This window comes from Colius striatus, chromosome 2, assembly GCF_028858725.1.
Source record: "Colius striatus isolate bColStr4 chromosome 2, bColStr4.1.hap1, whole genome shotgun sequence".
NCBI lineage: Eukaryota > Metazoa > Chordata > Aves > Coliiformes > Coliidae > Colius > Colius striatus.
Window position 1 is genome coordinate 33,189,910 of NC_084760.1, and position 72,089 is coordinate 33,261,998.

The window sequence follows — 72,089 nt, forward strand, 5'->3', positions numbered from 1 at the left end:
GGTCACAGACAGTCACATTCACCATAGCAATTAGTAGTGGTCAGGAGAGCAAGCCAGTATCAATAACTATTAGAAAAAAATACAGAATAAACCAGAAGACAACAGTTTGTCACTATAAATCCACGTTGCTGCTGCATCCTGAATATTGAGTGGGATTCTGGCTTCCTGTCTCAAAGGATATGGCAGAAGCAGAAAAGGAACGGTGAAATGAGATCTTTTAGGGAAGGAATTATTACAAAGACTGAGATTCTTCAGGTGGGAAGAGATGGGATATAATACAGGGTCTATAAATCACGAATGGCAGGGAGAAAGTAAGTACAGAATTGTTGTTTGCTGTCTCCTCTAACACAGTAATGAGAGGATATCAAATGAAATTAGGAGGCTTGAATGACACAAGTTCAAACAAAGAGTTACTTTTTCATATATACAATTAAGTTATGGAATGCCTGGCCACAGGATGCTGCGGTTGCTAAGAGCAAATGAGGGCTCAGAAGCAAATCAGAGGAATTTGCTGAAGAAAAATCCACTGATGGATATCACACAGAAAGGCACTGCTGCTGGTTCAGCAAGCAAATCACTGGGAGAGGGGCCTGAGAGACTACTATGAGGATGTATCATTATATGTTGGCACTGTTGTCCTCTCCCACAGACATTTGTTGTTGGTCTGTGCCAGACAGAAGATGCTGCATTAGACAGACCACTGATCTGACTTGGGTCATTGTTACATTTTTAGCGTACCTACAAAACTCCTATGCTTGCAGATCAGAAAAGATCATTGTAAGTAGGATCATAGACCTTTTAGTCTGGTTGATGTCATCACTTAAGCAAATGGAGGGTAAAAAAATTGCTCATGGAAATCCAAACAGGAAGCACTTTGCAAACAAAGAGGCACACAGGCTGGTTGGTGCCTGCAGAGCTGCTACTCTTCATGCTCCGCAGGACCTGAAAGAGACCTCTGCTACCTGCAGCCAGAGCACAGATTCAGAAAGACAATGAAATTATTTGATTCTCTTCTTTTTTTTTCCTCCCTTCTCCAGATCATGGCAGATCTGATGCTTATCATTTGAAAGCTAGGACACACCTGGGCAGTAGCAGCATGCTGCTGAGCCAGAATCGTGACAGTAACTCTCCCTGGATAATATGTTCTGATGAAACACAGGCCAGCACTCAAGGAAAACTCTCTGGTTTTAGTGCTCTCACAGACTTTGGTCTTCAGTGCCAGCAGCATGGTAACACTGACAGTATAGTATAAAGCAAGGCTTTGTTCCAAACAACCCAGAATTGGCTCATCTAACCAGTCCTACCTCTGCATGTAGGGTGACCTTCCCGATTAGCCTTTTAAAAGCCTTTCACTATATATGGCACTTTGAGTCTTGGCAAGATAAATCTGAAGGGAAAGCAAAGGGATGTCTCATGATGCAAGTACTAAAGCATTCTCGGATTTTCAAGAAAAAATACACAAAACAACTTCCTGACTTAAAAAAGAGCTGTATCTGGCATGGGAAACTTGTACATTAGACCTCATCCTGACAGGGAAATATTAATCACAAAATTTAGAGTTTGCTTAGGTGGAAGTGATAACAACTTGGTTTTATGTACTTTTAAAATGCATTTTACATGTTTTATATGTAAGCAGCATAAAGGCCTAACCAGTAAAATTTATACTCATTGCCTTGCTCCACAAAGTTGAATGAAATTAAGAGATGTATCAGCCAGCCTGGAGGAGTAAATTTAAACTAACAAAAATGTTAATAATAATTTAAAGCAACTCACAAAAAAAATCATTAGATCTTTAAAAAGCCACAATTAAGAAAGACATGCACACTGGCTAAAATCAATATCCTTCTGAGGAAGGACTGGAAGAATACTAATATTTTGCCAATAATTCTGCAGACAAAATAAGGCAACCAGGTAATTATAGGCCTGTCAGTTTGACGTCTGTTCTAGGCAGAGTGATGGAGTTGCTGATAGAAAAGCCAATTAATAAAGTATTAAAACAGTGCAATTTAATTAATAACAATCAACATGGAATAATGGAAGAAGGTTCTTACCAAATTAATGTGCTATTTTTATTAGAATACAGAATTGGTGGATAAAAGCAATTGTGGCGATATTGTGTACTTTGACTTTGGATGCATTTGCTATACAGTATCAGAAGACATTCTGATAGAAATCAGAACTAATACGATAGATGTACCTGTCCAATCAACTTGCTTTGATGCTCGCTAGCACTAGATCTAAGAACCTAGTGTCATGGGGTACTACCAGAGAGTGAGTTCTGCAGGGATTGCTTAGTGTCCTTGTGCTTGTTAACAATGCTATCAGCAATGTGGGAGAAAGTGACTTTGCTAATAATATTTTTCAATTAACCAAACTTTGGAAGTGGGCAATGCCTTTTCAACACCGCTTGAGGAGCAGGTGCAAAAGAAATAACATGTGTTTCACATGTAACACAACATAAAGGATTTATTTAAGAACAAACATCTCAGACCTTACTCACATAAGTAGCATTCTCATTTTGGAAGCTGAGACTGAAAAAAAAAGAACTGGGGAGCCTGTCAGACAACCACCAGAGCCCTCTGAAATTCCATTGCCAAACATTTTTTTCCTATGTGTGGAGAATAGCATCAAAGGGGTGGGGGAGTATAGAGGAGTTGTATTACTTCTATATTTGGCATTGGTAAAAGCTATTGGAATTATGTCAGTCCTGATGCCAGCAACTCAGGAAGGATGTTGGCAAATTGGAGGTAGTTCAGAGATGAACCACAAGAATATGAATGAAATAAAGAAGTCTGTAAAATGGAGTGACTCCACAAGGTAAGTCTATTTAGATTTAGTATATCAAAATAAAAGCTAAGAAATAACTTGATTATGGTTTGTAAGTGCTTTCATGTAGAACAGACACTGTCTAATGGTAATTTTTGCTTGCATAGAAAAATATAGAAAGAAATCCAGTGGAAAGCTGAAAGCACATAATTTCAGTCAGATTAAGGATAGGCAACTACTGACACAATTTACCATTGACTTTACCATTGACTGTGATAGAGCTGGATACCTTTTTTATCTAGTCCTGAAGTTCTGCTCAAGAATAAATTCCAGGTAAGCTAATGACCCTTGTTGAAGAATCAGAAATGCTCATGAGATGGCTTACACCCTCAACTTCTATGAATGCAACTGTAAAAATTGTATCAACATACATTTTTAAGTAAATGAAATAAAGTTGTTTCTGAGTGAAGAATGAGATAGATAAAAATTTAGCTAATGAGAGTTTCTTGCATACATCAAGAGGTGCTTTGTGAAATGATAGGGGTGGTGTTTCTTTCTAGCTCTGCTTTGGGAACCTGCTCACTTTTCAGTGCTACTCAAAAAGCTGGCAACACAAGACTGCAATGAGGTTTTGGAGAACAACTCCTCGAAGCACATCCAGTTGTCATGTTTCCATCTCACATTCGCCTCCACCAGCATCATGCTGATGAGTGCAACTGAGGTAGCAAAACCTGACCAAGAGGGATCAGGTTCAGGTTATGTATTTCCCTAGAAAACTATTTCCCAAGGCAACTTATTCCTAAAGTGAAAGATCGATGTTATACCACCCTAAAAGAAAAGATAACTGGGTGGCAACTGACTTGAGCACATTCAATGCTAAAAGGTTAGGAAAAAACGGTAATTTCACAGCTTCCCTTGCATATAAAGGTTTCCCTGGAATGTGCAAACAAAGCAATTCTCTTCCTGATCTTACATCTGTGGATGTGCTTTACTCACTTGGCTCATTGCAAAAGAAATAAGACCACCTTTTCTTCTCTTAGCAATACTAGTATAATTTAAATTGCAGGAAATATAAAAGACATGCCACTTAAATCTGACCAGTAAGGAACTGCTTTCCTAAAGTAATTTCATAAAGCTAAGAGAGAGGGTCATTCAGAAGAGATTTCCACCATATAAGATTGATTTCAATTAGTGAGGGATAGCATTGGTATGGATATACATAACCCAGCCACTTTCAGCTTCTGGGAATGGTGCCATCTGCAAATAATGAGAGCTAGTGGTAACAGAGAAATATAAGGTCTGACTGGAGTGCTCAATAGCCCACAGTCTTGACAGTCTGATTTGCAGAGCAATGCTGTGACTTAGAGGGTCATTTTGCTTTTTCTCATCCTATCTGGGACCCATCAGCAACGCATCTGACATACAAATAGAGATTTTTAAACTACCAGGAATGGTTAGGCTGCAAACATACCATGGTCATAGCCACAGCTAAAACCTGGGTATGTAATACTACCACTTTTAAAAATCTGATGCATTACTAGGATGTGGAACCAGAGACAAAGATTGCTAATTCTTGAGCCAAGGACTGCTTTGCCTTCTAGGCAGAACGCTTTCTCATATGCAGAGATTTGTCCTGCAGACAACTTCTTAGGTCACTTCTTAGTCACTTCTCAGGTCTCAGATGAATTAACATATGAAGGCAACCCTCATAGCACTTCAGTTAACAGCTTTTTTTCTTTACAATTTCTGTGCACTATAACAAGAAAGTAGCTCGCAGAAATATTCGACCTGCTTCTCTCTGCCTCATTTAACTGGCTTCTGTACATAAATTACTTTGTGGAGATATTTTTTTTCTTGCATTGTAGTCAGTTGTAAATCTTGCACTGAGTTATTCAATAACACTTTTTGTTTTAATTGTTTAAGTGAAGAATGAAGCCTAAGGCTTGATTTTTATTACAGATCTAGTTCATAGGTATCTGTCCTAACATATATTTTTTTATATTTATGGCACACATGTAAGCCCCACATGTGCAGCTCATGCAAATGGGCACATTTCTTGTCAAGTTACCTCTTAATAGCAGCTCATTTAATAAAAAATGGACTCGCATACAGAAATTTAAAATCACACCTCTTTTTAAAGAACCAGTGTTTGTCTCTTTGTCTTTGAACCGCTCTTTTTGATGTCTGGAGAAATAACTTGTCCCTTTACTGTCCTATGATTTATCATCTCTGTCATTCCTTACAAACATGCTGAAGTTCTAGTGTAAATGATTACAAAAAAAAACATTTCAAAAAGCAGAAAAACACATCCAAGTTGGCATGAAGATCCAACCTTGACAAGTGATTAGGTGGTACTTGCAAGCAGTTTTTAAGCTAGCTACCTTGATTAATTTTGCAGGAACAAGACCATCTTTTCAATATGACAGTTCTCAGCACTTAATAGTTGTTTAATGTTCCCAATAGGCTTATCCCTGCACTTTGTAAATCAACAAAAAAAAAAAAAAAGAAGGTATTTATTTTACCACTTCAAAAATTATTAACCTTTTTGTTCTGGCCTGTGTTTATATGCTGACAATATATTTTCTATAAAGGGACAAGGAGCAGACCGACCTGGAAGTCTTTTTTATGTAGAACTGTCTTTGATCACTCATAAGACTCGTGCTCTGATCTAAGCTCATTGACATCAATGGAAGAAAGACTGCCATTGGCTTGGAGGGCAGGGTTGGCTCCTGTCCACATGGAGTCCATATATGCAAAAGCACATGCTAAAAACCCCTCCACGTTGAAAGTCAGAGTTACAGAAAATATATCTTTCTTTGTACATAGTAAGATTTATAAAACACTTTTCACATAACGTTTTTTTCTTACTCCAATTTCTACATCTACTGTTGCTGTCTACCTGCAGATAAACCTTTGACACAGAAAAGGGGAGAGATTGATGGATACTTTCCATAGCATGAAAATGGAAGTTCTGCTCCATAGACTGTCCTGGGACACTGAAGACTACAAGAAGGGAAAATAAGGCTACAGGGAACCCATCCCCCCAGCTGCATTTCCCACAGGAAGAGTTATTCCAGCGAGGGAACTCGGCACTATAGTAATGGACAGGGTCATCAAAGAAGTGGGTAATTGCAGAGTCTGTTTAAAAGATAAGGAAACTTGTAATGGGATTGTCTCTCCTGGTGACAGTTTCCAGACAAAGTAGATCAGTACAATGAAATCCAGAGATGAAAAATCAGCCAGTAAACAGTCCTAAAAGGAAACCTCCCCAGCTCACTTGGCAGAAAGAAGGCAACCTTCATTCTGACATGTATCAGTATCTTTAGAAAGGTCATGAGAAGATCATGATAGTTTTGTCATATGCCATTCTAGCTACTTCTCTGGTACCATTGATTCAGCAGCTGGTTTATATTACATATTCAGAAATTTCCTCTTATTCAGTTGAATAAGAAAATATAATGAAACAATATTTGTCACTACCGACACAGTTTATTTCAAACGAGTCTCAAAATACTGTGAACAGGAGGTTTGGGCTTGGACAAGCCAACAGCATCCCTTTAGCCCAGACCTTCTGGCCAGTGTGTTTCAAGTCAAGCCTCTCTTTCTCATTTAGTTCATGCCTCCTACATAAACACCACAGTGATGCAAGATAGGCAGCAGTTAGACAAAACTTCACTGCTGATTTTTTCTTTGGACCTTACTCTGACTTTCAGGACCTGACTCCTTTTCACATCTTACATATTATATGCTGACCTTGTGATACAATTTCCTTTGACTTATGTAGACTTAGATCAATAAAAAACACACATAGAATTATGTACACCTAATGTCTCTATGAGGAATATAAAGATTTGTTCATTCAGAGCTTGTTCCTTTATCATTGCACTGAAACGGCAACATTTTCACCTACATATCTGAGAGCAGGAGTAATGTTTACAAAGTGTTACGATTGGGGAAAAGATGCCACAGAAAAGTCAAGTAATTAAAGTGTCCTGAAAGATCAAAATTCATCCAATGGAGAGATAACTATGTTATTCTCACTGCATGTATTTTTCTATGCCTCTTGGGGTAGAATGAAATTCAAGAAATGAAATTTATAACCTCTTCCTTCCAAACCTGAATAGAATATTTATAGCAAGTGTATTTCATTCTACCCTGAATGACTTCTTCAGATTCTGTTAAAAATTGGGAGTTTCCAATAGAGCCTTCGGATAAACTAGACTTTTCAGCCCTTCTTTCACTCCTTTCTCCTGTTGGACTTGGAGGCTCTAGGTAGCCTTTCCAGAGTTGCTAGGTACTGTGGCTCCAGCTGATGGTAGGTAACTAAGAAAGTTAAACACAAAACAGTGGTCTAGAGAACAAAGGTTGATGTAAGACACTAGGTCTCTCATGCTTTGTCATAGTCAGAAGGAGTGTGCAGGGGGAAAGGAAGACAGAAATTGTGTAAAAAGCCATCTACTAAGAAAAGAATGTTTGATTTGGATCACAGGATGTGAGACTGGAGAATGTATTGCATAACTTTATGGCTTGTCCTTATTTGCAATGATTCAGTATCCGGCACTGCTCATCCCATTTCTAAAAATGGTATTGTAAAGTTACAGAGTATTCAGAGGTGATGGGAATAAGTGAGGAATGAGAGGAAAACACCTTTTCATTTTAAGGCAAATACCTAAGACTGTGTCTACACGTTGCTGCAGATCACTAGCTCTGTGTCTTTCCCCACTACTCAAAGGACATTCACAGGTCAAATCTCCTCTGTTGCCAGAGGCTTATCTTCTCCATGCCAAATGTAAGATCATGACAATCATTTCTCAGTGGTGTTTATCTTATAACTGCATAACAGGGCACACAGAGCTTCTAGTGTGGAGGACAAGAGATGAGGCAGGTGTAACATTGTGGAGGGAGAGCTGCCCCTCACTGCAGCCATTTCTGAATATTCCCCTGCTAAGAATAGCCTGATAGAAGAATCCGTACAGGCTCTTTGGAGCCCTGTTCAAAGGTGTTTCTTTCTACGTCAAAGCAAGTATGTCTGAGACAGTCTTTTGTATCAGGGTTATTTCATTATTGGCACATTGTTTGTCCCTGCCCTTTGAAAACAAGCATCACCCAAACCTATGGGTCCTCACCCCAAAACAACTCTTTTTTCACTTATGACCCCTCCCTCTGCTGATGTAGGAAAAGGGAAGCTGAGACACAGCCAGTCCCTTGACATTGCACGAAAAGGCAGCAGTTTCAGGATAAAGTCCCACTCTGCCCGCCAGCCCGTTCTCTTCTTACTGCTGTTGTGTTTAGGTGGATTGGCAGGGTTTTTTTGTTTGGGTTTTTTTTTGGGGGGGGGGGGGAAGGCGGCGGGTTGTGGTGAATCTTTTGTTTGAGGATGATTTTTTTTCGGTTGTTGTTTTAAAGGGATTCACAAACCAACATCCAGAAAAAAATAGGGAGCAAATGCCAGGTTCGTTAGGAGTTCCGGTAGCGTCTCATTAAACTTTAATATACATCCAAACTCCTGTTATTTAAACAATAAAAGGGGAGAGGATGAAAAAACCTAGCAGAACACAGTGATGCTGGGCGGGGACAGACAGACCTCATTCATAGCTTTCTCCGTGCTGGGAAAAAGGGTTTACGTTTTTCCTCTGCCCTCACCTCGTTTTAATTTTGGGATGGATTAAGACGAGCCTGGAGTCGGGAGAACTCCTCCCACCCGATTGCACCGGGAAGCAACCGCTTTTGCTCCCGTAAGTACGCGGAGACCCACGCTGCCCGGAAAAACCCGATTTCTTCATTCAGAAAAAACCAAGCACGCCCGCCTTGAGCTCCGTCGCCAGCACATGTAGTAACGCACCCGCGCTCGGGACTGTGCTTTAGAAGCCTTTATTCCGTTATTATTATTACTGTTGTTGTTATTATTTATTAATGCGTTATTGTCTAAACACTAGTTGGTTAAAATGTCACACCCCAACTGCAAGGCCAATTCCCACAGAGGCTGGACCTGCCGGAGCTCGGCAGCGGGGCGGGGGGGAGCTGCCGTCAGCATCACATCGAGGCACAGCCGCGCAAGGGGTTCGGCAGCCAGCCCCCAGATTCCCCCGGTACAGCTCGGCAGGGCTGCAGAAAGACGTCTCACCTTGTTTACCCCGAGAGCGGCTGGCGGCGGAGGGAGGTGGCGGGCGGGCGGGCGGAGGGGGCCGGGGCGGGCGGCGGGGCGGGGCGGCGCGGTGGGCGGCGGGGCCGGGCCGGGCCGGCCGGGGCGGGCGGGCGGCGGCGGGGCAGTCAGCCTGCGTGCTGGGCACCGTGCAGGCGTGCGGCGGCCGGCAGCGAGGCACGGAGGCAGCCAGCGTCCACGCCACGTAAGTAGCTATCCGTACGCCGCGAGGAGACGGTGTCTTGCTGAAAGGGAGCGGCGCGGAAGCAATTTCATTTATTTTTTTAAACTGCTCCAATTTATTCCCCTCCGCCCCTGGCCCTTCGGTTGTTGCCTTTCCAATCTCTACAGTAAGAAGTCAGCCCACTTCTCGCCGTGCCAGTTTTTCTTTTCTTTGTGCACGAACTACGTTAAAAAGCCGCGAGGGCAACGAGCCTCCCCCCTACCAAAAGAAAAATCCCGCTGCGCGGTGGAAACGTGAAAGCGCTCCTGTCCCCTCGCCCGTGGCTGCACTTTTTGTTCGCTCGAGGCGGCCGCCACAACGACAGCACGTTTTTTTCCGCCGGCGCGGTGCGCGCTGCTCTTCACCGTTCCAGGCCGGCCCTTCCCCAGCCTCCCGCCGCGCCGAACGCTCTTTTGTCGGCCCCTCCGCTGCCCGCTCCAAGTTAAATGCTCCCTCGTTATTTCGCGGGGCATTTTCGGAGCGCCCCGGGCACCAGCGGCGAGGTTCCCGCGCCATCTACAGCCCGACCGCGGCAACGCGACTCTGCCTCGCCGTAGGAGAGAGGGAAAGGACGATCCCCGCTGCGCGCAGCGCGTTACCTAACCTTTTGTCTTCCGCCCGCGCTGCGCGCCCCGTGGGAGCGCCGGCTGCCGAGGCCCGGCCGCGGTGCTCCCCGCCGCCTCCCGCCGCTCCCCCGGCACCGGGCGCCGCTGTCCCGCCGCTCCGCGCCCGGCCGCTGGCGGGAACAAAGAGCCGCGGGCTGAGCACTCTCTCCCTGTGCCCAGGACGCGGCGCTGAGGCTGGTCGCCCGCCGCCGCCGCGCTCCCGCCCCCCCCAGCCACACAAAGACAGCCGCAGCTGGACGGGCGAGGGACCGCGCTCCACGCCAGGGCTCCGGTACAGCGTCTCGGCTGGTCTTCTCCATACTCATGAACATACAAAGGTCAACCCCTATCACGATAGCACGATATGGGAGACCGCGGAATAAAACTCAGGATTTTGAGGAGCTCTCATCCATACGGTCCATCGAGCCAAGCCAGAGTTTTAGCCCGAATCTAGGCTCGCCGAGCCCACCGGAGACTCCGAACTTGTCGCATTGCGTTTCTTGCATCGGGAAATACTTATTGTTGGAGCCTCTCGAGGGAGACCACGTTTTCCGAGCCGTACATCTGCACAGTGGCGAGGAGCTGGTTTGCAAGGTAATACCTCTCCTCCTTGTTCTTCTCCTGGGTCAGCCTGCTGTTGCGTGTTGGTTTCCTGTATCTTGCAAGAGGGCCGAGCACGGTCGCGTAGCTCAAGTATTAGTAAAGAAACAAAAGGCAGGCAGACGGGATTAAAGGCGCATCCTGTAACTTTTCTCTCTCGCTACACAATGGCCACGTTATAGCGGTGGCCCGGAGCCAGTTCTGCCTCTTACCCGGGGGATATTGTTCTGGAAAGAGCCGTCCTTTAAGTAGGTCTTAATGCCGAGTTCAGATCAGGAAAAAGCCTCATCTTCCTCACTCTCACTTTTCAAAATGGAGTAGGGGATCCCCAGCTAATTTTAAGGTGTTGGGACCTGCTGGCTTCCTCGATTTTTCCTGTCCCTTGTTCTGTGAGTTAGGATATGGGAGAGGATGGAGAAGCCCGGGGGAGTGTGTGTGTAGGGGGGAGATTGCCATCACCTTTGTCTTAGAAGTGATTTAAAAATCCGCATCGAATTAATCAGCCTGAGCTCCCTCACTGTGGAGGTTGCTTGCAAACAGCATCCTCCCCCATTGCACAACTAAGCAAGAATAAAACCTGCACACCTACGGTTTTTAGAAGAGCAGACAAAATAGCTATCCCACTCTCTGTAACCTGCCTGCTTTTCTTAGCCTCCTCCCAATTTGCTCTTACTTTTCAAAGGTGAGCTATGGGAGAAAGAAACCCCTGTGCATACACATCTGTGGAGGGGTCTTTTTCTCTTTAGGGCTGAGGGATTATTTTCCTTTGTTCCCAAATTACGATTCTCATTGTCTGTAGTGAGCCAGATTTATACCCAGCAGACTGAGGCAGTACCCAGTAGTAGTTTTTATAACTATATAGCAAATTGCAACCTTGCAGCACACGCTGCAGTGTTTGTGTTGTTCCCAAAATATGGAATTGTGCCATTTGGCTATCTCGGGCAAATCTGTAGCGTTGAACTAACTGCAAAACTGAAAAATAGACATATTATGGCTTAATTGTGTTTTAGGGATTAATGCTGGTATTGCTGACTGTTTCATACTTTCTCATACTTGATTCATAAGAAGTTATAGACTAGACTGTAGCAGGGAAAATAGTCCTGTTTGCAATTTGTGCAGATTGGAATTCAGGGGGCAATTTCAATACGCTTGCTTACTGAGTTATAAAACCTGATGTTAAGGCAATCTAGGACATTGTGTGATTATCTAGGGGGAAGAAAAGGCCAGTGACTTTGCAAAGGGTATTGCATGCTGAACTGAATGCTTCGTTGCTAAACTGCAACAGAACATGAGAATTTCTAGAATGAAAGCCCTTGCTTGGTGCAGTAGTATAGTGCTGCATTCTAGGACATTGGCATCTTTTCATGAAATAAACAGATCTCACAAAGCTGCTGCTTTGCACAAAATTATAGGTGAACTTGCACAGCAAGTAGTAACGGGGGGGGGGCGATGCTCCTCTTTGTTTCCTGTTTGGCTTGCAGGATTAAGGCACTGTTTTGTAACAGCATGAACAGTGTAACTGCAGCTCACAAAGAGTGGACTTGATTTTTCCTTCCCTTTAAGCTGTGTGTTTTTGAGCCGATCCTATATTTGAATAGTATCAGTTTTTCCATATGTGAGAGGCACTACTAGCAGTGCTAGAAGTAAAAATACAATCTCAGCCTGAATTGCTAGTCTGTGAATGTACAGTTGTCAGTCCTGAACTCAATTTAATGTGTGCTTTAAAAATACCTGCAGTACCATCATCAGTATTTGCCAAGTAGCCTTAAAGCTAAGAGACCTGTGATCTGGTCTCTTATTGAGAACGCTGTTAGAGTTTGCTTGCAGAAATATTGGTTTGGATAACAGACACATACTGATGATTCTCAAGATTCATTTGGCTGCACCCACTGACTGTACAGATGCCGTATTTGCTTCAAGGCTCCGTGGCATCCAAACAATGGTAACTTCTCACTTCCAGTTCCCAGCAAGAACTAAATCAAACTGCAGCTTATTGAACATTTGCTGAATTGAGGCCAGGGATCTTAAAAGCTGGGATACAAAGAAGCCCTTTATAAAAGGTGCTCTAGACTGTAGCAATATGATAGTGTTTCCCATCTTCGGCTTTCAAACATAGTACTGATACATATCCAGAACTACTTATTTAACCTAGTCTGAGAACCACAAAATGTAACTAATTTATAATGGGATATTCTGGTTAGGAGAGAATTCTGACAAAGCGTTTTGTTTTGTTTTACATGAAGATTTGGGCTACATGAATGTTTCTGCTTAAATTTTATAGCAGCTCCTTTGTAGAATAGCCATTCAGTTACAATGTAGTAGTTATGAGTTTTGAGATCCAAATGTCAGTAAATTCTCCTCTGGAATGAATTACACACCAGGGACTTTTGCAACATCCCCTTCCCACCCTGATTCTGCTTCCCTGGCTCACCATATCACCAGAATGCCTCAGTGCTAATCTATCCTCTGTAAAATGCATTGGATCGGTCTGGCAGTCTGCCTTTAAGGTTATTTTTGCCTGTGTCAGAGTATGGCAGCACAGGTAGGGGGTGCGGGGAGAAAGAGGTGTGTGGGGAAGGGATCTTCCAGTTTCTTGGAGATTGGAGTATTTTCTGTGGAAAGAGTTTGTTAAGGCTCTGCTCTGAAATGTTAAATGACTCTGGTTTTGAAGCCTCAGGTAAATTCAACTGTATCTCAGTTTTGAAATCTTTTTAAAGCTTCAAATAAAGCAGGGAGATTTGCTTCTCAGAGAGAATACAAATACTTGCTATTGGAATAAAAAGACTGGAATATAAAAAGAAGAAAAAAAAATTGCAGTTTGAACCAGTCGGTTAGAGATCTATTTTTATGTTCGGTAAGAATGCCACATGACGACCTTAAATTCTTTTTACCAAAGTAACAAAATACCCAAGAGTGAGTTACTTATTAATCGAATTTTTATGCTGGTGGAAATGCTAATCCTTTGCTTTGTAGTACCTCTGGAGCAGGTATAATTAAAAATAAAAATCACTCCTGTCAATACTTCACACAGATTCTCTTTCAGCACACTGACTTCTGTTATTCTCAATGAAGTCTTTCTTTTCCTTGTAATGTGGGCATTTCTCAATTGAGTCAAATACTGATTCATTCGTCATCATTAGATTATAGTAACTTCTTATATTTGGGTTTACCAGCAGCTTTTTTGATTCTTACAGCTCATTCATAAGCTCAATGGTAACATACTTAATAGTAAAGGGAAACTGCTTTTAATGGAGCACTTAATTGAAATGCAGAGAGTTCAGGGTGGTTTTGTCTTTGCCTTTTGAAGGATGTTTGTCTGCACTCCAACAGGCAGGGCTCTTTTCCATGTTGTCCTTCTGATCTCATAAACAGCCATTGTAAAACAGAGACTTTGAAAGTGAAAGTGACTTTGCTGTTCGTCAGAGATGAAAGAAAAGGCAGGAAGTAAATAAGAATAGAATAGCTGATATTTTAAACCTGAAAATCCTTCAGGCTTTAATGGGTTAATAAAATCAAGAGAAGGAGGCATGTGTATTAGGGTGGATTTAATGTGACAGCTTGTCTCAATACAAAGCTACTGGCCATATTCCCCATGAGTTTATTTGGATGGAAAATAGAAGATAAACACGTTTCCTTTGAGTATTGCCCTTATATGTCACAGGTTTTCACAGCTTAATTCAGATCACATTCTAAATTTGGTCAGCTATTAGCAAATTAAACTGTTCTTGGTGCAAGTTTTGAAGACCAGCCTTTCCTCTCAAGGTTATGCTGCTCTTCTGTGTGAGATTGTATAGTCTGTTGTGTCTTGTCCTCAGTACCCTGAGCTTGTGACATCCTGTTTACGTTGGTGCAAGCTTCAGCAACAGGATAAATTGTACTTAGACATGGTTCTGTTAACAGAATTAGATGTACCATAACTTCACTGTCCTTCGAGTTGCTAACTCTGGCTTTACTGTCATTGTTCCTGCAGGTGTTTGATATTGGCTGCTACCAGGAGTTATTAGCACCATGTTTTTGTCTGCCTGCACATAAAAATATCAACCAAATTACAGAAATAATTCTTGGGGAGACAAAAGCATATGTGTTCTTTGAAAGGAGCTATGGGGACATGCATTCTTTTGTTCGTACCTGCAAGAAGCTTAAAGAAGAGGAGGCAGCCAAACTCTTCTATCAAATAGCTTCTGCTGTTGCACACTGCCATGATGGTGGACTGGTACTGCGAGATCTCAAGCTACGAAAGTTTATTTTCAAGGATGAAGAAAGGTAAGAGTCTCCCTTAGTTTACAGATGGGAGTGCCTGAGGTCAGATATGCAGCGTTACAGGAGTTGTGCTCTTTCTTGGCAGCTTACCATCTGTTTGTGGGATGCAGGATATTAAGCTTTATTTTCCTCTGCAACCTGGTCTTGGGATTGATATACCATTTTACTTTCTTGCTTAGACTTTGGGTTGAAGTAAGTATAGACTGCTGTTTACATCTGTGCCTGGCCTCTGTTTCTCCACCTGAAGGAGTAACCTCTTTCCTAAGGAGGAAGGCTCTGCATCTAGAGGAAGACTCTGCACAGATATCTGGTGTAAGAACTCTGCCATTATAAATGCTACTGGTGTTAAAAGAAGGAAGGAGCAAAAGATCCAGTATGTTAAAGAGGGTTGGGGATTGAAGTGGTTCATTACAGTGAAGAGAAAGAGCAGCCAAGTGGTTAATGCTGACATAGATTGGAGAGAAAGCCACCAGTGCTTTATAGGACTGCTTTGAGGACAGCTTCTTGTTTCTTGTGCTGGAAAGGTCTGGAAACTGCTTCTGAGAAAATTATGTGGTCACTAATCATGCTAAGACTAAAACTACTTTGCTGTGTGAGTACCTCTTTTTAGTATCACAGTGGTTGTGGTATTTGGGGAACTATCATTTTTTTAATGTTTCCTCCCTGCACACCGTCCTCAATAGCTGAGTGGTAAATATTTTGGTGAAGGAGCAGGGGAAGAGAGAGAAAAATATAATGCTGGATGCTCTGAGTGTGCTATTCAAGTGCCATTTCTGATGCTAAGCTATAGCTATACTGTTGTACCTGCAGAAACTTCATACCTCTTTCCTTGTGGTTACCAGTTTTCATTATATTACATCATGTGTTTACTTGCAACTTTCACATAAGACACCAAAGTAATCAACACTGCCAGAGTGATGTCAGACTTTCATAGAGGGATTGAACTAGAAGATGACCATTTAAAAAATAAAAAAAGAAATTAAATAGGGACAGAGCCTGCCTTTGTGCTTCTTTGTATCTTGGTAGGGGATGTGGAGATGTGATTTTTTGCCTTTTAAGTTAAATCCTAAAAATTGTATGAAAGATTGTTCAAACTATTGTGGAGTGAAATGGATGTTCTGGAGAGCTTTGTTAAAAATAACCAGTGCACATCAATTCCATTTGGGGCTGTTTGGGAAAGTTATAAGCAGCAGCCAAGGCATGTATGTTTCCTACAGGCTCAGTATGTCCATGAAATGAGAATCAGAAAAAAGCTACTACACAATTCAGTCAGGAAGAAGTTCCTGTCCATAAAATAAAAAAAATGACAACCATCTATTCTGTTTAAATCTTCTATACTTAAGTTTTGTTGCAAGCTTAGTTTCACAAAATAAACTTCTCCTTTTCATCTCTTTACAAACTGAAAAATAAAAGTAATTTTCACTTCTTAATTCTGCTCAGGCAATTCTCTCCAAAGCAAATAGCAATTCTTTATTTTTCTACTGCAGCCTCAACATATATGATTACCCTTTCCCCTTCTTCAGATATAAAAGCGTAAAATTAAACTAGCTTAATGACCATATGGAAGGAAATGCAAAGAAGATAGATGTAAACTGCATTTTCATAACTTCTAGTCAGAGTTTAATAATTAAACACCGTTACAGCACCTCTGATGCAGATAAGAAGGAAACCTGTACAACAGAGTTGAGGGAGAGGCTGGTTTTTTTTGTAGCTGATAAGACTCTAACGTTAAAATGGATTTTTTTTTTTTTTCCTGGGGATCTATGTAAGCTTGTATGGTTTTGCATGAAGGATTGGACTTGGAAAAGCTGCTCCAAGCGAAGGCAGAATGAGCTCAGGGCAGTGCAGTGGGAGCAGACGTGGGCCTGTGCTGAATACTTTTGAACTCCTACCCTGCTGCTTACTAGGAACTGAATGCAACACGAGGCACAGGGCCAAACCTTTTAGCCACCCAAGAAGAGTGGCGCGTACTATAATAGCAGTGTTTGCTTTTATGAATGTTTTTAACATAACTGTCATCTGCAAATTCACAGTTACTCACTTTTGAGCAGTATCTTCTAATTATACAATAATTCAATTCAAAGGTCAAATAGAACTTACTGGTTATTTTTAAGATAATCACAATGTGGTCTTCTTCTGGATGTAATGTTGATTTGTAAGTAGAGAGGTACTGTAATTTTTTTCTCTGCTAAATAAACAGAGGTGAAATTATGTGAGATAGAAATAGAACCAAACAGTGACTGTCTTTTTTCACATGCTCTGATCATCAGACTGTAATCAGTCATCATTTTCAATCTGACACTATATTTAGACTGAGAAATCTTCCTGGTCCATCTGGGTTCACAGAGGTATTTGTGTGTTGCTTGCACCCCTCCAAGCTCGCATTTCCCTGAGGCTACTGGTCAGGATGCCCATGTGCTGAGCAGCCTTCCAGCTGCCTTTCAGCAACCTGCTGTTGGCAGCAGTGCCCGGGAGGTGTGTGCTGCATGATCTATTGCTCTTTGGTACCACTAATGAACCAAGGAGGAAGAAGAGAGGTAAAAACGATGCTTTGAGAAATGTGCTTGAACTCTGCTGCTGTGTTTTGCCTGTTGAAGAACAGACAAAGCTGAACTCTTTATTAGCAATTCTTTTCCTATTTCTTCAAGTCTATTTTTCTGCAATTCACCTTTAGTACTTACTGCTTGGAAACTTTATCTCCCTGAAGACTGTCAAAGCTTTTATTTTTATAGAAGAAAAAGATGGGAAATCCAGCATGCAGGCAATGCATAAATGGAAAACTTTTGTTTGTTTGGGTTTTTTTTTTAGCAAGACACTTATCTGTTCTTAGCTGAGAGCTGTCAGACAGGAGGAGCCAGAGAGAATGTGAAGGATATACGGAAGCAGTTCCATTCGTTTGAAGAAGAAAATCAATTGAAGCAATTCTTAGTACATACTCCTTCCATTGATCCTAATGATATCCTGGTAGTTTGATATGAAATCAGAGCTCCTGGAGTTTTGTAGATGGGTGCATACAGCTTTGAAACTTTCCAGCCCATTCCTATTTTCTAAATTACAACTGGAATTTGCAGCATCCTGAGTGCTCTTTGCTCCTACGGATGTTCCTACTAAGAATGCATGTTATTTGTATGTTGCAAATTGCAATGTCTTGACAGCTGTGAGGTAAGGAGGTGGAGAAAAGTGATGTTGGAGGCTGGTATTGCTGAGCATTTTGTAGGGGTTCTAATCTTACTAGTGGCGTTCTCTTGATGTTCTAAATCAAAGGTAGACTGATGGTGTGTTACATTTCACTACTGCATGTGTATAAATGCATCAGCACTTAAAATAAAATCAAAAAATCCACTTCTTAGAAATTAAACCAATTTGTCTGTATTTCAAGGTAGTTTTAGCTGCTTTTAATTCTGAACTACAGAAATTCTGAAGATACGGTAGATTGCATTCCATGAAAACAATGTGTATTCTTGCCAATCTCCTTAGGTCTTTTGTGATGGGCTGGGGTTTTTTTATTTGTTTGTTTGCATAAAAGAAGGTTGAGGATTGTGTTTTTGGGGGAAAGGTGTGTCTGTGGTTCCATTTGTAAACTATAGGTGAAATAGCCAATTTTGTGTGTTGAAACTTAAGAGTTAAGGACTTTATGCCTGCAGCTCAACTTGATGAAGCAGAACTTCTAAGACATTACAGCATGGCTGGAAATGTTTGGTAAGACTGGCTTAGCAAGCGGCAGCACTTCCATTAAATGCAGGCAGTAACATTCAGAGCACTGAATGTATGGAAAACAACACTGACTGGCCATGGCTGGGTCTCGCTGGACTTTGTAAAATACCTGTAAGATTCTTGAATACTTCAAACTTCTAAGTAAAACTAGAATCCCAAACTGTGGAGGTGAGCCAAGATAAAACACGTGGATTTGTACGTTTTCTGCTTACATCTATCCTGATAATTATTTTTCTTATCCTGGTTATTAAGCCAGATCAGTGTTGATGTTGTGAGGCTTTTGAGTATTTTTGCTCTGTTCACGGCAAGCTATTTACAATTTTCCTTGTACAGCTTGTCCATGTAGTAGGCCCTTGGGCAGAACAACTGCCCTTCTCCTAGCTGGTGTCCCATAAAGGTGTTGCAGCATGGGTAGGGTTTATTTGAGTTGTGCTAAAAATAGCACTATATACAGCGTATAGCTAATGAAGCAGTTTGTCAGTCTGATATATAGCAGATGCTTTGAGAAGGAGCCACCTCAAAGATCTCAGAATTAAATCAAGCTTTTCTGCATTGGTTGTTCCAATGGTTTCCTTAATACAAGAACATTTCTGCTGTCAGGGAATTATTCATTTCTTTAGTGTATTTTTAAGCCTTTAATTATATTAAAATATTAGCTGTCGTAATATTTGAAGCTTAAAGACCTTGTATATTCATCATACTTGTTGAAGGGAAAATTAAAATAATTTTTGTATTTAGGTATTGTAATTTTCTCATATTCTTTGAGTAAATATGAGGCAGGTGGAATTCAATAAAAATAAATTAATTTGAGACTTTTTGCCCCATGCCAAGGGAATGCAGCCAGTGCAGTATACTAGCTTAGAAAACCTATGTTAGCATAACATTTATTTGGTGCTCTTAGCTTATTGGTTTGGGTTTTTTTTCTCTAGAATTTCTTAGCTTTGAGTGGATGATGCTTTAAGGGGACCTAGTTATGTTGTTTGCAATCCTGTTGGTACAAACCTGATCCCAGAAAAGAGAAGCATGTACTGACCACTTTCCAAGTAGACTTTTTATTTCATTATAGTTAACAGACAGATTCCTCCCCAGCATTTGTCAAATTGTAATTTGGTCACCTGCTTTTTCCCTGTGATGTTAAAACTTGCTGTTGTACTCATCTATTCTCCTTGGAACTTTTAAGACTTTCTCCAAGTCCTAGAGAGCTCTAAAGTGGAACAAAATCAAACAAAACAGGAGTGCTTTTTAAATACCAGAAGATTTAGAAATAAAATCAGTCTTCATCTGTTTTGTCATTTAAGCACTTCACATTACCGTGAATGGGGACACAGAATCAGAGAGCATAACTTCTGCAATAGTGGAGAATCATAGGTCATATTTCAACTCAGTAATTATTATTCTTAGAATATGTGGTGGAAAGCGAATTTTTTCACAGGCAGCAAATCTCTGCTGTCAGACTTAGGTTAGAAGATGAAGCAGTTGCACAACTCTTTCCTGCAGGAGGGTTTGTGCTTCCTTTTGCCTTCATGTGGTTTGATTACTAAGCCTCCATTTTCTCCTGGTGTTTCTGTGAGCAACTTGGTTTGGATTTGTTAGGTGTGTGGTACCTTTCCTAGCAGGGCATGGGAGGCGGTCTGCAGATGTCGAACATCACGCCAGCACTGCAAGATGCTTAAATTTACTCCTGAGGGCGTAGGTAGTCATAGAAGTTAAGTGCTGCACCTAAGGTCACAAGTGAAAGCAAAAGCCAGGGAAAAGTTGGCTACTGGCTGACCTTGTGATGAGAACAAGAACTCCAAAGGACCTTGTGTCAGCTCAGGGCCCTTGAGCGAGACCATGAGTGATGAGAACCTTTGCTATGTAGTTAGTCCCCAACTCTGGGGTTCACAGAAGGTTTTACCCTTGGACTGTGCTGTCTTTTCATATGTGGCTCATAGTTGGACCTGGATCTTTCCTTCTTTCTTCTGCCTTCAGCCTTTTCCCCTTTGCAGTCTCACATACTAGCTCTGCAGAAGGGTGATGTCAAGTTGTAGCCCTATGCCATGCTTGGAACAGGAAGGGAGCTTTACTTGTGGGTCTGTGTTCAGATTGGGCTGTACTGCTCCAGGTTCTCCCCATGTCCTGTCTTGCCTCCCCAGTCATGCTGTCCGACTTTGAGAGGTGCCTCTGGCTGAACTATGTGTTATATGTTGGCTATAATGCCAGACAGAGTTGGCATGGTTGGGTAGCTGTCGAGATGCATGTCATGGCATCTCTCTGTCCAAAGATTAGTGCTTTGCAGTCCCTGGAAGTAGATGTCCATTTGAAACATCTTGGATTAAACAACAGCTGGTTGTTTTGAAGAGTTGAAAACCTACATCTGTAGACTTGATGCAAAATAGTCAATGTTGACATTTCAGTGGAGGCTCAGGATGTCTGTGCTGAGGTAGAGGGAGTCAAGGAGCCTAGGTAGCAGAAACTGCAGTGGACTGTCACTATAAAATTCTGTTCTCTTATTCTAATTGTCTGTATTATCACACTGTGAGATTACTTCAGGCTTGAGAGGGAGAGGAAAGGTAGAGATTATAAACAGGAGCCAACCTGGAGCATGTTTAGTTTTAAGCACCTAATTTTTCATTGATGTTTATTGCTTGGAGACAGGTTTACAGACATGTAAACAAAAGGTTTCCAGTGGGATTATAAAATAATGGCATTGCTTTTGCTTAGAGGTGCTGAGCACCCACTATGGTCTCAGAAAGTATAAGACTTTTTTCATAACATGCAGTTATACTAACAAAATAAAATTTTGGTCTCCTTTCCCTGTGGATCTTCGCTATGCATCGTATGAAAAGACCTACAAACAATGGTAAACACGGCATACAGTTGACAGCAGAGTCTTTTAAAACTATGACCTTCAATGCGATCTAAAAAAGATAAAAGGGAGATGAAGTAGCTGCCCTGAGTTAGATGCTTATCAAATAATTAACTCCTCTAAGTATTGTAACTGAGCCTCTTCATTTAAGGGTCTGCATTGGATTTCAGAGTCCGCACACCAACACACACATTGCTGCCCACCTATTTTTTGGGGAACACGTTGTCTCCTTAGGCAGTAAGAAGATGGAAGAAACTGACTATTTGGTGTCCAGGACAGGCTCTTCCCAGCAACTCTATTTGAATGTTGCAAAGCTGAGGTCTTTGGGGCGCCAGCCCTTCCTGGAGGTATGTGAACAGGTGGTCTCAGACCATTTTTTAAGTGGGATATTGTAGAAGAAAAGCCATCTTAAAACAAGCCAAAAGCCCTAACTTGCTGGGTCTTACACATCGGGAAGGGAGTACAGGGCAGGGCTGAGTGCACTGATAGCATCCTTTGGAGGAAGGATGGGAGGTTATGTCATTTTTAGAGGCTTCCTCATTCAGCGGAAGTACCAGTGAGGGATCTTCCCTTAAGAATAAGGTGCATCCTGTTAACCTATGCTGCCTGCAAGTCTCAGTTGTCTTTTGAAACATAACCTTGAGCCCGTTTCATTATGCAAGAGATTGTTTGACAGTCTTTGTGCAGGGTTTGGGGTTGTTTTACCCCCTGAAAGTGTGTAGGATGTTGTGCTGTTACACTCTGAAGGAGTCTTACAGAGGAGGATTTAAATTGATGGCATAACATTTCCCCTCTGATCCCTTGTGCCTCACAGCCCCTGGGAAAAGATCGAGTAGTTCTGAGTTCAGAAGGAGTCTTTGCACCAAGCTGTAAATCATCTGCAGGGTTTTGTTAGCTGTCTTCCCCATCTTGCTGTCTCTGTGACAGCAGCCTACTTCTGCATTATTTGAGAGACTCCCTTAGTTTAAAAAAAAACAATTAGCAAAAGAGAACTGTTTTCAATGTCAGCTTCTATTTAATTCCCACTCCCCCTCCTTGTGACTCTATTGGCATCATTGCATTCATGATAATCTCATCTTTATGATGAGGTGCTAGCAACTGACCTTGATTAAATGACCTGTAAATTATTGGCCACATAGGAGCAATCACTGATATACTGGGCACTTGATGGCTTGAATGCCTTTACCTAGGGAAAGGCTTTCCTGGTCCTAGTCAGAGTGGTGTTGAAATATGAGACAGCATTGCTTGGGTGCCTTCATATTTTATACATTCCCCATATTGTGAGGCACCTCTTCTCTTTACAGGTTGACACTTTGTATGTTCTTGCAGTCATAATAATAAAATGGCAATTAAGTTAGTGATTATGATTGTTTTCTGATATCTAGAGGCATGAGGCTGTTATGTAGAATCTCTAAATCTGGATCATCTTGTTTTGACCCAGCCTGAATAGCAAGTGGATGGTATACTTGGAGCGTCCATAGCAGAACGGCTCCTAGCTTCTCCCAAAGCAGCCGATCTGTCTGTCATCTGGGGGATGATGCTGTGCTAAAATTGTGAGTCTGATCTGCATTTAGTGTTTCAAAAATGGTAATGGTTGCTTAGTTGTGGTACAGGTGTTCACATACAGATGGCTTTGGAGACACACTAGAGCAACTGCTTTGATTGATTTGGGCAGGGGCTCTTTTAATACTGTTTATTCACTGCAGTGGGGACCCTTTCCTCTGAAACACTCAGACTTTCAGTCAGTATTTCTACTTTAAATGCTCCATTTTTTTTTTTTTCCTCCTGCTTTACAAGCTTAGAACCCTCTGAATAATTCCACTGATTTTGATATGGAAATTGTGTTTGCTTTTGTAGAGCAAGAGTGAATGCGGATTCTTACAGCCCTGGCTTCGGTGTCAAAAGGCAGGATAGCAATTTGCCAGTAGTCTCTAAGCTCTGCAGGAAGGGATAATGCGAATCACTCTGGGAAAAAAGTGTGGGATGTGCAACAAAGCTGTCTGCCAGAGACCGGTGCTAACTCAGGAGGTTGCATTGAAGAATCTTCTGGAAGACATTTAATTGATTAGGTTTTGTTACATTACTGAAGCCCAAAGTCTGAATGCAGTCAAGTAATGAATGGCATATTGATAAGAAATTCAGAGTGGTATTGTTTTTCATGGGTTTCCCTGACGGTTTCTATGGGGACAAAGACGCATTTCCCGTCTGAGTGCTGCTGCTGCCCTCTGATTGCACTTCTGTGGTTTCATTCACCAGTAATGGGAAAGCATTCATAGGCAGAATAGCTTCCCCTTTTTAAATAGCCATGATTCAGGGTTGTATTTTTTTTTTAATGCATTAGACTAATGCAGTGTTTTATCAATGATCTGATAGATGCATAATGCTCTTTTTCCAAGTGCTTATTCAGGGTCTGCATTAAAACTTGAAATTATGTACTGTAATTACGTAAGCCTTGACAAAAGTCTTTGGTGCCCTACAGTATGTGTACAAAGTGATTCTCATCCGGCTTTGGCAGTAGCTTACATTTGAACTTTAGGGATTAATTTTGTTGCAACCATTTGAATGGTCGAACTGGAACGCTGATGCTTTTGGAAAACTCTTTTTCTCTGGTGGGGGTCCTTCAGTTGAATGATGTGAGTTAATTATTTAGATAATGAGAGGGGATTTTTTTAGAAATGTGACTGTGATGGGAGACACTTCAAAGCTGATTGTGATTTCACATCTCATTGTTTGGGTTTTAGTCTGTTGTTTGCCTGCTGAGTGTTGAATTTAGGGTTGTCTGGTTACTCTGAAATTGGATGCACTCCCCACCCTTTGCTGTGGAGGCTCTATATTCTCAGAAATTACTTCCAATTTTGAGGGTCTTTTTGTTGTTCTTGGCCTTTATTCTCTTTCCTAGATATTTGATTTCCGTGTTTCCTCTGAGAGACTGTGTAGGGGAGAGAGAGATTGCTGCTTCTCATCCAGTGTGCCTCTGCATTTCTGTGTATTTAGACTCCCCTCTTTCCTCTTCTCTTTCACTCTCCCTCACCCCCGCCCCCCCCCCCCCCCCCCCGCCCCGAAAAAAAAAAAAGCTCTCTGGCTTGCAGAACACAGCTCTTTTAGGCAATCCTTGAAATGTGGAGGGACGCCAGACAGAGCTGAAAGCTGTTTCTCACAGAGATGGGGTGCTGTGTTCTTTGAAAGAGCAGCTTCTGAGCCAGGTACCTCTTTTTTGATTGCCTGAAAAAATATGAAGTGACTGTAAAAAGGGAATGAGATTTGCTGTTTTGTTTACACTTCTGTATTATCCACTTGTAAGATGATTATGGATTGTGTTCGGTACCCAAGGTGGAGGTATGTGAAGTCATCCATCCCTAGTGCAGTGGGGCTAGAGTGGGTCTCCCCAACCCCAGTGCTGACTTGTAGTGGAGGGCACAGGCAGATTTGAGACAGGGCCCCAGGCAGCAGAAGCTGGTGAGCTTTTCTGTGCACCATCTGTGCCAAGCAAGTGGGCCAGAGTCCTTTCCTTACTCCTGCACTCTGCTTGCTGTAAATACAGAGAACCTACAGTGTCACCTGCTGCAACCTTAAAGGTGAAAATGGGAACACGAGTTCTTCCTGGTAGTAATTGGGCAGGCAAGAAGGTCCCACTAAGGCTGTGTGCCTGGAAGTATGTGCCCAAGGGATGCAGCTCATGCAGTCTGCGAGGAAAATGTCATATGGGCTGGAGTGGCCTGTGCAGTGCCACACCTGCACTGGAGCACTGCCTTATGGCAGAGAAGCCATTTCATCACTCATACTTTATACATGAGGGTGTAGGGTTTGGGGACTGGCAAAGAAGGAGGAGGAGGGGGGCAACTACCGAAGGTTGTTTCTTTTGTTTAATTTTGGACCTTTTGTTTTCTCAAAGCCTGTCAACTCAGCAGGATGAAAAACCCGGTTTGAGTGTTTGCTTCATTTGGCCATAGCTTATGGAGGGAGCAGGCAGATAAGGGCCAGCTGTTGTTCCATTTGCTTGCTTAAACAAAACCCGCTGTAGCATGCGTGGACAGCTGCAGGCTGCAGCACCTTGCAAGAAAAGCAAGACCAGGGATAAGGCTTTTGTTTGCTGCTTCTGTTTTATTATCAAGAAATTATTTATCCTGTTAGAGAGAAAGGTGAATTTTTTGACACATCTTGCAGTCTGTTCTTCATGATTTTTGTATCACATCCAATTTAGAAAATAAGTGATTAGGGAATTCCAATAATTTTCTGTAATATAAAAGGTTCTCATTGAGCTGTTTCTTTAAATTCTTTGTCAACTCTCAGAAATGTAAAATAAAATGGAAGAGTAAACAGCATTTCCCTATGCTGTTGACACTGGGATGGCAGGAGAGCATGTGTGGGGGGTGAATTCCCTCCTGTTAGTTGTTTATAAATAGTATGCTCTGCCCTGCTCCCTGTGTGTGTGTTCTGCTTCTGTTAGTTAGCAGGAGTGAGTTGATGCTTTCCTGTCTGGCAGTTCACTGACTTAATGCATGTTTGAGTAGCTGGCCTCACCATTTTTATTGCTAACACACACTTTTCTGTGGAAAAAAAGAGGTGGGCAATGCAAGTGAAACCACAACTCATGTTCCTGCCTTCCCTTTCATTTCCTGTTCTCCGTTCTCTGCCCTGTTTGGTGTGTTTTCTTTATCTGGATGTTTCTTCTCACTGTCCTTCCTATGCTGGGCAGGCACAGGAACCTGTGGGAACACAGCATCTTGAATGGGCCCTTTTTTTAGTCACTGCTGTTTTGGACCCTCTGAGCTGTGTACGGGAGGAAATTGCTGTGGTCTTGATAATTGCAATTAAGTTTCTCCTTGCAGTCAGTTTCCTGTGTGAAGTACTGCTGCTATAAAGTATTGTTTGAGTGCTAATGAGGGGATTGTCCTTTGCCAGGAGAAGTGCTGTTAGGCTGGCAATGGATAATTAATCAGGAAGCAGGTGTGTTGGGCAAACCCCATCAGCATCTGAACTAGAGGAGAAAACACTGGCCTTTTTAAGGAGAGAAGGAGCTGCCTTGACACTGTGCTTGAGAGTCAGGTATTCTGAGTTCTGTATTTATGACTTCCTGATTCAAGGCATGTTGCCAAAGGGGCTTTCACCTCTGCTAGTAAATGTCTCTAGCTGTTGAAAAGGTCCAAGTGTCATTATGAGAGTTTATGGCACAGTTGCCTCTAGAGTACTCCACAGAGTAAAATGCTCTTCTGTTGGTTCAAAGAAGATAGCATAGAGCTGCCCTGCAACCAAGTCAAAGCCAAAGCTGTCCCAGCTGTCTTTTACAACTCAAGCTCAAGCAATGTTGTCTTCAGTAAACATCTAAGAAACAGGGCTCTCCTTGTCTGTTTTTAATGCCTGTTAAATAATGCCGTTTAGTCAAGAGATGCGAGTTCCTGGGATGAAGCTCAATCTCTGCTTGTGAATGTCTGTGGTATGGGAACATGGTCATGACACAGGGCTAAGTGTAATCCTACAGACCAGTGAGGCTGCGCAAGAAGGACAGCAATAGCCAAAGTTGAGTTATGATCCCAAGTTGTTGAAAAGAAAGCTTACACTACTGCTAGGTGACCCTTCCATCCAGATGCACTGGACAAGTCCTGTTACTTTTGCAATGATTCTGTAAAAACCTAGCATTTCTGACAAATATTCTAAAGGGTAATTGTTAATCCTTTTGGATGCCTTTAGCAGGGACAGGTTTTAGGACATAGTCACAGACTCTAGCAGTGAGAAAGGGAGAGAAAGGTTATCTTCATCTAATGCTATGACACGCAATTCAGCATTTTTTTTCTTCTCCTGTGTGCTATCCATAAAGGAAGAAAATTCTCTTGCAGAGATAATTACTTCAGCACAGTGACAAAATCACAGTACTTTGCAGGCAGACAGTTTTCAGTCTAGACAAGGCATCCCTGTTATCTCTCAGCAAGCCCTTTGCTACCCTCTCTGTTCATTCCCAAGTGAGGAGCTCCTCTGCTTCAGCTGGGTAGTTAAGCTTGCTGTTAATCTTGGTGTCATTCAGCTCACTTGATCTCCCTTTGCCCAAAGGTCAGTTTAGGAAGACTGAAGTCTGCTAAAATTGCTCTTACTTAACATTGGGATAAATAAAAATGTTGTTGGTCAGAGGGATCATTTAGGATCAGAGTGACTGTTTTAGTCTTGTTGAACTTCGTGGAATCATAGGTGCAAGTAACCACTTGCCAGTGTGAAGGTGTCAAAATAACCTTGTTTAGTTAGGGTTTATATTTGGGCAATGAGTCCCACAGAGGTACGTTAGAATACAGCCAACGTAGAAAAAATCTTGAGGTTTACGTCTCTTTTTGGAAATCACATCTATGTAAAACTTACCAAATACATGAATATGGCAATTACTTTTATCTTTTTTACTAATGACTTACTGGACATACTATATTTGAAATCTTGCAGCTGTGCGTGTGGCAATATTCCCTGTATGTCTCTCAAATATCTAACTAGTATAGAAGAGACATCAATTTTCTGTAACAAGTGTGCTCAAGTGAGTGGGATTTTAAACTGATGCTCTTTTGTGGTTGTTGAATTTTGTAGAATATTACTATTATCTATATCTATGTAATTGTAACATCCAGGAATTTGTGTTTTGATGTTTACTTACCTTGATGGCTTTGGTTTTTTTCCCCCCACAGGACTAGAGTGAAATTGGAAAGCCTAGAAGATGCTTATATTTTAAGAGGAAATGATGACTCTCTTTCTGATAAGCATGGATGCCCAGCCTATGTGAGTCCAGAGATATTGAACACAAACGGCAGCTACTCTGGCAAAGCAGCGGACGTATGGAGTCTAGGTGTCATGCTTTATACCATGCTAGTTGGACGCTATCCTTTCCATGACATTGAGCCTAGTTCCCTCTTCAGCAAGATCCGTCGTGGGCAGTTTAACATTCCAGAAACTCTATCCCCCAAGGCAAAATGCCTCATACGTAGCATACTGCGTCGGGAGCCATCGGAACGGCTGACTTCACAGGAAATTCTGGACCATCCATGGTTTTCTACAGATTTTAATGTATCGAATTCAGGATATGGTGCTAAGGAAGTATCAGATCAGCTGGTGCCTGATGTCAACATGGAAGAAGACTTGGACCCATTCTTTAACTGAGCACAAAGACTGGTGTTCAGAAGGTACACGACCTGGAAATGGACACATGAAGGAGCCCTTCCTGACGGTGTTAAATCACATCCTGCATCAGCCTAGCTTGGTAGCAAAAAGACACTCAGAGGTCCTCAGATTGAGAAGGAACCTCCACAAGGAGCTAATATAACAAATGTAGCATGGGGACAGATTGGGGGGGCGGGGGGAGCTTGCTATCAGGTTAGATTGATTTGGAGGAGAAAAGGCAGCATGGAGCAATTGTAGCTTCTCACCTTTCTGGAGCCAAGGAGACTGCACATGCCAAATCTGGTGCAGCTGTATCACTCCTGTTTCTGTTCCATTAAAAATAGTGGTAACTCACGACAAGTAGAAACTTTTTTGCCTCAGCTCACATCTTGGCATCGCACTGTTAGATATTTAACTTCAGCCATTATTCAGGGAAAAGTACAATTGGCTAACTTTTTTAAATCGGATGTCTAATAATTAATGGGGTTAATTTAAGAAAAAAATTAGGTGCACAAAGATGGACATGAAAAGTGGGTGCTAAAAACAAACAAAATTTCAGTTCATGTCTCTTGATAGCTATTTTCAACTCATTTCTTCTAAATAAACTACTTAATATTCTTGTCAGGAAATGACATTTTAATGCTTTGTTCCCTTAAGGGGAAGTAACTGTCATTTAACAAACTGTTCTGTTTTGTGTCAAATGGTTTGTTGCAGGAAGCTATTATAACTCAAACTTCCAGATGCATTACTGCTATAATAGGGGAGGGAAAAAAAAGGAAGAAAACTGTATACATTTTTTTTAAAGATATGAGATACTGGCTTCCATATCTGCCATGCTGCACGTATATGACTAGAGAGGGCAGAAAGCCCTTAATCGTGTCTCTATCTGAGAACTAATCTCTTCTTTGACTGACTGGCCCATGTGTAAATAGAGGGCTCTTTATTACTGAAGAAGAGTATTGTGGATTTTTTCTTTTAATTCCTCAACTTGGGAAAAGAATTGTTTGGGTTTCATTTTTGTTTATGTCCAGAATAAGAAATAAGAGGGTATTAATAAGCTGAACATTTATATTACAGATATTCCTCTTGAAACATACACAGTAATATGCACCTTTTGTATTGTCAAGACTTATTCTATTTATTGAAGAAAATGTCACAGTAGTGATGTATTAAGCCAGTACTTCAATTACGGGTTGACTTGGGATGACATGTTACATGCTGTAGTTAACACACTTCTTTTCTGTTCAGGTATTTCTGTCCCTAAATAACTTTTTGTTTAGCTTCTTTTTTTTTTTTTTTTTCTAGATAGCTTTATTTGATTTAGACTGGCAAATGTTTTTATTACTGCTTTTATATTGCTGTATGATATTGAAATCTCTTGGCATAAATATTTGTGTTTCCAGTACCTCAGTTGTTCAGATATTACTGCCTGTATACGTTTTGTGAAGTGGTCATGTTTTTTGGGTAGGTACATGTGGACTCTGTAGTATGTAAATGTTACTTGAATTTGTGCTTAATTATAGTATGTGGCATGTGCGTACAGCTACTTGGCATTTGACGTATGGATGCTATTTGCCTGCCTTGCAGGAAAGTTATGGTCCCACTCTCAAGAGGATGTTTCACAGTTCTTTATCAAGAGACAAAGCTAGCTGCAGCTGACCTGCCTTGGTTCTATTTTGGTAACTAAGAATATAAAGGAGTAATGTTTTTACACTCTGAAGATGGTGCTGTGTCAAGAAGGACTTTTTTTTTTTTTTATTTTATAAGTACCTTATAGGAGGAAAGATTGGTGATGTGCATGGTGGGGTTTTACTGCCTCTGGTGCTTTGTCATGTATTTGGTTTAATGTTTTTGTCCTAATCTCTTCAATAAATAAAATTGTGCATATTTAACTAAACTTTCAATGGTGAACGATCTTCTTACAGAATGTCTGAGGTGCTGCAGGAGTTTGGTCTGTTAGGATCATTTAGCTGGTATTTTTTTGTGCTGCTGACAAGCTCTTGCCAGACATGCTAGCTGAGAAAGCTTAGCACTTAAATTTACAAGGTAACACTGTAAGCGTTTTCATCAAAAAAATTTACCATTTGCCATATATGAAATTGGCTTCTATTTTGTTTATTTTCTTTCAGCTTGTCCCTAGCACTTATTTACCTTTTTCAAGGAAAGTATTGACATGCAGTGAAAAAGATGTCTTTTTGGTGCTGGGAGGTACTTTGGCTGATGGAGATATACCAAAATGGAAGAAGTTGGCACTTGCACTTGTCAAAGTCCTAGAGAAATGTGCATCTTGCATTTGCACCCCAATTCCAGAAAGGATGGATCTGAAATAGCACCTCCTAATTTACTGTCTTTTGTTTAGGGCCAGATGCTGCTTCTGTCATTTATCTGGGATAACACTTAATAGATGCAGCTAGTGAGATCATGTAGAAGTGCGTGTGGAGTAGTAAGGTGCTTAGTGAACAGGACAGATGAATCCTGCTCCATTAAAAAAACCCATTTGTTTTGGGCTTTGATTTGAGTCAGGATGCAGTCTGTTTTCAGCAGTCCTGTGGTTTGAAAAAGCTATAAATGGCTGATGATCACACCTAAACAAACCCCCAGTCCCAAACCTTTCCACTTCAAAATAAGAATATTGCACCAAAACTGCAAGTACATGAATTATTGTCCGGCTAGCTAACTTTATACTACATGATTGCATCCTAGGTAATTCCTGGCAGTTAGAAGGTTTAGAATTAAAACTGTTGATTACAGCACCAACCAGTAATGTTATTAACATCTAGAAACATTTGAAGATCAGTTTTTAAATGATCTGTATGCCTGCAGCCAAAGTTTAAATTACTTGAAAGTCTTTCAAATCAAACTCCCACAATAAATGTGCTTTTCAGAAAGAAGCAGATTGTAATCAGTCATAGAAGGGAAGGGGGGAGCACTGAGGATTTCCCTCTCCCCCACTAAAACTTATGTGAATGGCTTCTGTTCTGTTTGGGTGGAAGTAGTTAGACCTTATTTTATAGCAACCTGCATGCTTGCTTCTTCACTGCCAGTAATTATATGAAAAATGTGGCTGACTAATGATTGCTCATTTGCAGTGAATTTTTTTTATTTGAAGCAAAAGCTTTCTTGGTGTTGCTGTAGAGGAATCCTTTGGCAGCTGAAGTCAGCTTTATAAAATGCTGAAGGAGTGCCTTGTTTTCGAAGCTTCGTTGTCCCTGACGTGAAACCTTAGAAGGGGATCTGTGATTCAAACAGCTGATTTCTGGCTCCTTTTTTTTTTTTTTTTTTTTTTTTTCTCTTCTCGTTTAATGGATGCTGTTGGTGGGGTATGAATATAGCACTGCTTGTTGCAGAAATGCCTCAACAGCTTTCTTAGTGCTGCTCAACCCTCGGTTTGTGTGATAGCTACAGTGGGATGCAGGATTTTGCTGAGGACACTGTCATTTGGGCTTAGCTGCTTCCTGGTTCTGGGGAGAGAAATGATCTTCTCACACCTATGCAAGATGAAAAGCCATGTCTACAAACAAAACCATTTAATAGAATGTGACCCACAGCAGACTTTGGGAGCAGAGGCCTCTCAGTCCCTCTCTGTTCTCTACCTCTCCCAATTTTAATTTTTTTTTTAACCCAAGAATTTATATTTTATTTACCACAACGTTTACTTTGCCAACGCAGCACTGAGTGTGATTTCAAACTAAAGGCTTTTCTTTGGGACTGCATAATCAAGTGACACTTACTCCTTTGGCACTGTGATGTCATATAACCTGATCCCTTAGCCTTACTGAGGTGTGTATGAGTTATGGAGATAAGTCAATTAAAAAGGCATTCTCTTAGGGATGAAATAACTTTGGTAAAACTATGTTTCTGAAAAGGAAAAAATAATTAAAAATATTTACCCAGGCCCCTAAAACCCCAAAACCACACTTTCCTGGCAGTGAGAGAGGAAGGGTATGAAATGTGATGCCAAGGAAAAAATATTGGGAACGGAAAAAAAAAATAATACTCCTCATCCTGAAATGATTATGTTGAAATTTGGAAATGTATGAGTGAGCTCTGTGACTAATAGCATAATGAATACCAAAAGAATTAGTAATGATCAGTTCTTTATTCTTAAAGATTTGTCTAAGGTTTCTATAAAAATCTTGCTAATTTAATAAGTGACAGTATAGCTAACAACTTAACTAGCTTGTAACTTTCCTATTCTTTCAATAGAAGCAAATCTTGAAAATTGGTAACATGATGAGACAAATTGAAATCAAAGTGTAAATAAAGGAGGGTATGAATGACCTGTAATATAGTGTAATTCCACTGGAACATGAAAAATGACTGATGGAAAATGTGGTTAAAAAAAAAGAAAAGAAACCCAAAGAAAACCCTTAAATCAGGCCAGTTCTGGCCCTGGCTTTTGTTTTTCCCAATGTTAGTTACATTCTTGGTACTAGTTTTCATGCCTCCATTTCTGCTTTTTTGACTTCTGTATTAAGAGAATTTAGGCTATTTGTTTGAAATCTTGATTCTTCTGGAATGCCTTCCCAGAGGCCTCTATACAAGTTTGGAACTCTAGGCCATGTTTGGCTTGGAAAGTTTTAAGCATATTGGTGAATGTATGTAAATATGAGGAAAAAGATATTTACAGTGATGATAATGTAAATCCTGAGATTCATTTGATGTCATTTGCACTGATGTAAATGAGTGGAATCTGTTTCTTAAGGGCTAAATGAGCCTGATTTCTGTGTGGAGAGGTGGCATTTATTTTAGATACAATTTAGTTTAAATTTGTTTAGACTTCTTACAAAAAATGGCCCAGTATGGGAGTGGAACACATTGTTCTGGCTCTCTTCTGCCTTCTTCACCCAACATACATAGCCTACAGGGAAAAAATAAAATAATCTTGGTGTGATAGCTTGTGGAAAGTAGTAGGTTAGCTGTTGCATTTATTTCTACTCAAGAGATTAAAGCATAGTTGCAAAGCTAGTTCTGACATCATTCCAAGCACACAAAAAGCTGGTATCAGTTATGCAGGATGTTGCAAGGTGTTTGTCTTCACCCGATTAGGTTAGTAAAGCGCCTACTGTAAAGGCAGCACACAAAGAAGGAAATGGTGTGTTTGTGCTTCACACTCACCCTCTGACACTAGTTGGTCCTGGAAACGCTGAAGTACTTTGTGCTCGATAAAGCCCCTGTGAAAATCTGTGGAATTACCATTGGGCTTGACTTTTTCCCCAGCTTAATCTCCAAACACCAGTGTGAAGTACACTGTTTGTTTGAGGTGGATGTTGGGCAGCCCCTTCTTGCAGGAAAGTCCGGATATGAACTTTAGGCCTCCACAAAACCAATCAAGGTGACAAAGTGAAAAGAGATGTCGTGACACAGTGGTATAAATGCTGATCTTCTCTTCTGCACACTCATCAAAGTGTGTGTAATCAGTCAAGGAGGAAGGCAGGAGAGTTGCTGCCAACTGGCAAGTACCAGAGCAGGAGGCTGCTGCCTCTGCCTACTTCCCCTGTCCCTGCCTGCTCCTTTGCCCACTGCCTGGAGCATGTAGGCAGCACCTGCGTTTGAACTTTGGCAGCAGCACCAGACTGCTGCAGGAGTCTGGGTTGCCCTGCCCCCACTTCCCCCATCTGCAGCAATGTGCTGGAGATGTGGAGGACAGCAACAGAAAATGAGTATCTACCTTCCTTTAGTTGTGACCAAATATACCCTTAAAACCAGTCGCTTCCACCTGTGGCTCTAAATACCTGCACTAAAGGGCCACTGAAGAATAGTGAGCTCTATGGGTATGAGCCAAGTTCTTCAAGGAATGGAATAGAGGTGGATAAGTGATTTCTATTCATACTGCAACCTGACTCAACAACTCACGTGTGTTGGGCTATATGAAGAAGTTGTTAAGTGTGCACTTACATTCTATGATTACCCTTAAAAGGACAACTATTTTTTGCTCTGGGTACCTGGCTTCCCAAGAGAAGTCTCATTGCTCCATATAAACCTCTTGTCTCAGCTGGTGACCGCTTTTCTGATGCAATACAGTCTTTATTTCAGTTGTCTTCTTTTTTTTCTTCCAAGTTAGTTCATTTTTTTCTGTCATAACAGTTTATAGTTAAAAGTAGATCTAATTCAATAACTGGGAATAAGGATTACATTTAAACATTCATTTTAGTCAGAATTAAAATAACAGATCGAATAAAAAGTTCAATTTTGTTCAGTTATGGTTTAATTTTAAAAGCTCAATGTCATCCTTCTAGAAGAGGGGAGTTTATGCTTACTGGTCACCAATGGACTTTTTATTACTTTATATTTTGTTGTATTCTACTCTCTCCTATGTGTAATCACTGTAACTGCAGATTATTTGTGGTTTCTAAGTGTTTGTAATTGCTAATTAGATGGTTTAGTTTTCATATTAAGAAACGTGCCTGACCCATGTGAATATCTGTAAGATGGAGTGTATCTGTGGGTTAAAATTTCAGTACTTCTGGACACAGAGTTTCTGACAGGACTCCAGCTGAATTAGGGTAAAAGATTTTGCTAATTATGAACTTTTTATTAGAGAAAATGTTGCTTCAAAAATTACATAACGTGCCTACTCTACATGGTAGCTCAAATCAAGGCCAATCAAATCGACGTGCTCAAGATGAGTAAGTACATGCATATTTTACCAGTTGTTGGTTTTTACAAACTCTCTAATTCAGTCAAAGGAATGTATATTGGAAGAGCAATAGCATGATTGCAACAGAGATTTTATGGCACAGGAAAAAAAAATGTCTTATTTTCTTTTTAACATGATAAGATACGTTGACAAATATCATTTTCTTAGTACTGTGTAGAATATAGAATCTTTGCTCTGTCTGAGGAGCTGCTACCATGAATAACCAGTGATGTCGTGTAACCTCAGGACAGCAACGAGATTTGTCAGAAAGTTAGCAATGTGCTGTCTTTAATTTAAAAATAGAACATCAGGCAGCATCAAATGCATGATACAGAGAAAGCCACTGACATTTTGCTATTGGCTGCAGCTGATAAAACTGGAGTAGTCAAAATCATCTGATTTCATCCATACTGATTGATCAGGCCATGAATGTAACCCACTTTTTTACTGCAGAATGAAAGTTTTCCAAGTTATATTTAGTTGCCTGTAGGAAGCCAGGACAAGCTGAAGGTTTCATTTATGTCCTCGGAGCACAGGAGAGACAGAGTGATTGTGACCTTCCTCTTTTTTTCTTTTTTCTTTTTTTTTTTTTCCTTTTGAAGTAGTCTGTCTGCATAGGCAAAGGTAAGCAAGATATCCTTTGCCTCTTGTGCATTGCTGAGCCATTCCAGAAGAACCTGGCACACTGACGTCTCAAGAACCAGGTGGCATTTTGAGTTCCACCTACTTATTTGCCACTTGAGCAAGGGGAGGCCTGTGCCCTTTTTTTCCATGAAGTAAACTGGGATTATAAACCTGATTTTGCCTTGAAATCTATAGATAACATACCTCCATGATTTCACAAACATGTTGTTCTGCCCTTGTATAGTTCTCCTTCAACATCATCATTGCCCTGTTTTGTAGTTAGTAATACTTAAAGAGAAATCAAGGTTTTAGGTTTTTTTGTAGGCTAGCCTATAAATAAGTCACAAAGATAACAAGTGTAGCAGATACAGGTTATTTTATGCAAACAGTCATAGACTTCTGGTAATCTGTTTTCTTAAATTGCAGAATAAAGACTGAAGCCCCTTGATGATTGTGTTTAAACAGTTTTATGTTCTTTTTCTACTCTGCCAATACACTTTGCTTTTATTTAGGACAACTGCAATTTTAAGTAACGCTTGCTATCTTGGGGTTTATGCTGCTAGGTCACTCAGAGTGCATTTGGAGGCCACCATAGTGAGTACACAGTAAAAGTATTATATCCAAAAGTGTTATATCCAAAGGCTATATACATCAGAAGCACCAGACTTTTCTAAAACATAGAAGGCTTCTCATCTTACTGATGGTAGGTGTATTTAGAGACTGTAAATGTTGCAGCTCCCATCTATAAGTAATGTTTCTAGCAGTGTAGCTATTGTGTGCCAGTTGTTCAGAGAAGTGGAAAAAATGTCTAAACCACATCTTTCAATATTTTTTTGCAACTTCTTGACATCATCAGTTTACCATGAGTCCAGTCAGCTGAATCAATAACAGTTGTAATCCCCAGAGACCTACGCTGGACCTTCCTTCAGGAGGTGAGTAGATAGACTGTAGTCTTCATTGTCTGGGGTGGAATCATTGTGCTTTTGCTGCAGTACTAGATGGAAGACTGTGATATTTAAAGCAATTTCAAAGCTTGTTCCAAGATTGCTTTCACAACAAAAGGTTACCCTGTCAGGGCACAGCAGGGGAGGCTGACCGCACTTCTGGAGTCAGTATAGACAAGCCCAAGCTTTGTTCTCTCTCTCATCTCTTAAATCAAGTTCCTCACAGAGAGGCAGTGAAACCCACTGTCAGCTTTACATGTTCAGGGAGGACAAGGACAAGATTCAGACCATCTAATTCCATTGAAGCTGGGAGTTATGGCTTATACAAGTGGAATTTGGGAGTGGGATTTATCCAGCTAAATGTTGACAACTATATTTCTCTTTGCTGACTATAAAAGGAGCTCAGTGTGACTAGCTTGGGCATAGATGTGTAAAGTTAGATGGGATTAATCCTCCTTGCTTACCAGGGCCCAAATTCATTTGAATACACAGAAATGTCTTGTTCCTTTTGAAATATACTAGGTAACCAAGACATCTACACAAAGCTTGCAGATGTAACACAGAAACTATGGGAAAAGAACCTCTTGTGAAGGAACAGCTGGAGAAGTGGTGGGGTGTACTCAATCATCTCAGATTGCAGTGAATGGGCACATCCATATGGGTATTTATGTAGGGTGGTACAGAAGACCTTAACTTTTGGAAACACAAGGTTCAGAACACTATTTGGTCCTTAGCATGAGACTTTCCCAGGTGTAAACACTTGGGTACCTTTAAAAAAGTAAATTCACATGTAATTCATGTGGGAAAATGTTCTCCTCTCTTCAGAAATGGTCATTTGTAAAACAAGCTTGTAACTGTTATTGGCCCAGAAGGGTTTCAGGACAAAGGAGATCTGACCCTTATGTAATATATGAATAAGCCCTTAGCCATGGACACACGTGGGCTGTTTTAAGCCATTTACATCAAGCAGTTGCTGGACAAAACCTAGAAATAAACTCAACTGCAGAGATGGCATAAATCATCATAATAAAAAATAGTGATGTTGAACGCTGATATAGCAAGATGTACTGAAAGATCTAATAAAAGGTGAAGATCAAACACATTTATCTACTTTTTGAAAAATATCACTATTTTTTCTTTTACTCTTTTTAAACTTCCGTGTAGGATATGCACCTAATGAGATCAAAACCTACCACCTGTTAAATAGAGAAATTAAATGCTTTAGAAAAGCATTTCCCATTTCTCTCCTTTAGTGTCCATCAGAGGATGTGCTCTATGGCTCCAGAAGCAGCTGGTGTAACTCAAATGGCTCATTAAAGATGCCTTATGATCCTTTCTGTTGTATGCATGGCATTTTAACCTGTTTGCTCTTAGGCTTTCTCCCCTTACAACTTCCTGCAAAAACAAGTCAATTTTTGCTAGTGTTGTCAGAGAGGAAGAGACAAAATAGGCACAGCACAATAAACACAACACTTGCAAATCTCTTTGGTTTTAGGCAGCAGGAAAATGAGTTCCTAGCATTTGCTAATACTTCTCCAGACAAGTGTGTTCATTAAACAATGTTAATGTTTTTCTTCTCTTAAAAGCCAAGCTATGGTATGAGGCAGCCTTGTGTTTAGCAGTTGCTCACTGAGTAAAAATCCTATGGCAACCAATAAATGGAAGCCAAAAAATGTTGCAATATTATTTTAGAGGACTCATCTGCTTATTTTTACAGTTAGCCTTGCATAACCTTCTGCATTTTTGGACTCTGCCTTATGTCGAATATTTCTTAAAGTTTCCATTTAGTCCAATTGTACACCGCACATATTAGGAAAGCTCCTAAAAAATTAGAAAAAATGAGTCACAGATACTTTCCCTTTATGATGTTATTCTACCCTTCTATAACCTATTTATGTACTGTCCTTATACAATATTTCTTTGATGTTATAGTTTTGCTGATGATCTAACATTCATTTTTTAGTCTGCAAAGCAAAGATGAAAATTATCATGATGACAGCTTGAAATGTGTCTGCTTCCTGGGATTTAAACATGCAGATGCAACAAATGGTAAGTGTGGTTTTCAGCTGATGGCCAGATCTGAATTTGCAGCTTGAGCCATCCCATATATGTCCAGGATGTGTGGGTTTTGGGATGAGTCTTTTTTAAATTTCACTGTTGTTGTGGAAATGCATGTTTATAAACAACAATAAAAAAAATCTGATGGTAGATTTAAAATGACATATAAATAAATTTATTTATTTTCAGTGCTGCTCAGGTGTTTGGTGTATGCCCATCTCTGTATTACCCTGGCATAACTAAAAGTTATCAGTAGTGTATCATAGAATCATAGAATGATAGAGTTTGGAAAGGACCTTTAGAGATCATCTAGTCCAACCCCCATGCAGAAGCAAGTTCACCTAGATCAGGTTGCATAGGAACATGTCCAGGCGAGTCCTGAACACCTCCAAGGAAGGAGACTCCACAACCTCCCTGGGCAGCCTGTTCCACTGCTCTGTCACCCTCACAATTAAATAGTTTTTTCTTGTGTTTAAATGGAACTTTTTGTGTTCCAGCTTCATCCCATTACCCCTTGTCCTGTTGCTATATACAATAGGAAAAACGGATACCCCAACCTCCTGATATCTACCATTCAGATATTTGTAAATATTAATGAGACACCCCTCAGTCTCCTCTTCTCTAGACTAAACAGCCACAGTCCCTGTAGCCTTTCCTTATAAGTGTGATGCTCCATTCCCCTGATCATCTTGGTGGCCCTGTGCAGGGCTCTCTCCAGAAGTTCTCTGTCCCTCTTGAGCTGAGGAGCCCAGAACTGGACACAGGACTCCAGACGAGGCCTCACCAGGGCAGAGTAGAGGGGAGAAGAACCTCCCTTGACCTGCTGGGATGCATCTTCTTGATGCATCCCAGGATACCATTGGCCTTCTTGGCCACAAGGGCACATTTCTGGCTCATAGTTAGTTTATTATCAATCAGGACTCCCAGGTCTCTTTCTGCAGAGCTGCTCTCCAGCAGGTCAATCCCCAGCCTGTACTGGTACATGAGACTGTTCCTCCCCAGGTGCAGGACTCTGTACTTGTCCTTGTTGAACCTCATGAGGTTTCTCTCTACTCAACTCTCAAGCCAGTCAAGATCCTGCTGAATGGCAGCACAGCCTTCTGGGGAATCAGCCAGTTCTCCAAGTTTGGTGTCATCAGCCAACTTGCTGAGGGTACACTCTGTCCCCTCATCCAGGGGAATTAGATGAAGGGATGAAGATGTTGAACAAGACTGGCCCCAGAATCAATCCCTGTGGAACTCCACTGACCACAGGCCTCCAACTTGATTCTGTGCCATTGATCACCACCCTCTGGGCTCTGTCATTCAGCCAGCTCTCGATCCACCTCACTGTCCACTCATCCATTCCACTCTGTCTGAGCTTTCTGATGAGGATGTTATGGGAGACAATGTCAAAAGCCTTGCTGAAGTCAAGGCAGATGACATCCGCTACTCTCCCCTCATCTAGCCAGCCAGTTATGCACTCATAGAAGGCTATCAGGTTGGTCAAACAGGATTTCCCCTTTGGTGAATTCATGTTGACTCCCCCTGACAACCACCTTCTCCTTCATATGTTTAGTGACAACATTCAGTATGAATTGTTCCATCACCTTTCCAGGGATGGAGGTGAGGCTGACTGGCCTGTAGTTTCCTGGGTGATCCTTCTTGACCTTTTTTGAAGACTGGAGTGACATTGGCCTTTCTCCAGTCTTCAGGCACTTCACCTGTTGTTCATGATTGTTCAAAAATGATGGCTTAGCAATCACATCAGCCTACATCTGTAAGATTTGGCCTTGATACGGAGATGATGTCCAAGCAATTATATATTTCACTCTCTTCTCCCACTAAAATAGCTACAAAATTCTGGCAGTCTGTTCACCTTTAGCCAACTGTATTGCAGTACATGAATTACTTTAAGGCATCTCTCAGTCTGGTTCATGCCTGATGTTGCAACCCCATCACCCATGACGAATTACACATGTAATGTTTCAAAATTTTATTCTGAATAAATGAAAGTTTGGAACTTTTTCTCTGTCTTCCTTCAGCAAACAGAATCCTATTTAAAAGTGGAGATGGATGTGTTTGCATGCCTGCATGTGTGCAGAAGGGTGCATGTGCACACGCATAAATGAACAATCCTAAATAAGAGAGGGAGTGGGGAGAATACCATTCTGCTCTCACACATCTCTGCACCAAGCTGGATAAGAAGCTGAAATAGGAAACAGTGACATATTCCCTGGTTGCTTCAGAGCATCACAGCTTATTTCTTCAGCAAAAAGAGCTGGGGGAAAGGCTTGCCAATTCTGTAGGTTAGAGGTTTGCAACCTACTGTGCCCACTATTTGAGCGGGAAGCTGATGGGAGGTGTTGGGACCCTTTACCTTTTCAGGAACTCTTTGTCTCTGCAAATACACAAGTTTGGTAATTGAAAATTTGCATTACCTTGTGTATATACATAAAAATAATGGAGAAATCAACCAGTTCAGTCCTTGAATTCCTTAAATACCCTTGGGTGGGTTTCAGCCCCCAGAGCAGGAAGGATGTTTCAGTTCCTGTACAGTGATGAAGATACAATCAGCACTGCCTGTGGAGCCTAGAGAGCAATTAATCTCATCCCAAAGTAGACACTGATATTTGATCAGATAATTTACACCCTACATCCACTGCCTGGGAACTCTTTTGTTTTTTAAAATAAAAGCTAAAATATCTAGCTCAAATATAGATAGCAATTTAGCCATCAGAAATCAGGAAACCCGTATCCTACTCAACCTGACACAAAGTCTAAGAAAATAAATGTAATAATTTATATTCTCATTGTCTTCCATGGGCCTTGAACAAGAAAATTAAGCATAGAAAATAAAAGAAGTATGTGTATAAACAGGCATTTTCATACATACAATTATGTATTTATAGACAGTAAGTTAAAGTATAACTATTCATATGTTAATTCTGTCAAAACTTGTACTTGGATTGCATGTTCTTTTGAAAAAAGGGTTTTTTCTCCATGTTTGTATATAGCACCATAATAAAGTCTAGAGGTGCCTAGGACTAGGGGCCTTCTGAATATTGAAATAAAACTAATGTATTAGAATAGTTGAATAGTTTTAGGATCAAGTACAATATATTCTGTCTTATGAGATAACAGCCTCTTATTCTTCAGACAAGGCATCTGCTCTGTTCTAATTGAATTCTTTGCTGTTTGTTTTACAAAGGGAATAAATTTTATGTATGAACTTTAGCTGCGACTGACCTGATATTGCAAAACCCATTTCTTTCAGAAACTAAGTAGGTTTTAACCCAGCTTTTGAAAGGAAAGCAAAATATAATAATCTACTTCGGCAACTGTACTTAGTAGATAATCTATTAAGGGTAAATGAAAACAATGGAATAATTTTCTTTTTATGGTCTTGCTCTGAAAAAAGGTCACATAAAAATCTCATAAACGGAGATATTGTTTGTCATTTTAGAGGCTCCCAGTATGTCTTGGACTATCAGTCCAAGAGAAGCCATCCAATACATTTTCTTAAGTTCTTCTTAAAGCAATAGTATTTTCACTTAAATTCAACATTATGTTACATTACAATATATAGTCTATATTTAAAAGCAAGCAATCACCTTCTTAAAAAAATAAATGGTACAAGATTTTTTAAAAGTTTAAATTTACTGGTCCGATAAGCATGCTTTACTGGTTTATAAAATCAAATAAGGTGTGACAATGTAAAAAATGATCCTTTCCAATCCACACTGATGTTTTGTGGAATTCTGTTGGATTTATTGCTCTTGTTCACTTTATGAATATATTTATTTATGCTCAGTCCTGACTAGTAGTGTAAACCCTGAGAGGAACAGGACTTTTCTCCCGACAGTCATGGTCACGAAGCTCTGACAGCAAGGTGCCTATGTGGTCCTAATGAGCTGCCCACAGGACTTGATCTCCAACGTTTGGGCTCAGTTTCAAACACTCCAGAGCAAGAACTCTCCAAGGATGTCCTGTGGGATGCAAGCAGCCTGCAAAGACCCCACTTGGGATCTCAGAGTACCTTCTCACCTGAAGTCAGCACTGGCAGATCCAAGAGAACATGAGGCTGGATGTGCCACAGAGGTCTCCAGCTGCCTTGCAACTGCAATAGCAGTCAGGATGTGCAGTTTAGAAGAGCCCTGAGAGGCAATGGGAGACATGTCTCAGTTCTGCTATGTATACTCCACCCAATATTTAGATCATTTCATACAAAAAGAGTGTTGTGAGAGTAAACTCAGTGGAGATACACAAGGTGAAGACATGTGGTCCTCTTGTTTATAAACCAGTATGATGTTTCTTGCAACAGTAAGTGGTATTGTAAAGGGATATTGTTGGAAATTGCCTGTACTTAACACTTACTGGAGATTCATGCAATACATATTTGCTGATCTATTAATTATGGTAGGTTAATTATAACCTATCCCCTTCTAGGGTTTTGTTTACTTCATATTTCTACTCAAAATAAATGGCCTTCACAAAGGGAAGGTTGAGAATAAGAGTAGGAAGAGTAAAGGTTAATTTATTTTTTCAGAGGATTTAGTTTTTGTTTTAAATGAAAATGTGAAATTAGACAAAGACGAATGCAAAACACTCCCTCCTCTGCTTTCACAGCTGGATACATTCCACAGTCCCCGTTTTTTTATTGTTACTGCATCACTTTTCCTCCTCCCGTAGCAATGCACGGTTCCCAGGCAGTAGTGTAACATACAGGAGTTTCATAGATTCACAGATGACATCTTTTCAACTTGTATTGTATTGCTGTCTCTTCTCATCTTTTAGCAAAATGTTGTAGTTTTAGTATTTTTCTGCAGACCTCTTCTTCTGGGGGTTTTCTTCTAGTTTAAATTTGGTATATGTATCTCTTATGATTGTACAATAAAGCTAAAATGACACAAATTTATAAAGTATCTTCAAATGTGGCTTTTGTGTTTTGTTTTTTGTTTTTTTTTTTTTAAGTTCATAGTTTCTAAACAACCTGTGTGTAATTTGGAGGCCTGACTTGTTTGTTATTTTTAGTACTGAACTGAACTGCAAAAGCCAAGAAATGTTGTAAACACAAATCTCTAACTACTGTGTTGTAATCTTCTTCCGTTTGTTGAGGGCTTCTATGATCACTGAGAGGAAGGCAGCCCTGGCTAGGTAGCTTTAGTGTGAAAAAATGTTGATTTCTTCCATACTGCCACCACTTTTAGGAGTATTTATGTCTAAGGATCATTCCAGGTGAGAGACAGGACAGAACAGGAAACTAAATATCCCTTCAATTTCTAGACTTCTTAGAAATTGTATCCTTTAAGAGCAGTGGCTTTTAACACTTTCATGGTTTAGTGGTTTTAATAATATACATTATTGCTTTGCAACTCAATATTCCTCTGCAAAATGTCCCAAACATCAAAAACTAAAGATGATAAAAATGATGCACATTATCAGAGCAATTTGGAAACACTTAGATGGCCATTTCACACTGACATTTCAGTCTTTAGAATTTGTGATCCTGTTCCTGGCCCATGGAGACAGCTGTTTTTCAGATTCCACACCTGAATTTGGAAATAACTTTACCTGTGTGACGTACTCTTGGAGGTCCTGCTCTGGCAGGGGGAGTTAGACCTTTCAAGGTCCCTTCCGACCCTTAAGATTCTGTGATTCTGTAATGATGAGTTTTGCTACCATTTGGGCCATGGTGCTGAACCATTAACCACATCATTATTTAATGTTTAATTTCATTTTTAAGTATTTTGTATTACTACTTATAATTAAAATGTGATTAAAATGTACTACAGCTATGTAACTATTATGTCTAACAAATAGTATATAGTATATACTGAAAATAATATATTTATATATTAGTATAATTTGAAGTTACTTCTGTATTTATATAATTGTACTTAAATATAGACAATACCAGAGTCCATTCTGTGGTCTCTTCTGTTCAGCTAGGTAAGGAACTATTTGTTTTCCTGCCACATAATCCAGGGCTATTTCGTCAGCCTGCTCTATGTAGTTCCTTTCAGATAAACAGGACTCAGCAAAGTCACTAGTGAGAAAGGTGCAGGTTGCAAATACCTTATCGCACAGATTTTCCATTCACATGGAGGAGCTTCTGGGGCAGAATGACTCATGTGACTGATGGTATTAATGCCAACAGGAGAACAGATAAAAATTTGGATAGCAAGAATGCAGCAAACTTATACAACTTCGGTCTCCATAGTTATCTGTCTTCCTGATCTGAATACACTCATTTTGCTTTTCTCTTCCTTTATTTTCCATTTCTACTTCACATTTGCTCCCTTTGTGCTTCTTGCTGTCCTGTGAATGCTGCTGTGACTTCTGTATCATGAACTGAGGAACACTGTGATCTGAGGAGGCAAATTATTGCTACAGAAAAGCCACCTTTGCATGGTTTCTCCTCTTCAAAATCCACATTCTGAAAGGAATACTACATCCCCCCACCGTTCTATTCCCTAAATGTTTGGTGAGTCACACACAAACCGAAAAGAGGGCAATTCTAATTTTCGTAATTACCTCAAGACAGTTAAGACTTTAGGCTATAACACAACCAGTATCCCCAACTCTTACTATGTTCAATCAAACTTGAATGTGGTGTAGCAGAATTTAATTTCTATTTTGTAATATTTTACCTTTTTAAATCAACATAAATTACAACGTTCCTCTCAATAATTTGTTCAGCAGACAGTAAGACATTTAATTCTGCTTTAGTATGTGTCATCTGTTAAGGAACACAGCTTTTTTTTTGCTGAAGTAAGACTGGTGTGCATGCAGTAAGAATAAACTTGCTCTAATGTTTTTGCTTTGCTTTTCTGTTATATATAGCAATAGTTGTAAACACAATATATTAAAACATATATGGCAGCAACATATGAACCATGCTGATAAGAGAATTGACTCAAACTACTCAACCTCAATCTAATAAGACCAAAACACATCAGGGAATTTTTGTTTATTTCTTTGAGGGGTTTGTAGCATTGTTTCACAGTTGTTTAGTGCTTGTTTTGAAGAATGTCTGAAAGCAGGACTGAGAGACAAGGAAATTTTATGACATTTTTCTACCTGAGCATGAGCCAGAAATTTCACAAGAATGATTCTTTTCATCTTTTGTGGCCAGTATAGTTAAGTACTAACTTTTTTTATGTGGTCATCTCAACAGGATGTTACTTATTAGTAATAACCATCAGAAAAGGGATGAAATATGAAGTCATACACAGCCAGGATACTTTTTAGGTGGAGGGATAGGATTGCTAACATAAGCCTTTTGTATTTTAATTTTCTCAGTCTTGTCTCTCCTCAAGATACTGCAGGCCAGATGCTGTAAGAGAACATACATTTTAAAGGAGAAACTGTCTTTGGCACAAAGATTAAATCAGCATTGGGATATCCCATCTATTCCAAATTAAAATCAGGCTGATTCCTCTATTTTTAGGAGTATTCTCCGTGAATACTAAATTTATGTTTTACATATAGTACTACGGCAATCACAAAAATCAATAACATAAACCATAGCCATATGTTCTGCTTCTTACTCTTAGTTAATTCTACTCAGTTATGTATTTTCTGAGAACCAAAGATTCTTTTGGTTGAAAATCATAAGTGACTTAGCCAAATATTGTTAATATTGAGAGAAACTAAAACTGAAGCTGCCATTTTGATTCTACCTGGGTTTGAGAAAAGTTCTGTGACTGAAATCTTGGACTGGCTGAAGGGAGTGAAAACCCAGTCATTCACCTTACTGAGACCCGAATTTCATTTTAGATGTTCTATAGGTCCATTGAATGAGTTTTCTTTCTATATCTTAAATGAAAGTCTAGAGATTTTAAAAAACTTTAAAACTTATTACTGTTCATCAAATGTAACGACCATCTGTTCTATCAAAAATTGGTTCTTTATTGCGCAAAATAGTTGGAAATTAATCTTGTAGGTGCATTTGTGGGGATTTTTTTCAGGAAAAGTGAAAAAAAGGACAATGATATTTCATTTCCCTTGTTGTCTTTATATGTGCCTGCCGTTATCTTGTTCCCTTTGAATACTGTGGTATGCGTACAGATGGGTGTGTTTTTCGGTCCTAAGGATGCCATTCTCTTTAGTACTGGTAGATATTGGGATTAGATACTTCATATTCAGATTAAATCTTACTTCATGTAGAGTCATCCCACACTCTTAATTATGCCCATTTGGCAGAAGCTGAATCTCTGCAAACCAGGATCACAGCTCTGGAGTTTCTGTGGTCTGTATCTGTGTAGTTTCTGTGGGTTTGGTTTTAGAAGAGAAGAATGGATGAAAGAATGGTCCTGTTTGTGCCTTATTTCTGAGGGGAAATTAAATTACAGCCATGGCTCTGCATTACGGCCTTCCTTTCCGACTTGCTTTAATTTTAGACATCTTTTGCTGGTTCCTGTTACACTTAGTTCCTGAACTCTCAGCACAATAAATGTTATTGTTCATGGAGAGAATAAGTTGTATAAACATCAAGTCATCAACAATTAGCTGGCCAATTGCCTGAAGATTTTTTTTTTGTTTTCTTCAGGGGATATAACTGCAAGTACTTATTCATAGGAATGTGTCTGACACACCTAAGTAGACTTATTGACAACAGTGGTGAATTGAACAAAATAAAAAAGGGGGAGAGGTTGTGCAACAATGCATTTAAAGCTAGGACAGAAGTTCTATTTGTCACAAATCTTTAGCTGATGATATAAATTTACTTGCTGCTGGCAATGTACACACCCCTATACCATTTTTACTTTTTAAAAAGGCAGATAAAAGAAATCAATTTTGTAAGTAGAAAATTATTATGCAAGTAATTTCAAAAGCAAAGAATTATGTGGTTAGAGCAAAAATAGAGGCTCTTGAAATGTTTAGTAAAAATGTAAAATTAGATCTGTCTCATGCTATTAGCATCTAGATGACTGTTTTCTTTGGAAGAACATACCAGTGTACAGAAACTGTTGTTTAACTTGACACACCAAGACCCAAGTTCAAGACTATAGAAGGCAGACATGTCCCCCTTCACACCATCTAAAGATGAGGAAGGAAGCTGAAAAGTAAAAACTAGTAATTACCAAGAATTAGAATGAAAGGGAATATATTTAGTTTCTTGCAGTAGCAGGAATGAGCAATAGTATTCATTTGTTCAATAATAAGAAATAAATCAAGTAGTAATAAATATATTTTCATTTCAAACAAACACTCTAGGATTCTCAAAATAAAATCAAGCTAAAAAGAGGTAAACCAACTTTGAAATTGCTTAAAGTTTAACTTGCAGGCAATTTGTTTGGTTGGTTGGTTGGTTTTTTTTTTTTTTTTTTGTAATGAAAGATAACCAGGGAGTTATCAGCATGAAATTATTGGATTCTGGGGAAGTCTCATGTACTGATTCCTGAATTTAGTGTCATAAAGGATCATTTGTCCCTTCCACAGCTGACACTAGATGCGATGCTTTCCCATCTTGTTTGATATGGCATGGTTCCTTTCACCTCTGTGCCTTTTGGCTGCAGGGTCTCTTTCTGGAGCCACTGTGTGACAACTATGTTATTCAGCCAATGTGGAGTTCAGTTGCCTAAACATAGCTGTCTGGTAGTGTTTGGGACTCTTTGGGCTAGCCTGCTGATTGAGAAAATGCAGTACTTCTGTAAGGCCTATGCCACATCTGTCACACTAGCACATCTTGTGCATCTCAAATATCATAAGATACTAGCTTAGGTCTCTGACAGTGGAAGATGTTCACATGTGAGCTAAGTGTCTAGGCTACCAGTAGAATCCAAAGAGCCTCTCACCTAATTCTAATGACCTCCATGTAACCTCATGAAATCCCTTACAAACTTTACTGTCTTCATCTTTACCTCTCACCAGCATATAAACCCCACTTCAGTCCTATGTACTTGCCTGTAGGCTACCTGATCTTTGTCTCTGTAGTCAGCAACTATGCATCAGCCCACCAGTACTCTACAGGGTCTGTATTTTCAAGCCTAGTGCAATCTCAGTGAATCTGTAGAGAGAAGATTTTTTTGGCTAAGTGTTGACTTATAGCTTGGTAACTGTCAATGGCAGTCCCTCCAGCTCATTGTGGAAGGATGAAAGTCCGTTTTTGGAAATATACTGGTTGTTCTTTCTGTTTCAGCCCACCAAAATCTGTACAGAAAATGCCACAACAGATGGATAAGAAAGTCACTCACACGGGAATTTTGAAATGTCATGAACTTTATTTCTCTTGTCTAGTATCAGTTCAATAATTCTGACTTTCTGATGTAAAAACAGAATCTCTCATCTCAATTTTGTGACTCAGTTATACTGGGCATGCTGTAAGAGATCTGTGCAGTAATTGGAACTATGTGAACTTTCAACAGAAGATTTTTTTCCCAAAAGTTAACTTGATATTTCCTCATTTTATCATGTTGTTGAGCTTTGGTATCTCACAAGAATATGTTTCTTCTCTTTTCTTCTAGCAGTTGGAATTTGTAGCTACTTCTCCCAGAGGGGATTTTCCCCCGCTTTACATCCTTTTTCAAGGTGAATTTTAATAATATCTCATATGATATGAACAATTTGTCTCAGTAATTTTAGTATTTTGTAAAATATCCTTGATCTTTTGCATTTTTAAAAAACCCAAACCAATCTATCAGAAGAAACATATTTTTTTTTTTTTTTACACAGTGGAAACACGTGAATTATTTATAACAGTGGTTTGATTATATTAAAAAGCACAATCCCAAGACTGCAGTACATTACTGGCTCCATTCCTTGCCTAAAACAGGCGTGTTTATATTTTTCCTCAGTAAATATGTGATAATTAAATGCAAATAGACCATATTTTTCAAATGAATTCCCAACCCTGGAAACTTGGATGATGATAATCTTGCCTAATAAATGCACAACTGCAAGTGAAATCAAAGTTTACTGAAGCAGAACATTCTTAGCAGTCAGTAGCAGCCATCACTTAGAGAAAAAAAAACCCAGGATTAACAGACACGTCATTGAAAAATGGATAGCCCTAAGGTATTTTATAACCATGGTATATACCTAAGTATTAATTGAAAACACTGCAGTCTTTAAGGGATGTTCTCAGCTAACCCATTCCTGTAAATTATAAGGCTATATTGAAGTCATGCCTAAGGCTGTCATGAGTTCTCTTATGTGTTCCTCATTGTGTATATCCCCTGTTTCTAGGTCAGCTTTTCAGCCTTTTGCTTTCCCCTTGTGAAAGAAAGAAACCTCTCCCCCATATATTTCCTTTATGAAGAGCAATACTCACGTACCTTGACTGGTCTTCTCCTGTTTCCGTATGACCTGAGGTCTTGAGCCTCCCTTGTGGGTAATGGAAAGGCTTTCGTATAGTGCTGCTAGTTGCATCCCAAGAAATGTCTGTTCCCCCCTCCTTTTTGAAGGATTGGTTCTCTCTGCCTTCTCTTTCCCACTCTGTTGGGCTAAAGAAGGGGTAATATCATATCCTTGAGAAAAGAGTGTCAAAGGAATTATCTCCTGTCCACCCTGCAATGAGAAACTGAAATCTATACAACACTTCTAATTCCTTCCCACTTTTCTCATTCTTACCAACATGCTCCACTTCTACACATATGTTTTCTAAGATCTGGAAATAAATTATCATATGCCCTTAAGAAGAGCTTTAAAGTGTGGTATCTTGTTGTCTCAGTGGCAGGATGCTGGCAAGAAGCCAAACATTGTCCTTGTATTACCTGTCTGGTTGCCCTTCCTGTCCCAAATAACTCTGTTTTCCTTGCTAGGATTCCTGTAACTGCATCTCCCAAAACCATATTCCTGAAATATATGGAGGGAGGCCTGAAAATATCTCCCTTTCTTTCCTTACAAGTTTTTCACATGAAAGTATCTTTTTTTTCCCCTTTATCTAATTCTGTTTACCAGCTAACGAAAATGTCTGCCTTTCATTCACTCTTCATGACCTTATCAATGGTGAAGAAAATTATGTGGCTCATAGGAAGCATGAGTTTAAGGTCTGATGGCTATTCCTCTGTAGCTCTCTCCCCTCCAATCATTATTTTCTTGCCTGAACCTGGAGAAAAAGCACTTGCGGGGGAGGAAATCACAGGTTCCTGGAAGAAGGAGTAGCTGACAGGATGTTGTTTTTGTTGGACAAGATCTGTCCTGTTGACAACAGAGAAGACTCAATAAGGCTAAGAGTAAGCTACCAACCAAACAGCATGCTGCCAATCAGAGTTCGGAGGCCAAACTTTCATTCTTCCTGCCAAGAAAAGTTATTTAAATAGGGGCTGAAGTATGATTTCAATTTCACTCCAGTTTAATGCAGACAGCATAAAAACACGGTGACTCACAATATAGTCTTGCCCCTATAATAAATAAAATTTCCTCTCAGAAGTCTGCAGTTTTGAATAAGAAGAGAGGCATGGTGAATGCTTGGTCCTGAGATATCCACAACACACCAGCTGGGTTTTCAGTATAGAAAATTAAGCTGTTGGAAGTTTGCAAGAAAAGCCGCAATTTACATTAATGTCCTGTCTCTTTCATAGATGCCAAAATTACTTTTTTTTTTTTTTTAAAAAAAAAGAACAATAGCTATAAATCGTAAAACAATCAGTCAATGCCCCAAAGAATCCACCTCTTTACCCAAGCATCTTGTAGCTCTCTCCATGATGTGTGTTGAAGGGAGGGAGGTAAGGGAAACATCTGAAGTAGGTGTTGTCACAGACAAGGTTGTAAAAGTAAAGTTACTGTGTAAAATACAGATTTACTTCATAGTATTGGTACTCTAAACAGAAATGAGTAAGGGAGATTTTTTTTCCCTTTCTCTATCTTCCTTTGCTTGTGGTCCTAATGCCTGATCAATTTCTCAGTCACATAGCTAAGGTCAGATGACCTTAGAAAGGAAAAGTTGGTGAATATATTGGCCAGTGGCATTGTTCATTCTTTATCTGTCTCTGAAGGTGACTAGGATATATGAATAACAGCTTAATTTTGGATTTTAGATGCAAATCTTGAAGTTTTCACTTGTAGTGGGTCTGGGACGGTAGTGATTTTCCACAGCAGCTCCTGCAGTGCTGTGCTTACTGTTGATATCAATATTATGACTACCGCTTGCACAACATCGGGGCTGTCCCTCCAGCATTCCTTCCCCCACCTTCACCAATAGCTGTGAGTGGGCATGATCTTGGGAGGGACTATGGCCAGGACAGCTGACCCAGGCTGACCAAGGAGATATTCCATACCATATGACATCAGCTCAGTAATATAAACTGGGGGAAAGGAGCAGGGAGGGGAGGCGAGATTCATTTCTGGCCTTCCCAAAGCAACCGCTACGCGTACTGAAGCCCTGCTTCTCGGGAGGTGGCCGGACATCGCTGCTGATGGGAAGTAGAGAGTAACAGCTTTATCTGCTTCTGCTTTGCTTCCCGCGCGCGCGGCTTTGCTGTTTTTTTTATTAAACTGCTTTTATCTCAACCCACGAGATTCCCATCTTATTTTCTCCCCTTCCCTGGCTTGCTTCTCGGGAGGTGGGGGGTAAAGCGGTGTGGTGGGCACCTGGCATCCAACCAGGCTCAAACTACCACATCACTTTATATAATGCTTTCTGAAATGTCCTGAAAAGAACTGAAGAGTTAGGCTGAAGTCCAGGAAAGGAAATGAATGGCAGAAATGATACATAATCTCCATCAACATTCTGTTAATATGGCCTCATGCTTAGCCCTCATGAACTCTGCCTTGCAGAGCTAGCAGGATGAACAAGCCCCTTGCCTACAAATATGGCTTTGCAGCCCTGTCCTGATTTGCTGTGCACAAAATCCTTTTCTATATGCTAGGGTCTCAGAATTTGCTGCTCCAATACTGGACTGGGAAAGCCACATGTGGTGTCTCATGTCCCATTCTCTAGTGCTAGCTTTCTCTGCACTGGAATGTGCAGAGTACCCATGTACTCAGCTCATATAGGCTCATTTCTCAGCCATTTAGAGCCTGATTCAAAGTATAGTAAATGCAAAAGAAAGGTTTTAACTGACATCAGGAAGTTTTGGTCAAGCTCTTCAATAAGACATGGGATGAGGACAGTGAGTATAACTTTTTTTTTCCCCCTCAAACTATTAATTATTTATTAATATATTTATTGACTTAGATGTTTTAGTCATGTGGAAGCACAGTAACCTCATGGATCCCTATTAACATACATTTGATTACAAAAAGGGCAGTTTATTTTTCAGTAGTTTGAACACCTGAAATTCATATTAGCTTCAGTTGGAATTCTATGTGCTCAGCAAATTAAACTTTCAGTAAACAGTATTATAACAGCATTGCCTTTAAGATTAACTCATAAATGCATGAAAACAGGACAAAGCCTATTGCTATTTGTAGCTGTATTCAATCTGTTATGCCTCTCGGCCCTGTAATAGAAGGTTGAAAAAGATCTCAGTGGCTGTGAATTAGCTCTGTAATTATAGCACCTGAGAAAAGGAGAGCTGGTACTTTGTTTATATTAGATACTCAACCCAAAATTATCACATAAGAGGATTAACTTTTTTTTTTACATTACTAAAATCAAAATCATCTTAGAGCTGAATTAGTCTGATTTGCTGAGTCTTGCAGGCTACCACCTTTCTTTCTCGATATGCTGAGATTCCTAATTTTCCATTTCTGGTGGGAAGAATTGAGAAGGCATGACTTTATGCAATCTCCTTTTGCTTCTGCAATATATCATTCCCAGAGGTTCCCATTTGTGGCGTCTACCATCTAATATCCATGCAATTATAGTGAAAATAAAACACCAGATATGCTTAATAAACAATCTCAACCTAAGTATTTATACATAGCCAGTAACTTGATTTAGTGCATGCCAAGTTGGTCCATTAAGAGAGACTCAAAGGACTGGATAGGCCCTGTTTTCAGGTCAGTCCCAAGCTGTGTTAATCTAACTTGAAATGCCTGGGAGCTGTGAGAGGTGTTCACTGAATATGCTAACAAAGGGAAACAGGAGAGTTTAAATGTAGCCAGAAAAGAAACAAAGTAATTTTTTTTTTGGTCTGCTTGTGTAAGTTTTACTAACTCGAGAGACTATGCATACCAGAAATGAGATTTTGACTTGGAAATTCCCCTAGCAGGAAAAGGCTACATCCTTCCTTGGATTTAAAAAGTGTTGTGAGAAAATCCCATCATTGTGTCTGCCTTCTCCACGTCACACGGAGAGTACCAGGGCATTATACTTTAGTGTACTGAAAAAGGTCTCTGACCTTTCAGAGGATTATGGAAGTAAGAGGTAGTAATCAGATTGGTGCTCTTTCCTGATTTCCTACACAGACGCACCAGCACCTTTCTTCTTTCCTATGGCACTTTGCACAGCAATGGAGGAGCTGAATTACCCTTTTGTGTGCTTCAGCTAATGAAGAGCATATAGGACATCTGTTAAAAAAAAAACAAAAAGAACACATTGTTGAGGAAAAAGGTTCAAAACTGCCACCCTGTAAATTTACAGAAATCAACATCATGAATGTTCCTTAGAAATGGTGACAAAAATGAATAAAACATGGACTGGGTTGGCATAAAAAAACTTGGTGGAAGTAATAAGACTATAGGTGAGGTCCTTTCTTCTCAGCTGGGACCCAGTATGCATTTGTTGCCCTTCACTGAATAAAAGGCAGTCAATCCTACATTTGGAACAATCAGTTTGTTTATCTAGTACTAGGAGCATTTGCTGTCACATCTCTTTCAAACGGAATTTTCCTGACTCATGAAAGTCAGGAAATGCTCAAATGAACTCTAACATTTAGTATGAGTGCGTCTCTCAGAGTCCCTTGCTTTAGGGCTTGTGGTAAGATCCCCTTTCTCTTCTGCAATCTCTTTTCTTATACTTTTTTCAGTAAAGAACAGCTGACCCTCATAAGTGTTTTGAACTGATTGGCCTCAGGCCCTCTCATCCATCCCTAAGAGTAAACTGTTCTATTGCACAGACAGATGCATGTTTTTTAGACAGATGCATGTCTTACTGTTGTTTTTGGGAGGAATGGGTGTACAGACAATTTGGAACAGAGGGGAACCTCACGAGACTCTGGAATTAGTCAAGTCTTTTGATTCTGTAGCTGATAGTTCTGCTGTCATTTCCTTCAAATGAAAGAGCCTTGTTGGGGTTTTGGAAGAACTAGGAGTGAGGATCAAATAGATGGACAGAGAAGTTGTAGTTTTACTGCAGAAAACAAAGGAAAGGGAAAGTCTAGAAAGTGATATCTGCTTATAATTCACCTCTACCACATAAGCAAGAATATTTTTGAAACCTTAGACTCTTTAGTCTTTTTTTCTGCTTTTGAGAACTTGATGTGCTTATTTACTTGGGACAGGGAAAAGGGGATGTGGCAGAGCCTGATTGATCTTGCACCAAAGAAAGATGACGACCACACATGCTGCTGGATAAATAAGGCACTAATGTGCCATTAGACATCTAACTGTCTTCAGATCTACAAAGACATGCTTATTATTTACAAGTTTTTCTATTTGCACAATGCTTGCCCAAGGCCTTTGTGGCCAGGTTTGAATCAGTTTTTTCTTCCTCCCACAGAGAAGTGATTTATTTTGTTACAACTTGTTTCCATACTCATGTGAGATGGATGTGATTGTTTGCTTATTTCCTTTCTGTTTGAGGTTCAGATGGTGATCATGAGGGACCCTTGTACAAATCCTCCAGAGCAGATCCTATCACCCAAATTGGAAACATTCAGACTTGACAGAGCCTTGACAGTTCCTCATTGACTTCCATGTGCATTCAAAGGAAAATCACTGGTGAAATGGTCAGCACTGATGGGCCTGACTTTGAACCCAGGTCTCAGCCAAAAGTAACTTTCTTCAGCGTGATGTTTGCTTCTGTGTTCTCAACTAGTGATGCTAGAAATTCAAATGTCATTAGTGTCATGCATGGTAAATGAGAAGGTATGAATGAGATCCGGTTTGAATATATGCTCTCTACACACATCTGTTTCTAATATATGGCTCTCAAAATAAATCAAATATATAAAGATGTACATGATGCCAAGTCATCTTATAAGTCTTTATGGAAAACGATGCTTGAATATGGAGGACAATTGTACCACTGACATACATGGCTATGAAAAAAATATTTTTAAGTAAATGTTTTATATATTAGCTTCTCTAAGAAAGGAATTTACACCAGAATGGATAGAGTACATGCTTGAAGGGATAAAGAGCTGCAGCTACACAAACATGCACACAATACAAGTTAGACATTTTGGCCTTGATTTTTAGTAGCTACTAGATGTGCCTGAGAAGATTCCATTTGCAGACCAGCAAGTGTCCTACCAGTGTCCAAGTACTGTCTGTGTCTAAATTAAAGATGTAGGACTTGGGGGTTGGACTAGGTGATCTCTAAAAGTCCCTTCCAACCCCTACCATTCTATGATTCTATGACTTATGCAGGACTTTGTTTGAATAATTGACAAATGAAATTTTTGTAGCGTAAAAACCTGTCATGTAGGAGTGGTGCTGAATCAATATTAATTAAGAGAATAAACTGGACCACTTCACAGATAGCTCAGCCAAGACTTTTCAACTCAATTTGAAGTCAAGATCAGAAACACAAACATAGTTAGCCAGCTAAATTTTTAAGCAGTCCACACAAAGATCACTGAAGTAATCTTCTGTAAATCAGAAATGTCCTCATCTGCAATTTATATGAAGTAAAAATTATTGCCTTCTGAAGAGTATTTTGAGGAGCTATTCAAAGCAAAGTGACAGTGCTCAAGAAACTTGGAAACACACCACTCATAGCAGGAGATGGATATGATAAAAAATATGCAAAGCAACAACTGAGATAGAGACAGGACGAAATACTTTTCCAGCCAACCTGTAATTAGCTTGTGGAAGTCATAGCTACAGAGAGTCAAGGGCAAGAATATAATTAGATTCCACAAGGGACTGGAAACGTATATTGATGTAATTAATCACAACTCTGGATATATTTCCTAAAGGTTTGTTACAACAATATTAAACCTCACTCTTTTCCCTCGGAGGGACTGTTTTTGCAGAAGGCCAAAGAACATGTGGGCAGGAAACAGTCTTTAGGTAGTCTGCAATGTAAAAATGACAGTCCTGAGGGAGAAACAAAGGTGCCATTATGGCACTGAGCAGGAGCTTTAGTAAGGTGCTGGGTGGTCTGTGTGTAAGACTGACACAATAATGACTAAAACTAACACTCAAACATACAGTCGAGGATGCCAGATGGTCACCAGCTGGGAGACAAGTCTCTTTTTTGAAATTGCACATCCCTTGTAAAATATCTTTATCGCTATCAGTCTTTGTAAACTTTAACAGTCTGCTATGTTGGCTGAATTTGACATTACACTAATTATTGCACATAGATACTGAGGTAAATTTAAGCTACAATTGGAAAGATTTTCAGAGGCAACTATTATAATTAGGTTGCATAAACTAAGATTCTACTGTAATGTGTATGCAAAGACTGCAGGGAGAAAAGCTCTCCAATATTGCACATTCATTTTTCAGTGATATGATGCAAGACTAGATAGCATTTCAGAGTTGACAATGCTTTATTGAAGTTTATTCTGTTCTTTCTTATCACAGAGGAAACCAGCTACTATTTTCCTGACTACTTAAATACATAGCTTAGTAGGAAAAACAAAGTAATCAGGAATGGGGTGGTACAATCCCAAAAGTAAAATAAAATTTACACTGGAATATTAGTAAGCCATGTCATGGAAATACTAAAGGTCAGAAGTTCTTCTCAAGTGGGGAATAACAACATTTTTTATCTTCCATTCTTGGCAGATGAGACTTGTGATTGCATTTGCTATGGGAGCTCAGGGACAGTCAGATGATACCACCTGGCCAGGTTACTTGATGCTCATAGCTAAACAGACACAGATTCCTTATTATCTGCTCTGCTTGGTTCCAAGGGTATTTTTGACCTAGAGGACCTACTACAGAGGTATAACAAGTATTTATGATCCCCTGACCTGCTCATTGAAATCTAGGAGTGCTACAGGTCATTTGCTAGTTGTTCTGAGTGAGATTTCTGCTTACCCAAGGAAGTAATCTTTATTTATTTATTTATTTTTATTTTTGTGGTTGAAAAACAGTGGAAAGACATTAGTAGGTGATCATTGGGTAGTTCTGTTTCTCTCTTTGGATTTTCCATGTATAGTGAAGCAATTCTAGCTTAAAATCAAATGTACATCAAAATAGACATCTTTTATATTGGTTTTTGATTGAATTTATACTGTGAGTGAAGTCTGATTATAGTTACTTTTCCAAGTTGCATAACAGTCCCATCTTGTAAAAAGACTGTTAGAAGCGGAGAGAGGTAATGTAGTACAAAAATACACTGCTAAAACTATGTGAAGAACCTACTATCTGCTTTCAGTAGCAATGTAGTCTTGAACTACATTAGGTAGCAGAAAGCTAGAAATCTTTGTGTCTCAACAGTAAAACGTGCCTGATAACAAAGCACAAACAGATAAATGTTTCAGTCTATAGTGTCTTTGGAATAACTGCTTTCTATCAATGAGCAGCAAATGAATGCTTGTCTGGAGTGTGTTTTCCCTTCCACATCTGGTCTACAACCTCCTTCTTATTTTAAGGAACTACCACAATGGGGGGTTGGACTAGATGATCTCTAAAGGTCCCTTCTAACCCTACCATTCTATGATTTCCATTCTATGATTCCACAATTAGAGTCATACCTTAAATTGGACTTTCACAGAACTGATTCTTAGTGTGAAATACTGCAGCATTCTAGAATAGAAGACATGATTTATATTATCTTTTAAGTTATCTTTTCATCCATCCTGCCTGCCAGATGAAAGGAAGCAGTCAATAATAGAAAAATCGTGAAAGTTAACTCCTGTCTTAGAGGTTTATACCAACGAGAAGGTTCTGATTTTTACGACAATGGGACCTTCTTGAATGACTGCAGTTTGATAGGGCAGGATGGAATACATCTGTCTCACAAGGGCACTGGAATCGTTGGTAATAGACTGGCCAACTTGGTTAAGAGGGCTTTAAACTGAAGGACCTGGGAGGCAGGGTGTGAAATGGCAAAGTGTGTGCCCACCCATCTAACAGGGAAACAGGTCAGAGCAAGAAATGCAATGATGAGTGCTCCTCAGTGCTGAACCAAGATGGGAAGCAGAAGGCTGAGTACCCTGAAGGAGTGTTAAACAAAGGAGGATCCTCTTACACTCTTCTAGGAAAACCTGTCTGCTCAAGTAAGCCCCCTGTGATGCCTATACCCCAAGGCACGCAACCTGGGGAATAAGCAGGAGGAACTGGAGATGTGGGTGTGAATTCAGGGCCACAATCTCATGTATTGAACTCTGCCTGGGTGGAGATGAGGGGCAGGTTGAATGTTTATGGATGAGAATTAAGGGGCAGGGTAGTGTGGGTGATAGTATTGTGGGAGTTTAATACAGGCCACCTGATCAGGATGAGGAAGTAGATGAAGCCTTCTACAAATAGCTGAGACCTACCTCTGTCACAGTCCCTGGTCCTCATGGGGGACTTCAACCACTCTGATATTTGCTGCCAAAGCCACTCAGCCAAACACACACAGTCCAGGAGGTTCCTACAGAATGTTGACAACAACCTCCTATCACAAAAGGTCAAGGAGCCAACAAGGAGAGGTGTGCTGCTGGACCTTGTGCTAACAAATAGAGAAGGTCTGGTTGAGTATGTGAAAGTTGGAGGCAGCCTTGGCTGCAGTGACCATGAGATGATGGAGTTCAAGATCCTCTGTGAAAGAAGCGGGGAGCTAAGCTGGGTTGCAATCCTGGACTTCAGGCCTGACATTGGCCTCTTCAAAGACCTATTGGGGGAAACTCATGGGATAGGATCCCAGATGGTAGGAGTGCCCAAGAGAGCTCGTCAGTCTTCAGGTGCTAGTTCCTCCAAGCCCAAAATTGGTGTGTCCTCACAAGTAGAAAATCAGGAAAAGTAGGCAAGAAACCTACATGTTTGAAAAAAGAGCTACTGAAACTAGTCAAGAAGAGAGAAACCTCTGTAAGGTGAAAAAAGTTCCTGGTTTCTTGGGAAGAGTATAGAAACATCGCCAGAGTATTCAGGGACAAAATGAGGAAGGCCAAAGCCCTTTTGGAATTAAACCTGGCAAAGGAAGTAAAGGAAAACAAGAAGGGCTATTTCAAATACATCAGCAGCAAAAGGAGGATTAGAGACAATGTGAACTCTCTGCTGAACAAGGAAGCTGTCCTGGTGACAGAGGATGCAGAGAAGGCTGAACTACTGAATGCCTTCTTTGTCTCAATCTTCACTGCCAGGGCCAGCCCTCAGGAGACTAGGATAGTCTGTAGGATAGTCTCAAGAATGAAAACCTTTCCTTTGGTGGATGAGGATGAGTTTAGAGGCTTGTTGAGCAAGCTTGACAAATGCAAATCTATGGGACCTGAGGGGATACATCAATGAGTGCTGAGGGAGCTGGCTGATGTTATTGTTAAGCCACCCTCCATAATTTTTGAACTATTGTGGAGGACTGGTGAGGTACCTGAGGACTGGAGGAAGTCTTCAAAAAAGACAAGAAAGTGGACCTGCGAAAATTATAGGCTGGTCAGCCTCACCTCCATCCCTGGAAAGATGATGGAACAACTCATTCTGGATGCTATTTGAAAACACATGAAGGAAAAGATGGTTATCAGGGGAACTCAACATGGATTCACCAAGGGGAAACCCTGCTTGACCAACCTAATAGCCTTCTATGAGAATATAAGTGTCTGGCTAGGTGAAGGGAGAGCTCCCCAGCTCAAGAGGGACAGGGAACTGGAGAGAGTCCAGCACAGGGCCACCAAGATGATCAGGGGACTGAAGCATCTTCCTTATGAGAAAAGGCTGTGGGATCTGGGGCTGTTCAGCCTGGAGGAGACTGAGGGGGGACCTCATTAATACTTATGAGTATTTGAAAGGTGTTTGTCAAGAAGATGGGGCAACACTTTTATTCTGTAGTGTCCTGTTACATGACAAGAAGCTAGAACAAAAAAATGGAAAGAAGCTAGAACATAAAAAGTTCCACTGAAGGAAGAACTGTTTTACTATGAGGGTGACAGAGCTCTGGTACATGTTGCCCATAGAGGTTGTGGAGTCTCCTTCTCTGGAGGTTTCCAAAACTCACCTGGATGCGTTCCTCTGTGACCTGATCTAGGTGGATCTGCTTGATCAGGGTGGGTTAGACTAGATAATCTTTAGAGGTCCCTTCCAACCCCTACCATTCTGTGATCTGTTTCTTACTTCCAAGCTTAAAAAATATTACTTGAAAAACTCTAAAAAAAACCAAGTGTTCATTTCCAAATGAAAATTTTCCTTAACTTCCTTTTCCAGCTTCTTCCTATATCCCTGGAGAATTTGATATGCATTTTACATCTCCTCCTTTATAACAAAACATCGTTTTTGACAGAAACTTTATCAATTTAATTATGGATGTAGATTATCTGAAGTTGTTGATCAGAACAAGCTGATTTCTTCATCAGCAGCCTGAGCCTTTGTGGTACTAAGTCCTGATTAATGCCAGTTGGAGTTGCCAGTGTCTGGTGACTGACTGGCTTGAATCCTCATTTATTCTAAACTCAGTTGGAGGGAGAACTGCTTCCCCTCTTGCTCTTTCAGACTCTAGCTTGACATTTAGGTAATTTGGCCTAATAGGAAAAAAATTTAAAAATACTGAATGTACCTTTTGCCCATACGTTTTTTTTCCTCTCCCCATCTTGTACCTCTTCAGGAACATGTAGACTTGAAGGAAATTGAAAATTTTGAGTTGGCAATTCTCGTTCCATTGACAAAAGCACAAAGAGTACAAGCATAAAGTTGAGTATGTGCAGTTCTAGCAAAGTACAGCTAGTGCTTAAATCCTCAGCAAGCAATCGGATGCCTTCCTTTGTACATACTGCTTTCAGAGGGATATTAGTATTTAATATATTTTACATAGCACTTATTAAATGGATGATAGTGAAGTTCATTGCTTTCCTGGCTAACTCACTCTCAAACACACCACACGTTAAAAGAAATCTCTTAAGTCTGTTGTGAAGTTCTAGGTCAGAGCACCTTGGATCCAGGAACAGATTCCTGGATCCTCAGATTCCTCAGAATCGCAACTTGCTAATGATATCATGGTGAGAACCTCGCACTCACAGAGAGCCACTAGCCACTCATGAAATCAATAAAACCAGACAGTATCTCTTAAACTTTCTGGCACAATCTTGACTCAGGATACAAACAAATAGTTAAAATAGTTTTGCAGCTTGTGCTTCCAAGTTGTTTCTTTACAGACCCGAAAGCATATGCTAGACACATGTGCTCAGTCTGATAAGTTTGCACATAGCATTAATGATCTGTAGATATCAGAAAATTCTTGGATTTATGTAAGTAGATATGTCCAAGTGAAGTCTGTGAACATTAAGGGAATGTAATTCAGAACTTATGTAACTTATGTGACTGGAATATTAGTATTCTGCTTTAGACTTCAAATATGTAGGATATCAACAAGAAGTAATTATTTTATCTATCTCCTTATAGATGATTCGTTAAAATACATCGATTAAACCCTATTTTCAGCAACATTTCTACAACTAAGTCAGTAGCTTTAGAAGAATCTGTAATTTCTTCAGATACTGTTTATTAGTTACAGTTTAACATCCACTTCTATTGCTTAGAATTGTACTTTTTTTGGATTTTCAATGGAAAACTGTGTATTTTATTTTCAGAACTCTGAGCCCTACCTTTAAAAAGGCAGCTATTATGACCTTCTAGAGCATAGTAACATTTTCATCTGTAAATATAATGACGAAAAAGTCTGTAGGAATTTTTTTAGTATTCTTATCAGAGACCTCTTAACTTACACTGTCTTGTAGTCTGAATAGCACCTGAAAATACCATATGAGAGTATAGGAATTAGTTCATGTAAGGATCTGATTAATATCTAACACAGAGTTTGTGTAAGTTCCACTCTTATGCTCCCTCAATTTTTATTTATCACAAAATGTACTATGAATTAACAAATTTTAAATTTCTTTTGGAAACATCCCAGTTGGTTACATTAAAGCTGAAAGACCATCTTACTATTATGAAATACTATGTTCCTTCCAATAGAGAAAAACAACGGTGAGCCAAACCTGAAACACAATGTGAGCAGAATATTTTCTTTTAAACAGTACCTGACATTTCAAAGAATTGTTTCTCAGACAGTGAACTTCAACCCTTTTCAGGAAAGTCTCTTGGGGACAACAGTGTTACAGAGCTGTAGGGGCTAACATTATTCTGATTCCCACGGACTGCTAGAGCGGCAACAGCTACTTAGGGTTATTACTCTCATCTTACCAATGGGTTCTGGAAGCCTAATAGGCACTTTCAGCCCATGTGCTTTGAGGAGCTTGACTCAGGGTCTGCTAGGATACTTGGGGCAGTATATACTTGACTTATAAATTAGCCAATCTTCAGAAGAAGTCTTGAAGTTAACACAGGGTTAAAATCCCAGCTGCATCCACCTTCCAGAGTGAAGTGCTATGGCTACAGATCTCCTCTGGAGTTCATCATTCTTTAAGGATATGAAGCAGCTCTGTAATGTTCATCAGCTGTTAATGGTTAGCTGAGGACTACCCAGTGTGGACTGCAGGAATGTGCTGTGCTCCAGTGGTGGCTGGAGTCTTGATACTTTTTCCAGTCTCTGACCTGCCTATCTAGGCTTTCTGCCATATAGCTGCTGCCACTCCACATAAGCTGGCCATACGTGTGTGGGTGAAGCACCCTGATGTATTTTAGCAAAGTTAAAATACATTGACACTTAAAACATGCAGCTCAGTACTTCTTTAGGCATTTTCCTTTACTTTGATCCATATAAATTCCTAAGGCCGCTTTCATTTTACTATTGCGGTTTCACACCTCTGCCCAACAGCAAGGAAATTAAAGCCAATTAAAATAGAAATGTTAAGAGATGGGTGAACAATTCACAATGAAAGATGGACCTGCCAAAACTAGTCTGCCTCTCCATTCATGGAAAGTCTGCAGGCTGGTTGTAATTTCCAAACATTTATTTATGACTTTGGTTTGCCTGATATTCTCTTGAGAATTAATTTTTATACTGTAGGAGGTATCACACAGAATTTGCTTGAAGTACTTGAACTGAAAATCTGAGCTGTGTTAGTTGCGGTTGCTCATATGTAGTTACATGAGATGGCAGGAGTTCAACAGTAGTGAGAGCAGATGAGAACCGGAAAAGATGAAGTCTCTCTGTGATGGGATGATCAACAGAATACATGGAATTATTTTACATTTTATGAAAACTATTTTGTCTGTAGGAATCATAAAATCATGGTATGGTTTGGGGTGGAAGGAATTTTTGAAGATCATCTGAGAAACTCAGGTTTTACCTAGTGTAAAATAAGGACATAGCCAATGATTGCAAAATCTGTTGACTACATGCAGGGTGTAAATACAGTTTTCTGTAACTATGTTTCTATACAATAATTATTTTTAAATGAAAAATTTTGTTTTCCTTAATGGATACTTTTGTAGGACATTGTCAGATCATCTGAGTTGAACTGCTTTTAAACTTGGGCCATGATAATGTGTTTTAGAGACTCTTCCCTCTTGTCTCAGGTGTAGGTGCATCAAAGACAAATTCATTTTTATATTTGTGAAAATCACTGTCAAATGTATTTTAGAGTATTTAGCTTCTATGTTTTTCTCATGGGACGAAAATTTGCCTCATATGTTACTGCCACTGATTGAGGACAAATTATTTTTCATGGGGATAAAACTTTTATGGAACTAAATTTTTTATCAGTCTAAATACAAAATATTTATATTCCATTACATATTTACAATTCTCTTCATGAAAAAATAATGGTAATCCTAAAGAATTATTTCCATAGGAATTATTAAAAAGAAAAAAAAAAAGACAGAAAATTACTACTTCAACACTATCCCTACAGTAAATGAAAAACTTGTAGGTAAGAATATACAGCAGGCACTTAGCAAGTAATAGATACGTACTTGCCAATTTTATGTCCTGCTTTGAACTTCTCGTTATGTCAGACATGATAATAACAATTTGCTTTAGTGCTTTGGGTAGAGACTAACTTTTTCCTAGCCTTCTTCACCTGAAAATTTTTAAGAGAAATAATGACTGTTTGCTATTCTATATCTCCTGTTGCTAAATTGGTGCTAAATTGATACTACACTGGTGCTAAGTTCTGTAAATACCTGTGGCATTTTATTAGACATTAAGCCAAATTAATTTCTGAAGCAATACTACTGAAATTGTAGTCAATGAGCCAAAGCACATAACAAAAGCTTAAGCAGTGGGGGTAATCCTGGAAGTTCAATGGCACTACTGTCATGGTGCAAATTAAGTATGTGCTCACTGTGCTGGATAAGAGCCTTAGTGTATCTCAATGTGCAGCATCTGTGGGACTGAAAGACAACTGCAGTAAATAGAAGGGCAGTCTCTGAGAGAATTTGAGACAGCCATGAATCATAGAATCATAAAATGGCAGGGGTTGGAAGGGACCTTTAGAGATCATCTAGTCCAATTGCCCTGCAGAAGCAGGGTCACCTAGATCAGGTCATATAGGAACATGACCAGGCAGGTCTTGAAGACCTCCAAGGAAGGAGATTCTACAACCCGTCTGGGCAGCCTGTGCCACTGCTCCTTCACCCTCACAGTAAAATCGTTTTTTCTTATAATTAAGTGGAACTTTTTGTGTTCCAGCTTCGTCCCACTACCCCTTGTCCTGTTGCTAGCTACTGTAGAAAAAAGGGATGTCCCAACATCCTGACACCCATTATTTAGATATTTGTAAATGCAATTTCAGTTTTTTGTCACAAGATACTGTTCATTACCTGTGACCACTCCAAGATCACCTCATTCAGCCTGAAGAATTGACCTAGCTCAGAAATTTTTTTGGTAGCCTCAGGTTAGTTTTCCATGCAATACAGAAGGTGATTTTCCAGATTGCAGGAAGTTTCTAGCTATGAAAGTTTCCTTGTCTGGGTAAGAGACATGTATGTATAGGGTAAATCCTTTTTTTTTTTTTTTCCCTCATTGAATCACAGAATCACAGAATTTCAAGAGCTGGAAGAGTGCACGAAAGGTATCTAGTCCAACCCCCCTGCCAGAGCAGCACCATGTAGTGTAGGTCACACAGTTGGTTTTGAATGTCCCCAGAGAAGGAGACTCCATAACACATCTGAGCAGAATGTTCCAATGCTCCGTCACTCTCACAGTGAAGAAATTCTTCCTTGCATTTCTTTGGAACCTCTTATGTTCCAGTTTATACCCATTGTATAACCTATCCTTGGTAGGTTAATCTAACCGTTCCTATCACTGGAAATCATTGAGAAGAGCCTGGCTCCATCCTCCTGACACTCACCCTTTACATATTTTTGAACATTAATGGGATCACCCCTCAGTCTCCTCTTCTCCAAGCTTAAACAGCCCCACCTCCTTCAGCCTTTCATCATAAGGGAGATGCTTCACTCCATCATCTTCTTGGTGGCCCTGCACCGAACTCTCTCCAGCAGCTCCCTGTCCTTCTTGAACTGAGGGGCCCAGAACTGGACACAATATTCCAGATGTGGTCTCACAAGGGCAAAGTAGAGGGGGAGGAGAACCTGTGTCGACCTACTGCCCACAGCCCTTCTAATACAGCCCAGGATGCCACTAGCCTTCCTGGCCACGAGGACACATTGCTGACTCATACTCATCCTGCTGTGCACCAAGAACTCCAGGTCCCTTTCCCCTACACTACTCTCTAACAGTTCATTCCCAAACCTGTTCTGGTACCTGGGGTTATTCTTTCCCAGATGCAAGACTCTACACTTGCCCTTGTTCAAGTTCATTAGATTTCTCCTGGCCCAACTCTCCAGCTTGTCCATGTCTCATTGAATGCCAGCACAGCCTTCTGGTGTGTCAGCCACTCCCCTCAGTTCAGTATCAGCAAATTTGCTGACAGTGCCCTCTGTTCAAGATCATTAATTAATATATTGAACATTACCAGCCCCAGCACTGACCCTTGAGGGACTCCACTAGATACAAGTCTCCAACTAGACCCTGCCTCACTGATCACATGTCTCTGCCGCCTTCTCTTCAACCAGTTAACAATCCATCTCACTACCAGATCATCCAGCCCACACTTTCTCAGTTTTGCTGCAAGTATGCTGTGCAAGACAGTGTCAAATGTTTTCCTGAAATTGAGATAAACCACATCCACTGCACTACCACCACCTACCCAGCTGCTTATACCTTCATAAAAGGCTACAAGGTTGGTCAAATGTAACTTCCCCTTGGTAAAGCCATGTTGACTGCTCCTAATGACCCTCTTGTCCTTTAAATGCATGGAGACAGCATCCCAGAATGAGTCATTCCACCACCTTTCCAGGGATGGAGGTGAGGCTGAACAGTCTGTAGTTACCTGGCTCCTCCTTCTTACCCTTTTTGAAGACTGGAATGACATTTGCTTTCCTCCAGCCCTCAGGCACCTCTTCTGGTCTCCACGACTTACTGAAGATGATGGAAAGTGGTTTAGCAATGACTTCTGCCGGTTACTTTAGCACCTGTGGGTGCATCCCATCTGGGTCCATGGATTTATGTACATCCAGATTGCTCAACTGATCCTTAATCCAGTTCTCATCAACCAAACCAAACCAAACCAAACCAAACCAAACCAAACCAAACCAAACCAAACCAAACCAAACTCTTCCTTTATCCTGACTTCCTCTGGAGTCTGGGGCTCCTGAGGACAGTCTCCAGCAGTATAGACAGAGGCAAAGAAGGCATTCAGTAACTCTGCCTTCTCTGTATCCTCTGTCACCAAGGCACCCGCCTCATTCAACAGTGGGCCTATATTGCCTCTAGCATCAGTTTTATCTGCAATGTACTATTTGAAGAAGCCTTTTTTGTCCTTTACCTCCCTCACAAGGTGCAACTCCAATGAGGCTTTAGCTTTCCTAATTGCCTCCCTGCATCCTCTGATGACAGTCTTATATTCATGCCAAGTGGCCATCCCTTCCTTCCATGATCTATAGACTCTCTTCCACTTGAGTTTGCCCAACAGTTCCCTGTTTATCCATGCAGGTATCCTGGCTCCCTTTCTTGATTTCTTACCTGCTAGCTTGGCCCTTAATTCTAACCCACAAACCCTCAACTTGTCCCTCATCCTTACCCGGCCAGAATTCAGTACGTTTCAGTTGGTCTCTCACATAAAGAGCAACTTCATCACCTCACTTTGTTGGCCTGTCTTTCCTAAAAAGGACATAGCCATCCATGACCACATTCCAGTAATGTGGGCTGTCCCACCATGTCTCTGCAACAGCCACCAAATCATAATCCATTGCCTGTACACAGACTTCCAACTCCTATTTATTCCCCATGCTATGTGCATAAGTATGGAGGCATTTTAAGAAGGAAGTTGATCGTGTGGGATTCACCCCTGGCACTGTCTTGCCACTCTTAGACTCAACTCTAGTAGGCCTGGTTTTATCCTCTCCCTCCTTCAAAATTAATTTAAAGCCCTTTCTATGAGCCCTACTAACTCATTCACAAAGACCCTTCCCCCTCTTTGAGACAAATAAACTCCATCTGTCCCCAGACCTGGTATCATGAAAATTTCGCCAAGGTAGAAAAACTCAAAGATGTGTTGGTGGCACCGGTCTCTGAGCCACCTGTTGATCAGGTGAGTTTTTCTTATTTGTTCAACATTCCCCTCAGCCATGAGAAGGATGGAAGAGAACTCTACTTGTGCTCCTGAGCCATCTAGTATTCTCCCCAGTGCCCTGAAGTCTTTTTCAATAGCTTTTGAATTTCTCTCTGTAACCCCATCAGTACCAACCTACATTACCAACAGTGGGTAGTAGTCAGCTGGCTACACCAGACCAGGAAGGTTCCTGGCAACATCTCTAACCTGGGCCCCAGAGAGGCAGCAGACCTCTCTGTGGGATGGGTCAAGATATGAGGCCTTCAGTTCCCTTCAAAAGGGAATCACTTACTACCGTAACCCTCCTTTTCTTTTAAATTGAGACGGTCAAAAGGCAGGATGGTGACGCATCATTGTGACCTAATCTAGGAGAACCTGCTTCTGCAGGGCTTTTGGACTAGATGATCTCTAAAGGTCCCTTCCAACCCCTACCATTCTATGATTCTGTGACTCACCCTGGGAGCCTCCTCAAGTGGCCCTACCTCTTCATATGGGCTTGCCTGGCCCTCAACTTCCAAAGTCACATACTTGTTGTGCAAGGGCAACTGGGGAGGCATGGGTGGCTGGCAAAAGATCCATCTGACTCCCTGAGAAGGGATCTGTATCCATTACCCTCCATTTCTTAGGTCCCCTCTGTTAACCTGGCTAGAAGACGGTAGGGAATCCTGTACTTCTTGTGAAGATTCAACTTGACGCTTACACCTCAGAAATTACAGATTCTCAGTCCACCAATCTACCTCTCTCTCATAGTCCCTGATGCTCCTGAGTCTTTCCACCTCTTCCTTGAGTTCAACTACCAGGCTAAGCAGGCCATTCACCTCGTCACATCGAACATAAGTGTTGTCTTTTATATCATCTACTAAAAGTGCCAGACCCCAGCACTCCCTGCATCCAGAGACCTGGATTCATATATGTTTACGAGGCACCTCTGTCTGGGTTGCCACATTTCTTTGGAAAACACATTTTTCCTGGGTTGCTACCATAGCTGCCCACAGCACCAACTGCTCACAGCAGCTCCTCCCTGCTGGGTGACTCACCAGCCATGTGCCTGTGTTCAACTTTGCTCCATGCACAGGGATCGAAGTTTAACCTCTTTAGTTGACTTCTTTTCAATAAGGTAGTTGCTCAAAGAAGCATTTCCCTGTCTAGAATTTGTAATAATAGTTTTCATAATGCACCAAGAAATCCTTTGTCAAGTAATTGTTTCCCGTTTTAAATTAGAAATGCAAAGCAGGGGAAAAAAAAGATATTTTTGCTTAGGGGATTAGAGGGGAGAGAAAAGAGAAGCTGGGCTGAATATATTCTGTGGCAAGTTTCCTAAATAATTTTTGCATAATTTTGATGATCATTTCTTTTAATCTGATGTCAGGCCACAAGTTCTCTTTCTCCTTTGTGTGCATTGAGACACACTATCCCAGCATACTGGTTTTGTGTTGTAAAGTGGAGAGATGAATACAAACATAAGGGTGTGTTCAGAGCTTCCTGGCAACATGTGCTTGGAGTGTTTGCAGCCTCTTCACTGGCACTTGGAGCACTCAAGTTCCTGAGAATTCATCTAACCAGGTCAGACCTGGAGCCATATACCTCTCATTCATCTCAGAGACTGGCCATGAACTTGTAATAATTTCTCTCGAACTTCAGAAAAAAATGACTCCAAGATGCTTTTGTTCTGACTCTCCTTCAAGCACAGGAAGTTGAGTCATGGCTGTTTGGAACTGCAGGACCACAGGTTGTGTCCTTGTGTTCTCAGTGTGTCCATATGATTTTGATTCTTTTTTTCATGGTCTCGGAATGAGTGCAAAGAAGAGGTCAGTCCCTTTGTGACTGCACTGTTATTTCTAAGTGGGATACATACATGTAGCTTTTATATCTGATTTAAGTCATGAGATATTCATCATCTTTTGGATTTCCTAGAATATCTTACTTTCTATCTGTCTGTGCTTTCTCTGGGAACACAACTACATACTTAACATCCTTATGCAAGAGTTGAATTTGCTTTCATAAAGAACAACAGACTAGAGCTCTCTTTGAAGGAGCAACAAACAGAATTGAGAAGGAAGTAATGTGAAGTGGTAAGGGTAGCTGATAACAGCTTCTTTTGCAGGGTAAAACAACACCCAACATCTAATGTCAAGAATATGTAGAAAGTCTATTTTGAATTTTCTCTTTAGGTATACTCATTAATTTACAAATTTGAAGATGTAGAGTTATAGAGATCAAGAGGCAGATAGGGAGCTCAGAATTTCTAAAATTTTTCAATAGCCTCAATCTGGAACAGATAGGAATCAGGCCTCTGAATTTTGACAAAGGTAGGCTGTGATGAGTTCATGTGATACCCCACACTCAGTGTGACTAAACAGTCCAAAGTTGGCTTCAGCTATTAGAAGAGCTCTGCAGAAAATGAACATTCAAATGCTTATTCAGGAATCAATTTAAGCTGGGCAAACTGTCTGAGTTTATCTTCTTTCAGTGGTTGGGACACTGCCTGTAGCGCCATAGTTGGCTATCCAATAGCTCTGAAAGTCCCATAAGGCCACTGTTGCCTTATTCTCACCAGTGAGACCTGTCAAGTCTTTTCGGTCTTCCACTTTCACAGTTTTCTCCCCTTTCATGTTCCCTTCCCTTTTAAAGCTTGACTGGACTCTCTGATCTGTGTTGCAACCACTTTAGCCTGTGTACAGCCACATGACGTGAAGCTGTCTCAAAATCTTGTTGTGAAAAGACACCCATAGCCTTTCCTCACTAAATGACTCAACTCCGTCATTCTTCTACCATATTACTACTTACCATGCCACAGGCATCTTCCTCCTATCTTATCTGAGCCAGTACATCCTGCTCACCAGGAAAGGGGTTCACTGAGAGAGTTCCCTGTGCCAGTAGTGTGTGGAGGGTCATACTGCTCTGTGGAAAGCATATGGCTTTTGAGAAAAGGTTCTTACGAACATCCTCTGTAACATTTTCCTTAAGGTTCTCCTGGAACTGAAATGAATCTCAAACTATTTCTTACAGAATTTTCTTTGCTCAGATTTAAGCTTACGAAAATGTTACCTGAGATACCAGTAACCATCTCAGTCTTTGCTGTAGGGGCTTTTGCCTTGCTTCTATTGCAGCTTTCAAAAGTATCATTTTCTTTCTGTAATTCAGTGCTCTCTGTCCCTGAGCTATTTTCTTCAACTCCAGTCTCTTCTGCTTCAAAATCCCTGGGCTTTCTACCTGAAGTTTGCTAATAGCCAAGTTTTGTATTCTCATCAGGAAGGAGCAGTGTGATTAACTCTCTAGTGTCTCTTCTATTCCTTTGAGCTCTGTTTGCTTATGAGGAATCTAACAGAGCAGGGCAGGAGCTAGCACTGAACTCTCTTTCCTTAAAATAGACACATCGCCTGCTCTACCTTAATGTAGAATAAGCCATGATGAGAGCAAAATATGCAATGCTGTCTACTAATTTATTTGCAGTCTGGCTTTGGTCATCTTGCAAAAAGTGGACACAGTCTGCAATACAGAAATCTGATTCAAGAGGGATGTGAGCAAAATATTGAAATTAAACAGGTAATATTAGCTGCATAAATATATCTTCTGAGGTAGCAGTCTCTGAAAAGATTTTGATTTACAGTGCAAAGGAAGTGCAAATCAAAACCTTTTAGAGGTGAATGCCTCAGTACAAAAGGAGGGTCATTCACATGCACTAATAGGGACCATATACCCCACATCCAGAAGCACTTACAGAGGCTAAAATACCATACCCTCATAGAAAGAAAGGAACAAGAGGCTTATGAGCTGAAGAGTTTTAATTAGCCTTGGGGAGCTCCTTATTTCTCTCCATTGTCTCCATAGAAAAGCTGAACCA

General features: G+C 40.4%; 1 protein-coding gene across 1 annotated transcript; it reads left to right on the plus strand.

Annotated features, from left to right (window-relative positions):
* Positions 1–9,054: 9,054 nt before the first annotated feature.
* On the plus strand, positions 9,055–30,183 carry TRIB2 (tribbles pseudokinase 2). The gene is made up of 4 exons (XM_061989895.1): positions 9,055–9,113; positions 9,917–10,330; positions 14,307–14,599; positions 27,818–30,183. The coding sequence occupies exons 2-4, from the start codon at positions 10,061–10,063 to the stop codon at positions 28,284–28,286; spliced, it is 1,032 nt and encodes a 343-aa protein (XP_061845879.1). The 5' UTR covers positions 9,055–9,113; positions 9,917–10,060; the 3' UTR covers positions 28,287–30,183.
* Positions 30,184–72,089: the final 41,906 nt, after the last annotated feature.

Excerpts from the sequence above, each read along its gene's own strand:
- TRIB2 (XM_061989895.1), top strand. The coding sequence starts at position 10,061 with ATGAACATACAAAGGTCAACCCCTATCACGATAGCACGATATGGGAGA. Across the intron at positions 10,331-14,306 it reads GCGAGGAGCTGGTTTGCAAG|GTGTTTGATATTGGCTGCTA; the intron begins GTAATACCTCTC and ends TTGTTCCTGCAG. Across the intron at positions 14,600-27,817 it reads ATTTTCAAGGATGAAGAAAG|GACTAGAGTGAAATTGGAAA; the intron begins GTAAGAGTCTCC and ends TTCCCCCCACAG.